At 42.1% G+C, this 60,948-nt stretch overlaps 1 protein-coding gene across 1 annotated transcript; it reads right to left on the reverse strand.

The window, feature by feature from the left end:
• Window positions 1–17,227: 17,227 nt before the first annotated feature.
• On the reverse strand, window positions 17,228–58,487 carry ENPEP (glutamyl aminopeptidase). Its single transcript, XM_005238039.4, has 20 exons — window positions 57,615–58,487; window positions 52,488–52,629; window positions 49,851–49,982; window positions 45,583–45,703; window positions 43,311–43,465; window positions 42,581–42,694; window positions 40,767–40,901; window positions 36,550–36,615; window positions 35,068–35,133; window positions 33,213–33,364; window positions 26,416–26,495; window positions 24,379–24,506; window positions 24,210–24,265; window positions 23,250–23,400; window positions 22,438–22,511; window positions 22,245–22,346; window positions 21,965–22,135; window positions 19,273–19,413; window positions 18,365–18,443; window positions 17,228–18,108 (listed from the first exon to the last, which is right to left on the reverse strand). The coding sequence occupies exons 1-20, from the start codon at window positions 58,226–58,228 to the stop codon at window positions 17,959–17,961; spliced, it is 2,829 nt and encodes a 942-aa protein (XP_005238096.1). The 5' UTR covers window positions 58,229–58,487; the 3' UTR covers window positions 17,228–17,958.
• Between the last annotated feature and the right edge of the window lie 2,461 nt (window positions 58,488–60,948).

Here is a 60,948-nt window from a genome sequence, read left to right on the forward strand (position 1 = left end):
TAATAGTAAACGCTGTTACTGAGATACATGGCACTACATGCATCCATAAGAATGTAAAGTTGCCTTTTGCAAAATAATGTTTTAGGTGCTTAAAATTTTTCCATACTAAAACTTCATCCTAAAAACATCCACGAAGGATGTCTATCTTTGTTTATTATCTTTTGGTTAAAGATTCAACACAAATGGCTCAGCCAGTATTTCCAGGGATAATGAAATTAATCTGTCATTTGGCTCATTTTCCAAAGGGAGAAAAACACCTCCATTGCGTTGCAAAGCACTGGCTTGTACGCGCTTAGGAGCAGGGATGTGAATTTGCTGACAGGGTTACTCTGACGTCAGGAACGTGCCCTTTGCTTTCCTAAATAATATCAGCCAAATTTGTGAAATTCTAGTTTGGACATACTCTGGAAAAACTTGTTAGAGTTGGGCAGCTAAATTCTCTGAAGCTTACATGTGCTGTAGCCCTTGCCAGCTCTCATCAGACTATGGCTGCTGTAGGAAACATGCATCAATGTGTTACAAAGCCAAAACACTGCAGTATGTCCCCACCGGTTCTCCATGATGATGGTGAGGTGGGGGCTGCCGCTTGCTTCACTTTCTGGAACCACCCAGTCATCTGTCAAACAAATCCACAGGCTGCACTTTTGAACCCCAGATATCCAGCCTAGGCTCCACCGGGCTGGGCAGGCTCATCCTTGGCCAGCTTTGAAGGTCTTAAGGAGAGTTTGTGGCCAAGTGGTGGCTGGAACCATCACTTTTTTGTAAAGCAGAACTTGTCAAAAGACTTAAGTCATCCCGGCCAGACTGAAATTTGGGGAGGGCTGAGCACTTTCTCCGTAGAGGTGATGGAGAGTTAAACATTGCTTGAGACAGCAGGGCATGCCCCGCTGGAGACCATGAGAGACAGCCCAGGCAAGGGCACTGTGGCATTAGGAAGAACTGCAATGGGCTCTATCCCCTCTGGAGTTTGTAAGCATGAGCAGTGGGCGATTGGCGTGGATAGGGAAGGCAACAACAGTGGTTGTGGTTAGAGGAGTCCTTCATGGCACGGTGAAGAGCACGCTGGGGAAAGCAGCTCAGCCCGAGTGGCTGGGCCCCGCTGCCTGCATCACCTCTGCAACAGCTGTGCAGAGGCAGGTGGCTGCTGCTCCCACCCAGTAAGGGCTCAGGGCTGAGGTGGCAGCAGCTGTGGCTGGCAAGGAAGCAGGGCTGTCACTGTCAGCCAGACTGGGAGTGACGTGCCTCCGACCCCAGGATTTTGCACACAGGAACCCAGTTCTGGCACATCTCATTTTCTCTTCCCTCCATCTGGCAAAGTGGGGTGCCTCTGCCTTTGTCTTCTTATCCCAGGAGAGGAAAACAGTGGTTTGCTACACAGCTGAGAAGCCTCAAGCTGAATCTTTACTCATGGATGGGGACAGGGGGCCAAAGAGCAGTGCTGGTGTGCAGCCTTCAGCTCCTGGGACGGTGCCTATGTACTTGAGACTGGCAGCACTTCAGACTTCCACAGTTCACGTACGTGTCTCAGTGATGTCCCCAGCCCACGCTGGGTCAGGCCTTTGCTGTGCAATATTCCCTGTGCCTGGCATGGAGCTGCAATAGGTGCCAGGATGGAGAACTGAGGGCGCACAGTGGGTCCGCTGGAAGTCAGCATTGGCAGTTAGTAGCTTGTATTTCTATACATGAGCAGTTTTATACCTAAGCATGGAGATTATTTTTTGTTGTTATGATAGCTAGAGAAGGGAGATGTGGGGAGCTGGAGTTTGAGGAGGTTTGTGATCAGTGCCCCCCACATCCTTGGGCAACAGAGCAGGAGGATAGCGGAACTGCTGGCTCTAAGGTAACACCAAACAATGCAATTTTCTGCAAAATCCTTCTTCAAACCCTATTTTGTCCAATGGAAATAATTGTTAAACATGTTACAATTAAATAATGCCATTGGGATTTGTACCGTGTAATGGTGCATCCTAGAACAGTGTGTCACCTCTGAGGTATCCCAGTTTTGTGGAAACTTCTTGACTTTAGCCTCTCTGCGCTCATTTCATCATGTTAAAAATGAAGACAATCTTTTTCCTTTTTGTCTTCCCCAGGAAAATTCTGTTTGCCCTCTACCCTCAGGGAAACAGAGACAGGGACAAAAGAAAAAAAGGAAAAACAAAATAAGCAAACAAAATTAGATTGTTTTTTTCCTTAAAAACTTCGAACATTTAAAAACCAAATGTTTTTCACAAAAAACCTCACATCTGTTATTTATAAAATTCCATTTTTATGTGATTTTTTTTTTTTTACTGGCTCCCATTCAGATACCAACAAAACAAATCAGACACAAGTATTACATGTTGTACCAGTAAGTGCTAGAGTCCCTGAAAGAATATAGCATGATTATTTTTTTTCTAAAGATTTGGCAAGGGAGGTGTGTTTGGAGGAGGGATAGAAGGAGCAGAGGTACCTTGAGAACAAAGAGAAGGGTGATTAATACAGTACAACCTTCTTTATCTTCTTTGTCTCCAGATACCAAAAATATTCAGTTGAGTAAGGAAAATGGCAAGTGTTACATCCCTGATGAGAACCTCAGGCAAATGAAACAGACTTCCAGGTAAATCCATTTTCTTCTTCAGATGAATATATTCAAAAAGGCACAAGCTTGTCAGCTTGAGCTAGTGCTTATTTTTAAACATTTATCTAGTCAGCATGCCAAGCTCCTAGATACGCTCACAAGCAAAATTCTTAAGCCCAGTGCTTTATAACTGCAGAATGGCACTGTTGTCTTTCTTGGGAAATGCACTATTTTGGCTGGGTCTGCACACAGAAGCTGTGTTGCTTCAACCACTCGGGCATAAGAGCACCAACACAACCTTTCCCTTCTCCCCCGCGTTGTTACTGCCATTATACCAATATAAAGACCCCATACTGATATTATTATTCCTCGCCAGGACAAGGAATGAATTGCAAGCACCTTCCTGCCACTGTAAGTGAATTGATACCAGGAGCTGTAGATGCAGTTAAAAGACCCCCCTTGTGCTTCCCCCCCTAGGTCTCCCACACAATTGACACAGTTACACTTGTACGAAAGCTAGCTATAGAGTAGGCTTTCATGGACCAGGAGTCTTTACCCTTTTTTAATCCACTTAGATTAACAGCAGTGCACTGCTAATTCACATGGCAAAGGGGTTTTTGCAAAGCACAAGTTTTTCTTGTAGCAAATATAGATGAACCCACTTTTGCCCAAAGAATTGATTACTGGATGTCTTTGTGGGTTTTGTACAGCACCCTGGTCATGTGAATTAGGTGTAGTTTGGTGAATGTGAAAGCCTGATCCTTCTTTCTCCAACCATATGTGCAGAAGGAAGGAATTTGTGTTCAAGTTTAGGATGATAAAAAATAAAACAGCTCTGTGTGGGTTTTTTTACACATAACAGTTTTGGTTTTATGTCTTAATACCAAGCTTTTTAAAATAACAGAAATACAGAACCCTCTGAAGTTTTCCTGAAATGTCTGTTATGCAAAGAATCACAATCTCCGTTAAACTGACAACACATTTTAATGGGAAACAAACAAACAAAAAATCGTAAATTTGTTATGTTAAGGGATAACTTTGGCCTGTTAACATCACTGCTAGTCCAAAGGAGACTTAGTCCATAAAGAAGTTTCTTTTGAGATGAACAATTAAATATGATGTGTTTATTAAATATTAAAGGATTTTGTATATTTTCCATACATAACTTGTCTAAATTGATTTTTAGGCCACTCAGGATTTTCACTAATAGAAATCAAGCAATTCAGAATCCAGGCTATTGCTGCTGCCTTAGTTGAGCTAAGGTGCTAAAGGAATTTTTAGATACAATGAGGTCTTCTATCTACTACATGGTCTTCTATCTACTACCTATCATTCAGTTACATCAGTACTATTTGTCCTAATGTGATAAAGATAGGTGCTACAATAATTCTAAGAGAACAGAAATATATACACACACAGAGTGGCAGGTGTCACCAGAAATAGATCATAAGCTGGAGGGGAGGCATATGAGGGCAATTTGTACCTATGTTTGTTTAAGTTTTTAAAATCTTTAGTATTCAGAATTTTCCTTCTGGAAGTTTTGTCAAAGCACTGGGAGATCCCTCAGCAATTTAATATAGATGCAAGTATTTAAAATTTTCTTACACTGGGTATACATATATGAACTTAGCCAGTGACTTTATTCACATAGTTAGTTAGGCTTGTGCTTCACTACTTTGCCGAAAGAACCAAACAGATTTTTCCCTGATTGTTCAGCAAAGGAGTTACACTGGTGTTAACAAAAAGACTCTCTGTATGAACTAGTTATTAGTCACATTCTGTCAATCTGTCAGATTTTGCTTCCTCCTTGCTTGATGCCTCATCTGCTAAATCTCCATTCACTTGTAGAGTAAGGCAAGTAGAATGAACTGAAACCTGATATTTTTGTATAATTACCAGAAAATCTCAGTCTGGAACCAAAAATAAAAAACCTGGTGGATTAGTAGAGATTAAAACTACCGAAAATTTTCTCCCACTATTCAATCACAAATCTGCACTTGCTTGCTGCATTCTTTTAAAATCTTCCAGTGAAAATTAAGATTTGATTTTCTTAACAGTAAAATGTCAGCAGCAGTAAAAGAGGCTGTTCTTCCAGGCTGCAATAGAGATGAAGATTGCATGGCCCTTCTTTTCCACTTCCCTTACTCCAGCTCTGTTTCAGTTTCTTACCCTGTGATAAACGGCACTTGGATCCAGGCGGATCCTGCTGTATCACAAGCATGGCTTCCTAAAGCATAACATCGTGCTCTGTACCAGCACGGCATGCAGCCAGAGCCTGCGGTAGTGCAGAGTGCGTACCTCCATCCAGTCTCCTGAAATGCAGCGAGGAAATGGGCATAAGCTATCCTCTGTGTACATCAGATCTGGAAAATAATAACCGATTTTTATTTGTATAAAGCATGAGGCCAACATTGTCACCAAAACTAACTGTGATGCTGATAATTTCTGCTAATAACGATAACTTCAGTCTAGTACATATTGTGTGGGGTAGTGATGTTATCTTGCTTACTAACATGTAAACCTTTTCAGCTTCCATCGTGCAAATCCTATCACATGGTGTTCCATAGAGAAAGCTCCACTTTAGCAGACCAGATGGCAGGTTTAGGGCTTTTAAAGGCTGTATCCAAAACCCATCGGAGCAGACTCGGTCATTTTACATCCAGTGACTTTGCTGAGCACATGAAACAAAGAGCTAGCTTCTGCACTCACATAGATGCACAAAACTGATCATTTTGGCATTATAAGGAGGGATTAATTCCTGGTGGCCGTGTCTTGCCTGTGGGACTGGGGTGCTCCATATTACCACATCTTGTGGAGATCGCTCTGGTTAACTCCTAGCCCACAGACTCCCTTTCCTCCCTCCTGACTGGGCAGGGGGCAAAGAAGAGGGGCTACGTTTCCACATTTCATCCCAACATAGAGTCAAGATGTAGCTGAGGCAGACAGCAGGACCCAGGAGCTAAGTGGTACTCAGGGTCAGACTGCATAAACACAGTCAGTATTAAATCTGTATTATTTGCTTTTGCTGCAGTGCCTTGGGTCTCTGAGAACCTTACTGTGCCAGGCACTGTACAAGTCCAGAACAAACTTACCCCGATATAGACTTTGAATAAGGACAGTATTGAACTATGACAGATTTAGAACACAGTCTTTAAAGATATAATTAAAAATACCTTAAAAACCTGGTTTTTTTGAGCAACACCACCCCCCACCCCCCTTTAGAGGGGAGACCTTTGTCAGGCACTAAATAAATGTTTACAGAAAGGTGTTTATGACTCAACATTAAATAAATGATTTAAGATGGAAATGTTGACAGAATCTGAGTGCTTAGCAATACTTCCAAGAATCCTGATGCATCTGGGAATTTATTTCCTTTTACAGCCCATGATAAAAAAGAGAATTGCTCTATCCGTATTTTGAAATAAAAACAAAATTTCACATAAAGGGCCAACCAAAATGATTTGAAAACAGGATTCTATGCTGGAAACAGGGACAAAACCTCTATTGTAGATGTTTCAGCAGGAAAAAACCCAAAAGATCATTTCCATGTGTCACATAGATTCCTTTTTCTGTTTACAACTCATTGTTTCAGAAGTTAGGATTTTTAACTACTGCTGTCTTAATTTCTCTATTCCCCTTGTTTGTCTTTTTATCTTAGAATGTGTCTGTGCTTCAGAAAAGTCGTCTTAATTTTGACCCACTGGTGGCCTGGGTAAGCGCTAAGCTAATATTGACTAATATTTCAAAATAAATTGCTCCCTCTAGTGAGATTGCAGCAGTACTGATGTCTAGCAGATGCAACCGAAAACTGCTTGAATATGTTTTTCTGTACCACTTGATAAAGTGGTTGGCTCATTACGGATTTGATTCTGCGCTCCTTACTCTGTCAAAACTCCAGATGATCTCAAGAGGAGACTTGCCTGAGCAAGGAGTGCGTGATAAGGCCTTCTGCATTTAAGATAATATTATTTACAAAGGCTTATGCCTCCTACACCATTAAAACCTTCCTTTATACAGCACGCCAATTAACCAGCAGACCTTTGGGGAAGCACGCTAGCTCGCAGAACGCTAAAGCCTTTGCTATGAATAGTTTTCATACAAACAATACTGTTATTACCATCTTCTTCGTTTCTTTCAGCTCCAAGTTGTTTGTGGAAGAAAAATTCCAGGTAAAGGTAGACCTCACTCCAAACATGAGCTGGGTGCTTCAGGATGTTCCCCTACATCCAGCAGCTTTTCAACTAAGAAGATATTAATATGGTGTATTTTGTGGAATCTTCAAAAGGCTCCTCAGTAAAAAGACATAAAAAAGGAACAGCATTAGCATTCTTTTCAGCACCTTCTACCATGTCAGCATGAGAAGTAAAGCATTTCCTAAGGAAATGAGTGCCTTTTCACTTCTTGATTAATAGACCTACTCTGGGAGCCCTTGGGAATAACTCCCAGACAAGGAAGGACCAGGGTGCTGGGATGCTTCTCTGCTAATTCATACATGCTGCTCATTAGCAGCATTACCCTGAAGCTGGCTGTGCAGTCACTGCAGACACCAGGGGCCAGGGAGGCCCTTGCCCGCGGAGGCCAGGCCAGGCCCGGGCGGCCTCCCCGCTCCCAGCACGCACGGGCGGCAGCTTGCCAAGCAAACCTGTGCTGGCAAAGTGAAAAATCAGTAACTGGTGTCTTGTTACCAGCCATCCTGCTCCCTGCTGGGCAGGGCAGGGGCTGTTGCTGGCAGAGGCCTGGAGCCTGTGCTGCCGGGGCAGCGGGCCTGCCCGTCCCCCCCAGCGGCCGTGGGTCTGGGGGCTCTCACCAGAGGTTACCTGCCAGCACGGCCGACCAGATGCCGAGAGCAGCAGCGCTGCAAAGCAATGCTGGCTGTTGCAGGGTGATTTCATTAACGGCACAGCTTGATTTCATTAGCGGGATGATTGGATTAGCGGCCGATGAGTGGCTGTAATGAGAGCAGCCCCAGCCACCTGCCCCTGCCCTCCCTTGCGTGCCAGCGGTGTGGGGGGCTTGACCTGCCGGGGGCTGGGGTGTTGCCCAGCCGCACGCAGAGGGGAGGGAGCACTGCGGACCACACAGTATGGCAGCAGGGCCTTTCTCTCTCCCCCCACACCGTGGCCCTGCCTGCTACACTGAGAAGATACAAACACTTGGCAGGCTCCCGGTGCCCCAAGAGAGGTCTCTCTCACGGTCGTGGCCTCGGGATGGCCAGGGATGTGGCCGCCATCCTGCACCACAGAGGGGATGCAGAGTGGGCTGTGGGAAAGCCCATGAGGAGAGCTGAGGCAGCGGTGTCTCTGGGGTTTGTGAAGGGACCTCAGTGCCCAACAGACAGCATGAGGTGAAGGCAGAGCCACTGTGGGCACTCGTGGGGCGCAGCTGCAGCAGGCCGCCATGCCGCAGAGGCCCAACTCAACTGTCGCCCAGAGTCGGGGTCCGGACCCACCCCTGCTATCAGGGAGAGGCTTTTTACTTTCAAAGAGAAAAACGTTGGCTCGACTGGCATGAAATGAGCATCTCGAAGAGGCCTCAGCCCCCTCAGACTGCATGAGAGCAAGGCCACCCCACCAGAGGAGGTAGGTGTGAGGGGAGGCAGGAGACTTGCCTGAATACGGGGACCTCCTGCTCCAAACCCTTGTTTCTGGCAGGGCAGACTCTGCCCCAGCACTGGGCACAAGGCTTTGTTCACCATAGCCCATGGATAGCTGGCTGTGCAAGGCAGGCCTGTCCCTCTAGCAGCTTCTCCTCCCCGCCTGGCTGCCAGAAGGAGAGGGGCTGCACCACCTGTGCCAGGTGCTGCTCCATGGCGCTGAGGGGACAGGTCCCTGAGGCTTGGCTGCTGGCCTGCCGGGGACACCATTTCCCAGCCTCACTCTTGCTTTCCAGCTTCATGTTTTAACACTGTGAAAGCATCACCAAATCGCTGAGGCTGGAGACGCAGTCATGATCATGAGCTGGGGTCTTGTTTCTGTAAGCAAAGCTCTTGGCCAGAGCAGTTCTCCGGAGGTCTGAGCAGACCCATGGCTGCAGGAGAGCAGCTGCCACAGGCAGCGGTGGATGATTTTGTTCTGTAAATGAAGTAATGACTTAAAGGCAGGTGCTAAGGTTTCTTAAACAAATATTTCCTAACTTCTTTTCAGCGAGGAATAAAAGAACATATGACTCCCAAAAGCAATGGATTAAGAAAAACAAACACAAGGCCTATTTGGAAACGTTGAGGGCTATGTTGCTGGCTACTGGCAGGCCTGAGGGGGAGACTGCCTCTGGGGGGAAGCGACTCTGCAGCCCTCCCGCCATTCCCTGCCATGCCTCCGGCAGTGGGAGCTTGTTCCCAACTGCAGCGTGGGTCCTGCCGTGGCCCCATAGCATTTTGCTGAGTGCAGCAAGTTACCCGGCATGATCATGAGAAGATGCTTGTTTCCACAACCCCTCCAAGCACAAGTGTGCGTGTTTGTAAAGAAAGTCAAGTTTGCAAGGAGGGGTAATACCTTTTTAATGCCTCAGCTGCTATAGGTGAAAAAACCTAACAAATACCTAGCTTGGTAAGGTGTAAGGGAGTTTATTGGGATTTATGATTGCTGCAAATTACACATCCTGTTGTTGCTAGGAAGCTTTTTTTTTAGTTGCAAACAACTACTTGAGGTAAAATAGCCATCATGCCAGAGTCCAGTGTGCTTGGTGCTTACAGACATGTATGCAAGTTCGTCATGACTGTCTTGACTTCTGAGTGGCTTTCTGGTTCTTTGTAGCCATGCCCACTGCTTTTTGAAACATAACATGCATTTTCAGCAATTTCTGATGACAAGTGGTGTTTCTCAAGGGTCAGTTTTGGGACTAGTGCTGTTTAGTATCTTTCTCAGCGACATGGACAGTGGGATTCAGTGCACCCTCAGCACGGTTGCTGACAACACCAAGCTGTGTGGTGCAGTTGACACACTGGAGGGAAGGGATGCCATCCTGAGGGACCTTGACAGGCTTGAGAGGTGGGCCCGTGTGAACCTCATGCAGTTCAACAACACCAGGTGCAAGGTCCTGCACGTGGGTCGGTGCAGTCCCAAGCACAGATACATATACCGGCTGGGGGATGAAGGGATTGAGAGCAGCCCTGTGGAGAAGGACTTGGGGGTGTTGGTTAATGAGAAGCTCAGCATGACCTGGCAATGTGCGTTTGCAGCCCAGAAAGCCACATGTACCCTGGGCTGCATCAAAAGAATTATGGTCAGCAGGTTGAAGGAGGTGATTCTCCCCTTCTCATGAGACCCCACCTGGAGTACTGTGTTCACCTCTGGGGTCTCCAATATAGGCAGGACAATGGACCTGTTGCAGTAAGTCCAGAGGAGGGCTATGAAGGTGAGAGGAGGACTGGAGCACCTCACCTATGAAGACGGGCTGAGAGAGCTGGAGCTGTTCAGCCTGGAGAAGAGAAGGCTCCGGGGGGACCTTATAGCAGCCTTTCAATAGTTAGAGGGTGTTTATAAGAAAGATGGGGACAGACTTTTTAGTAAGGCCTGTAGTGAAAGGGCAAAGGTAATAGTTTGAAACTAATTAGGTATTAGGAAGAAATTCTTTACTGTGAGGGTGGTGAGGCGCTGGCACAGGCTGCCCAGAGCAGCTGTGGATGCCCCATCCCTGGCAGTGTTCAGGGCCAGGCTGGATGGGGCTCTGAGCAACGTGCTCTAGTGGAAGGTGTCCCTGCCCATGGCAGGGGTCTTGGAACCCCATGATCTTTAAGGTCTCTTCCAACCCAAACCATTCTATGATTCTATGACTCAAATGGCTAAATGTAATCTTCAAAAATGACGAAGAAGCTTACTTTATGGGTTTGTGGGGTTTTTATTTTGTTTTATTTTATTTTATGCATATGCCTACAAATTTTAGCCTTAATGATTGCTGTTTATTTTAGGTTAAGTAGTCTTATGTGATGTTACTAAGATGCACCTGTGTGCTTAATGATTGGTGCTGTTCATGAGATCTGTGAGGCAACGGTGGGTTTTTTTAAGATCTATTACGAATATTTAAGGAAGTGTTTCCGTAAGCATGCACGTCGTGTTGAAGCCGGTATAATTAAATGTAATGGCTACTAACTGTCACTAGAGGCTGCTCTTAATACACTGTGGAGAAATAAAAATGGGGGAAACTACGGCACATTTTCTATCTCCCTTAAAGGAGATATTTTTCTTCTTTCTTTTACGAGAGGAAAAAAAGTTCCTCATCATGATGCATCTGTATGGTTATCCTATTTATTTCCATTGCTAAACCATTTTCTTAACCGTAAAATCATTCTAGCTATTACAGTCTTGTGAGATTAGGCAATACACAGAAAAACCACATTTCCCAGACTACCAATATTCACTTTTTCTTAGTGCACACAGAAAATAGATGAAAAATTTTGAGTTGCATTTTGAGAATTATTTGAGCAATAGCTCCTGATTATAGTTGGAAATTTATGTTTTACTTTTACATATGGTTTTGCAGTAACATACTTCCCATAGTAAAAACTTAATGATACTTCACTAATAGGTTTTCTGATGCTTGATGCTTTCTGTCCTTAATCTTCCCCGTGTGAGTTGTCTTTGATAGGTTTCATTCATCTACATAAGAAGTCCTAGCTAAAATAATACAAATCGCTTCAATATTTTGCAAAGAACTCTTCTGTATTTTGTGCGTAACTGTTAACATCTAAACCAGGTGAGTTTAAATAAACAAAACACAGGCTGCTTGTGTCACTAGGACATGCGTGTCAACTGGCTTTGGCAACTGAACTTCCTGTCTGTTCCCCTGTCCTGCACATTGTTTCCATGTCCATTTGGACAGCCCAGAAGGTACACCAAAAATGCCTTTTTCCTGAGTAAACCCACCCACCCATTAGATCAGAATGAGCAGTTTATTTTGGCCAAATGAGGTGTTCTCCAGTCTTCCAAATTGCAAAGATGGCCAAATATTTCTTGCCCTGCTCTGTTCTTTTCTAGCTAGCCGTGCCTCTGCGGACATGAGTAGGGGATGTGGGGAGTGGTCTGGCCGAGGTGCATAGCAGAGCAGAAGGCTCTGTATCAGCATGTTAGCATAGCATCATACTTGCATGAATAACATCCTTCGTCCTAGCCCTGACTTTTCGGACTGAGTCGCTCTAGAGCCAGCTAAGACATGCTGTTCGGTGACGTACCTGATTTTCCCCTCCCTCAATCCCCTCGGCTGTGTTGTTTCAATGCTAGTTACACGTATTTGGCTCTGCTGGCTGTTCTGTTTTTGTAATAGCGGTGATTGACTCAGTGTTCATTAAAACCAGTCCCTGCTTGCATCAGCTTTTCTTAAATTGCACAATTGTGTGCTTCTGTTTTGTGGCTAGGGTGATACCTGAGGGTGTAGTTTGCTCTGGTTCACCTCCCAGTTTGCACTGGTTCGCTTTTGTGTCTGGAGCTTGTCTTTCCTCTGCTGCAGTCTGGCTGGGGAGTGCAGCAGCCTGTGTGTGAAGCCAACAGTTCTGTTATTTTGGGGCATTCGCTGGGGTAGCACATTTTTGTTTGTTTGTTTTTCTCCTGCGCAAGGGAGGAGGGGAGTGAGTCTGTGCAGCTTGAATGAAGCTTTGTTTTCTGCTGAGGAATTGAAAAGCTGAAATCTTGTCTTGCCTGACACCAAAATGTTCCCTTTCACAGAATTAAGCCTTTTGGTTTGGGGTCCTTGAGGTGGTAAAAGAAGGGCTGCATTTACAAGAGCACTGGAGGAGAGGAATGTCCCTTACATGCAGTGGTTGGAGACCTCGTGCGGGAGGTGTAAGACTTAGGGCCTATTAATACAGATCTGAGTTTATTAGCAGCCTCTGTTGAAGACATCCATTTTTACTTAAAGTAATAATAAAATATAAGGGTCTGGCAGTCCTGTGTTCTCAGGTGCCCATGTGAAGCATCAAACTAGAAACTTACTAATTTGCTTTTGATCCTGGCTATTATTTGAGTACCACAGGAGAATTTGGAAGACCAGGCCCAGTGTAGTTGTGCAGAAGAGTTCATATGCATTTCTGTGGAGGAGGAGGCGGCAGAACTGAGCCTTGTTCTACTTCCTTTCTTTGCAAGTGCTCCAGCCCAAGAAACAGGGGGGACAATGACTTTTCATCAGTGATTTTGTAACTTGAGGTCCATAGTGCTTTCACCAGCTGAAGTTGCTTAACAAAGCTGGGTGGGCCATAATTTCAGTTTGCTGAAAGTGACTATTTGCTAAAATAAATGAATCAAATCAGTTTTTGGCTGCCCACCAGACACCTGGAAAATCTGCTTCTTAGACTACCACAGCAACTGCTTTGGCTTATAAGAACTTGACCTATGTCTTAACACCTTTTTTGCCAAAACCTTGTGCAACTTTTGCTCTGGCTAATAGCTATGTTAACTACCCTCCAGACAGCATCCTGCAGTTGTTTGGTTTCAGGCTCCCTTTTTGTGAAAGACATAAAAAATACCCCTGAGTTGCAGAGCTGCTACAAGTATGAGCTCTGTAGCTCTGTGGTGTGCAGTTCCTGGTCAGAAGGCTTCATTGCTGACCTGTGGTGGGTGAATGCATTTGGCAGCAGGCAATACAGAACAGGAACTCTGGAATGGCAGAACTTCATGATCTGTTCTTGGCTTTGCACTCCTTGGAAGAAACCATTTCAGTGACCAGTCTCTTGCTCACTGCAAACAATTTAAAAATTTCAAAAGTGCTGGAAAGGATATTTAGTGGTCACCTGGACATCACATCCATCTCCAAATGAAGACTAACATTGATGGTTTAGGCTAGGGTGAAGGTTATATGGTGGTTAACACATATAACTGCAACAATTATTTCAAGTTAACTTTTGATTCTTACTAAGAATAATGACCCTGGACACCCAGTCTTTCTTTTGAAGTTAGGCTCCAGTCCTCTCTCATGCCTGCATCTCTTCCTTTCCCTAACTGCCTGATACTTGAGAACATCTGTACATATTGTTTCAGCATCATTAAACCACCAGCAAGCAGGTGCCAGCTTGATAGCAGTCTCTGGACATCAATTTGTGAAGAGAGGGTTGATACAGAATCGTTTTCTGTGGCGGGGGGTTACTGTAACAACTAGTGAGTGCTACTTAAGAACGGTGTCTCTCAGATACTATGGCATGGTCATATTTTTCAGGATCTGCTCTTCTCTCAGAACTCTTTAGAATATATGCTGGGAAGCCAGAAACTCTCACATTTATCTGAATCAAACACATTTCAGATGCTTTTATAAATAGATTTGTGTTTTTTTCTGAAGTGCATCTTGGAAAAGTTCAGGTATCTGGACAGCCATATGAACCATTGTAGTACCTGTGAGCTGAAGAACATTTCCTTAGTCTCAGACAGCTGTATCTTTCTGTACCAGTTTTCCACATACCGGCATACATTCAGCTGCCATAGATTGTGGCATATTAAGTTGTAATGTATCCAGGTCAGCTGGTTTCTGCCTAAACACTTGGCAAAGCAAACACAACCTTGTTCAACTAACTTTCATAACTGGATACATATAACACAAAGTGAAGTTTTAATCTGGCAGTATGGTATTGCTGCTGCTAGCAACAGGATAAGGTCCTATCCTTCTGACCCTGTTTAACTAATCTCTCCTGTATCCATCACAAGCTAGCTTTTCCCCTCTCACCATGAGTCCCAAAAGCTGCTGGAAGACTTTGTCACCCAAAATGATGGTAGCCAAGAAATGGCACTGGTCATTGTGGGAAGACTGCAGGATACTTCCCACTCATGTCCTATTTCAACAGTGAGAGTTACCATATGTATATGATTTTTTTTTTTATGTCTGCATACTTTGTAGTGATTTTAACTGCTGTTTTAGAAACTGATTCAGTTGGAAAGTTGTAGACACCTTGGTATTTGCATTGGTGCTATTCATTTTTTGTTCTGTGCAGTAATACAATGTTTTCAGTTGTTTTTTTACCTGAATCATCAAGATAAAGCGTTTTTATGTGCCTATCAGGCTTACAGACTCCTGGGGCACACGGGCTCAGGCTCTATAGGACGCACAGCTGTGGCTGATATAAGGATTTGCAGAGCTAGTGTAAGGCAACACTGCAACAGTCACAAGTGGCCCCTCTTTACTGCGCTCAAAGTGTTCGTCTACCTCACTGTGTGCAATAGCTTTTGCTGTAGTATAATAGGAACAGCAGAGCCTCAAAAAGCTGTGTGGATCTAAGGGGCCAGCTGGTTCTGCACTCCCTCACTTGGCTTTATCAGTGGAAATTCCTTACTCGCTGATCGAATGACCGAGGGAAAATTATCTCTTTTTAAAACAGTTCACATTTCTTTGGATTCAGTTTCAAATTGGCATTCTTAAGCTTATCACAGACCATTTGTAAATGCACTAGTTCCTGACCAAAAGATTTAGCATGTACCAGATTTGTTATCCGTCTAGGACAAACAGTCTGAAAGAGGCACATGCCATACAGTACATTCTCCATGAGCCATTTAAAGGTAGCAAGAGCACTGCATAATCTAGAGAACATTATTTTAAATTGACAGAATCTTTACCCTACCATAAAAGCAGCCTTCTTCTAGGGCTTTTGGATTTACTTCCATGGTCACCTACCCACTTAAGATCAGCGTAGAAATCCATCTAAACTTTCTGTAACATCAAAAGTATCCAAGCACTAGTCAGATGTCTTTCCGATCCAGTGTGGCTCAGGCACAAAAGCTGCATGTGGTCCCATCTTCCTGAACAGAGCAAGAATCAAATGACAGGTGGCAATTGCTTGGTTCACTATTTAAGTCCCCTTCTCTCCTCCGTTCACTCAGGGTCATGAGGCCAGTCGTTGTTCAGGTTTGTTCTTGGCTTCTTGCTTGTTTTTTTTGCCTCAGTCGTGTTTTTCTGTTGTCTCTCTCTGATTGATCTAAAATTTTTTTCTACTACAGCAGTACACAATGCTACCAGTATGTGTCTTGTCTTGAACAGTGGTATGTCTGTGGTTTGGATGAAGGCTGCTTTTGCTATAGCTTCCCAGCACCACAGAAAGTTTTCATTGCTTGTTATGTTTTCCTTGATGAAAGTCTATTACTGTAGCCAACAACATTGGCCAGCCTGATCCCACTCAGTGGTAGTAGGGGCTACATGTAAGAAAGGATATAAAATTCTTAAAGGAGCTACTTAGTCTTGTACCGTTCCCGTAGTACTCATACTTTTCTTTCTATAGCAAATTGTGGTAGAAGCATATGAATAGAGAACCAGTGCTTTCTGTGAAATTTTATTGAATCTTCTCTGAAAGGGAAAACAACTGAGCTATGTGCTTGAACATCTTCATATTGGTTTTGCATTGTTGCACATCATGTCCAGCTCTAGTTAAAACCCTTCAATTAAAACATACAGCACTGGCAGTGCACAGAAGATTTTTTTGAGCTGATCATACTATTGTATAGTCACAGTGATACGGCATGCTGATAGTATTACAGTGAGATGTTACCAAACCAGTTTGTGACCCTTGAAACCAAGAGAGTTGTTTGGCTCCTGCTTCTTCAATTCACTCATCAAAACTGTAAAATCATGAAGGCAAGTTGGCATATGTCCTACTGAGCAGGCAGCTACCCAAGGACAGCCCGCTCCCTGTGTACTGAGTGTAGTTTGGGTGTGGGCAACTGCTTCACTTTCACTGTCCTCTGTGTGTGAATCTGAGGAAGAGGAAAAACTAGAAGAAATTGCCTGGCCCTTTGCCACCTCTTTACCTTAAAGAGCAGCTGGCATCTGTAGCAAGCTGTAACCACTGTTAGTCAAAATCCTGTCATGTTTTGTTTGCAGGAGGCAAATGACTGACATTTTCCTTTGACAAGACAACTAACTTGGTCACCAGATTTGTCTGGGCTTGTTACAGCTCTTTGCGTATCTAGGGAGAGACCCAAAACAGTATCAGCCTTGAATCTCCTGGGGGAGTGGGATAATGTGTTTCCATCTGGAGCTGTATAAGCTTCTCTGGAGCCCTCTGTGCTGTACTAAGGCCCAGAGCAGGCAGAGCCTGTACCCCAGGGTTTCTGTACATTACAGCCATCTCCTCAACATCTCTAGCTTTCCCTTTGAATAGCATTGCAGGATGAAAAGTAAAGAAATGCTTTTTCGTGCTTCTGTTCTCCCATCCCGCAGCAGAATTTCCTGACAGCTACGCCTAACTCTTGCAGGGCTACCTACTGTGAAGTGCTCTGTGGTCCTGCTCCCAGGGCATCCGGACAGGGACTGCCTCTAGCTGGTTCCCTTCTGCTCTGCCTTTCCACTCAGGAGACCAGCAAGAAGGCAAGGAAGATGGGGCTGCTGCTCGTGTCTGCTGCCCATACTGTGTCAGGACACAGCATATGGAAGCTTGGATGCTCCAAGGCACCCTAGCTCCCAGTTTGGGAGGGGCAGGCACTGCTTTCTCCAGCATCACAGAGGCAGGGGGACTGGGGACTGAGAGTTGTTTCTTTGCTGCCTGTACTTCTTCAGTAGACTGAATTGCAGCAGTGGGACTCATCTGTCCCCTCTGCCTGAATTTGCGTTTTTTTTTTTTTTTAAATAATTTTCTCAGAGAAAATAATAGATTTTTCCCCCTCAAAAGTCACTGAGGCTATATGCATAGCATAGCTGGGCTAAGTAACAGCTGCTTTTCTGTATGCCAGGCAGTTTTACCACCTTATTAAAAAGACACTGAGATTTCCAGGTAAATTTTAAATTTTATTTTTTCCCTAAGATAGGAAACAGTACCATACATCTTATTTGCAGTAATGGCTGCCACAAGTTCTTCTTTTGAGAAGATTTAGTAATAAGACAAAAATAACCAAGACAACCCCTACCTCAAGGTACAGAATCCCAGCTAATTACATTGAAAAAGATGATAATATTGATCCCTTGTGTACTGGTAGTTGAACTTCAGAAATCAATGCAGAGAGAAGCTTTACTGGCCTTTCTGTAGTATTAGAATGCAAAGCTGAACCCCGAATGTAGAATTTTTACAGCTATAAATATAGGGGATGATTTTCAGACAATGTTGAAACTACTGCTTAATTCCCTTTCCTTCAGGAGAAAGCTCCTATGAGGTGCACTTGGAAAGGAATCCCTGAGTGTACTAGGTATACTTCTGTGTGAACCAAGAAGTAGCTTTTCAGCAGTGAGACCAGCTTGATTAGTGAGGATCCCAGTTCTGTCATCACTTCTGCCTTGAGTAGCTTTAAACATTTGTCCTGTTTGTTCAGGCAAATTCATCTCTCAAAATATAAAGCTATTCCTGCTCAGCAGCTACACAAACATTGCCTGGCAGTGGTCTCCTGAGTTTTGTAGAAAAAATATTAGGCCTTGGTCCTTTAAGGTACCTAGGTGAGAAATCCACATTGCTAAATATCTCTGAGGATCTGAGTGCCCAGCATGAGTGCCTGGTATTTTTAACAAAGACTTTAAGGGCCTGACTGTGCTTCTAGCCACATCTGTATTTCCTTCTTGTTTACTTTTAGCCATTCAATGTTGTTCTTCACCTGCTCAGCTGACTGACTCCTGGGCAATTCTCCTGCCCCAGCATTAGGATATTTCTCAAAGAAATTTTGCATCTGGAAAAGAGAGAGAAAAGGAATTGACTTGACGCAAATAACACTGCTATTGGGCAAGTGGCTTTTTATAGGGACCTGGTCAAGGGCAGTTTTGGCTGGGAAAGATATTTAAGCTCAGGCTAGTATCCCAGAGACTGGGATAGTTTTACAATAACTCATGCTGCTTTACACATTTAGAGGATAAAAAGCCAAGTTTCCTAGCCAGTATATTGTTAAATAGATTGACTTAAAACCAAGAGAAAAGCTGTCACCGTACCTGCCATAGCTGGAGCTCAGTGTTGAAAGTTTGGGTAATAGTTACTATTCGGCCAAGGTTTCTGTCATTGATAGTGAATCTAGAGAAACAATTTAATAAGTTATGTTTGATGCAAAACTGTTAAAAAAAGAAAAGGCACAAACAGTTATTGGAAGCTTAAACTTCTAACTCCACTACAATAAAACAGAGGCACTCAGATTTCAGTGGTTTTGGAAATACTTGAAAAATAGTACTCCTATACAATATCTGTGGTGTTTTCAAGTATGTTTACTAATGGAGCGACCTATTCTGGGGGATTTTTTTTTTTTAATTAATGACTTATTGTCTCGTGATGGTAATTAGGTATATTGCTGCTCAGCAAAACAAATGCTGTCCAGTTCACAGTTCTAGGCTTGCAGGTGTACTTTGTTTCTGTGCCCTCACTGCACTTTGTTTCTGTGCTTAGAAAGAAGGAAGGAGAGAGAAGTCACTCAAGTAGGGAGGAGCAAAGCTAAAACGTTTGCTCTTACTTCCACTGCTTGTCTGTACATCTGCTGCTTGCTTTTACCAGTAGAAGGAATTTTAAAATATTCTATACACTGTCTTGTTATGAAATGGATAGAAAGAATGGAGACATGACTGACTAATTTCCATGCAGTAATCAGATGTCTGTGGCCTTGATACAACTTTCTGTACTTTTTAATCACCATTTATTGCTAGTGATCATTTAGGGAAAGAATGGTTTTCAAGTTAACAGCAAAGTACTTTTTCACAGCAGATGGATATAATTGTGTTGAATATGCTTTCAGTTTTCATTATGCAAAGGCCAGTGATTATAGCTGTATAGTGAAAATATAGAAAAGCATGGCATATAATGAGATATACAGATGGATGTAGACCTAACGTTTCCACTGAGTTCAGTAGCATACCTGTCAACCAAGTACTGCCAGTTAAGTCGTATCCAGTCCCAGGCCATCGTTTTTCCATAGGTGTTATGTGAGATGTATCTCAGGACTGTAAACACATCTTGGCTTTTGATGAGGCTGGTGTTGTAAATGTATTTCAGATACCTAAGGGAAAAGCCATAAAAATCAATGAGAGCCTTTCATAAAGTTCGTGGAAAGCAACATGAAAGTTAACACTTTCTGTGTAGACTTAACTTACGATAATGAGAAATAATGCAATGCTAATGTCTGTATTTCTCAAGTATTTGCCACCAGTCAACAGCTCATTGCCAAACAGGATTATTATTTTTGTCTACATCATTTTAAAGGTGAAGCACACTGATCTAAAACGTAAGCATCCATTGATAACTGTGTTAAGAGATAATTGTATTGAAAGAAACCTGAAGTTAGGGATCTCTTTAGAAAGTAAGTAGGGTTTATAGCTCAAAGTTTCTTGAAAATAGCCAACCCCCATGATTTTTCCTATATTTTAATCAAGTAGTGAAAAGAAGATTGGATCAGTCAGTAGTCCAGCCTGTTTGTGTAGCCAATTGCCAAAAAAGTAGTAGTCCAGGCTACAAGATCTTATGGTGACCATAAGTACACACATAGGTGGCTTGCTCACACTGACATCTGTGATGTTTGTTTGAAACTCTTATCCACACAAAATTAAAATACATTTGGGCATAGCATGCCTGCAAGTGCTGCAGTTATGGTTCCAGTTGCAGCACAGGTGGTTTTGACTGACAGAGTGGAGGGATCCCTCAGCATGCACATTTGCAGAGGGAGATGAGTAGCATGGTCATGGCTTCACAGCGTCAGCTGCCGAACACCCTTAAGCTCTTGTGTGCTGGGATTAAGGACTGTCTCTTTTTTTTCCTACATGTAAGGGACAATTTCCTCAACCTGTTTGCTCTTTTATCCTTCCTTGTTATTTTAATAGTAAATTAGAGACAAGTTCTCCCTGCTTTAGGGGCTATTTTTATTTTCTTCAAGTACAGGTTCATCTAGCTAATTAATTAATGTCTTGATCATGTCAGCGATTACTGAATGGCTTTAGACTATGGCTGTTGCGGTCAGAAGAATTTAGGAATACAGCTGCCTCCTGCCACTATTCTAATTACTTTGACTCCTATGTTTACTTTTCCTGAGCCTACTATACACCCTTGCTTCATCTTGTTTACACTTGGAACTCTTCCAGGCAGAGACTGCTCCATCTTATCTTGTTCCATTGAATCCTGGGCTTCACCAAAAGAAGCAAGGCCAGCAGGTTGAGAGAGGTGATTCTCCCCTTCTACTTGGCTCTCATGAGACCCCACCTGGAGTACTGTGTTCACCTCTGGGGTCCCCAAAATAGGCAGGACAATGGACCTGTTGCAGTAAGTCCAGAGGAGGGCCATGAAGGTGAGAAGAGGGCTGCAGCACCTCACCTATGAAGACAGGCTGAGAGAGCTGGAGCTGTTCAGCCTGGAGAAGAGAAGGCTCTGGGGGGACCTTGTAGCAGCCTTTCAATAGTTAGAGGGTGTTTATAAGAAAGATGGGGACAGACTTTTTAGTAGGGCCTGTAGTGAAAGGACAAAGCATAATGGTTTTAAACTAAAAGAGGGTAGATTCAGATTAGGTATTAGGAAGAAATCCTTCACTGTGAGGGTGGTGAGGCGCTGGCACAGGCTGCCCAGAGCAGCTGTGGATGCCCCATCCCTGGCAGTGTTCAGGGCCAGGCTGGATGGGGCTCTGAGCACTAGTGGAAGGTGTCCCTGCCAATTGCAGGGGGGTTGGATCTAGATGATCTTTAAGGTCCCTTCCTACCCAAACTGTTCTATGATTTTATGATTCTATGATCTTATGATATTTAGATAAGGCTCCAACAAAGTGGTGAAAGGCCCTAGGTTTTTTTTAGATGTTTGCCTGCATCTTTGCTACATGATACAACTACATGCAAAATTATCAGATAAGTTTAAAGAAGCTGGTGTGTCTATGCAGAGCAGTATTTTGGGGAGAAGCTTGCCCAGTCCGACAGCTGGACCAGCCTGGGGCAATATCCAGACTCCTCGTCACCATGGCAGCATGGATACATAATTTCTGGTTCTAGCTCAAGTACCGCTGCACAGCACTTCAGGGAGCATTGTGACTTCACATGGATGTCTTCATAGGACTGATAGTGACAGTTGCTTAAAGTTGTTTGCCTAATCTTGGCTACTTAGAAGGTAGACATCTAATTTAAGCAAGCTCCCTCTGTAGCCAATGGGAAGTGACTGTCAACACCCAAAAGCAACCCTTAAGTCGCTTTCCTGGTCTGGGGTAAACAGTGCTCTGGCGGTCCTACCTCCCTTCACTGATTATAGTGGAAACATAGACTGCTAATTTTCTCCTAATGCTTAACTATTAGGCAGCTAAAAGTACAGAGGGTGAAGGCAGTGTTGGAAGAGCTGAAGGCTGTTGATTGTGTGCAGAAACTACCATGTGTCCAATATCTTTCCACTAAAGGAGCAAGTCTTTTTTCTACTATAGTACACTGTCAGAGGAGGGGTGTTAGATAACTGATCTTGCAAATGTGTTGCATTCCTCATGGTGTAATCTGACAAAAATGACAGCTCAGCAGAGAGGAGAGGCGAATGACCAAACGGTGACCAGTTGCTTCTGTAGGGAAAGAAAAACATTTGTGTATTTAAATCACCTGTCCAAAAGGGTGATGTTCTTCACTGATGCCAGGCCATACAGCAGCTTTTCTTTTTCTTGTGCTAGTGAAGTTTCTTGGTATTTCTGGAACATGTAATTCCATGATGACTCATTGCCTGAGTTCTGCATCCCATAGCGATATACTAGCAGTCGGAGATTTGCAGGAATTCTAAAGTAAAGAAACGGTACTTGAATATTCTTTCCCCTTTCCTGCTTGAAATCTGTGACCAAGTCACATGCTGTGTTCTTCACCAGCCCCAAAAGCTGTGAGCACTCACGTTTGTCCTTGTAGCCATTGCTTGAATAGTTGAGAAGCATTATTCAAAGATTCTGTGTCATCCATACTGCAGGCAAAGTCTAGAACAGATGCACGAAGAAGCCTTTAAAAGAGAGAGATATATTTTCCTACTGCTTACCATTCTTTGAATCCATCAATAATCTGAGAAGGAAAAAAAGAAAAGATCGTTCAACCTCTCCAAATGGCCTCCTTTATCATTCCACTGCAGTTGATTCACAGTGGGTTTTACCAGTTGGCGAAAATATTCCTGAGAGAGAAAAGGAGGGTTGGTTACTTGTGTAGATTTCTTTAAAGAATAATATATTTGTATTCATATTTTGTTTTCCTTCATTTTTCCCAGAACTAGCACCTCTTCAACAAAAAGTAACACAAACACACACAAGCACAATCTTTCCAGATCACCACAGCAGGCCAAGGCTGAATGCCTGCAATACCGATATGCAGCTATGACAAAGGTAACCTGCTTCTCTCCAGCCTTATCTGTGTACTCAAATGAAGGTTGGGATGCAGCAAGGACACACTGCCACAACTGTTTTCCTGAGATAATACTGAGTTCATGACGCACTTATTTTGGTGACCATTAAATCATGTTCAGCACGTTAAGTCAACTAACAAACCTGCTTACTGTCACATTGAGCTACAGCCATCCGTTATGCTGAGGACAGGTGTCAGAGATTGTGCTGCCCTATACGTACTTTACTGGATGCAGGACAGCCTTGACTAAAAAAGTCTGTACTATGACTTATGGTGATGGATTATAAGAATAATTAGGCATAATTTCTTTCCTCCAAGTGAATAGTCCTGAATTGAGAATCCAGGTGATCCTCAGAACAGTACTAAGAAGTTTTCAGCACTTTTTAAAACAGTACAGTAACAAAAAGTAAATACTGATAGCTCAGCAACATTGAAAAATCACTTGTAACATGATATTATTACTGTTACAGATCCAGTGGTACCATGCAGGAATATTTTTTTTCTTCATCACCTGAAACCGGGGATAGAGATTTGTATCATCTTCAAGCATGTTTGCGACGTAAGTTACAGACGATATAACTCTATGCCAAGGTAAATAGTCTGTTTCATTTGTTAGGTATCTTGTGAGCTCCAGGGGAACAGAATAATTCACAAGTCTAGGTCTGTGAAAGGAGAAACATAACTTTTGTTATTTTAATGAATTTGAAGAACTGAAGATATTAGAACACTATTTACTTTAGAGGGTCTGAAATAATAAATCCTGGGAGGGGGAAAATAGTCTGGAATGTAATTTGGGAGATGTTTTCCAAAGAGACCACTGAGGACCACTGTTGATCAACGCCTAACCACAGGAGCTCTCACTGCTGTGAGGAGGCTGCTCACATTGTGCAGCAGCCCAGTGTGCCCAGAAGCGGCACTGACAGTCCTCAACTGACTACATTAACCCCTGTCACACAAGAACGAATTGCTAGCTCTGGAGACATCCTGAAAGGCTAAGGAGATTCAGACTTACAGGCTGTCACAGAAGGTCGCCTAAAGTTTTATCTGTGACAGCATGGCTGGGTACAAGAACTAGAAGTTTCCAGGCAAGTTTCTAAACGAGATAGCTGAGATGGTAACTTCCTAATGCCATGCTATGCATTGTAGGCATGCCTCTGATTTTCTGGACACCCGATTTCTTCTGGAGTGCTTCTATTATTGTTACTTACATGTCAAAATTTCCCCTTTCTAAGACATGTGCAATTAAAGCCCTCTTTTTTTCTGCCACTGAAGGGGGGCATTTCTCTTGACTGCATTGGCACTGCAAGTTGCCAATGCCTACTTGAATTTGCCCCTTTTGAAGGACAACATAAGCAAATAAAATCCTGTAACAAATTCAGAAATTTTCTTTCAACCACCTAACTTAATTCTAATTAATAGGCAATGGGAAGTGAAGAGCTTGTGTTGAAATCTCTGCAGGGAATGAGTTTACCTAGCTAAAGAAAAGGCATCATCCAAAATCCCTGCACGGTCAGCAGCTGAAAAATCCTGTGTGAAAAGAGGAAAAGAGTGATCAAGAATATATAGAGTATTTGCAGAAAAAATAGCCTCTACAGACCTCTGTAAGAGACCTACCAGACAGTTAATGTTATAACACTCACTGTGTGGTTGCTGACCAGAAGAGTGCTTAACCTGGCCCAGTTTTGACTATCATAATTCACCCGGTAAAATCCAATGTGGCCTGGATTAATGTTCACAAAAGTATTAGGAGGTGATGCTATTCCAATTCCTGAAAAACAAACAGTGATCAGTTTGTGCGTCTTCTATGACACAGAACTCAATGGAGATTGCTTGACTCTAAAAGTAGTATTTGGTTTTAATGAACACAAAAATAAGATCCAAACCTTAATTTTATTTTTTAAATAGTTGTGAGTAAAGATGAGTTATTGTAGACTTTAATGAGTGTCAGCAGTTGTCTTAGACTAATGAATTGTGGTAATTACTTGGGCTAGATAGTTTGTTAGCTTTAAAGTGGAGATCATTGTGAAAATTAGTGTCATTGTAAAAAGCAAAAAATCATAAAGAATGAGTTCTTGCAAATATCTTTTAAAAAGGTTTTCACCCTCATGTTTACTATTAGTTTTAAACTTCTTGTATTTTATTCTCCATTAGTTTCATTCTTCAGTTTTTTTCAACCAATTTTTTAAGGATTTCCTTCCCTGTATTCTTCCCTGATTCAACTTTTTTAGCTATACATAAAGGAATTACAAAATAGCCTGAGACTTTACTCTAGCACACATAATTAAGGATTTTCCCATTTAAAATGAATCTTTGAAAAATGTTCCTATCTCAGAAGTTTGTCCTGGTCCAGTTGGTGCTGCTAGTTATGAAAGTTTTTCTATTGCCTATTGAAAGCAGTTTTCTTAAGTTTGTGGATTGAGAGTGGCTGGAGATAAAAGCACTTTTCTTTTTGGATGACTCATACAGACAAGGTATTTCAAAAGGCATTTCCGCCCCCTACAGTTGCTGTTTGCCCTACTAGCTAAGATTTTTACTGGTGTAAAAGTAAGCACCTGATCATGCCTCTGCAAGTCAAGTTAACAGCCCATTGCAGCCCACTGTAATGTCATGTGGAAGTTAGAGAAGGAAAATTTCTTTATGTTAATCTCTGACTTTCATCATGACTTCGTTGTAACCTACAACTTCCTCAAGGGGGGCAGCAGAGGGGGAGGTGCTGATATCCTCTCTTTGGCGACCAGCCACATGACATGACATGAAGAAACAGAATGAAGCTGCATCAGGGGAAGTTCAGATTGGACATTAAGAAAAGGTTCTGCACTGAAAGGGTGGCAAATCACTGGAACAGGCTCCCCACAGCACCAAGCCATGGACTTGATGATCCTTATGGATCCCTTCCAACTCAAGATATTCTAATACTCTATGATTCTATGACACAGGCTTTTTTGTTTGCTTTTGCATAGATACTAAAGGCAACCAGGTAAAAAAAAAGCAGAATAACAAGACAAATCACATTTTAAATAGGTAACATTCAAACAAGTACAAGAACAGAAGAGCTGATTGTGATATTTCTGAAATTCCAGCATGTGACAGAATGTAAAAACTCAAAAAATCAGTAATTTTTCTTTCTCCCCCCCACCCCATTTTTAGCCACTAGAGTTGTAGAATAAGAAATTCAGATTTGACTGCATAATAGAACAATCATCAAAAATACCCTTGTAGGTATTTCCTCATTCCTGAAATCAGCATTAGAAAATGTCTGTAATCATTTATAGATCTTTTTCTTTAACTGAATTCAGATTGCCAGTTTAGCATGCCACAGATGTATTCATCAGCCTCTCGCTTCACCTCTTAGACTAGACAAAGGGTGTATCTAAGTCCCATTGATTTTAGTACACCATAATTAAAAGTATGCTTAGATCCTTCCTTGAATAGGACTGGATTTAAATACATGCTTAAGCACTTTACTGAATTGAGCCTAAACTGACATAATGTGTGTACAGGGGAAATAATCAGCTTACTGCAGAAATGACTACTAACTTCAGCCCAACCAAGCTGTGTGCTGGTTCCCGGATTTGAAAACAGAAGAGTATGAAAGTTAATTCTGTATTTTATTTCTCGTTAAGGACATTGAAAAGATTTATCCATTCATTATTCTAAGAAGAGAAGGGGAAATTTACCTGCAGAATCTGATGTGTTGTAGAAAGTATAATTTATTGAACTCCCAAGTCTCCATTTCACTGGTATATTCCATTTGTAGCTGAAATTATTTAAAGGGAAAGAGAAACAAATGACATTTGAAACCAAATGCTAAAGGTAAAATTCCAGTGTATCTTTTTATTTGTTTTAATGCTTACATCTTGTTTTATGAAGCCAACTGTGTACTTAGGTACATACACATTTACTAAATATCCCTTGTAACAAAGCACTGCATTTTACCAGTAGCTGTTGTTTATGCTGTAAAGATGTTTCTGTGTTAGGATACTCTATTCAGGCAACAAAATGTCAGATATTGGTGTGGTATGATTGGGACAGTTATATTCCCTGAAAAGCAAAATAAAAAACATGAAGTGCCTGAGTGTGTTCATGCTCTACAGATAAAGAATAGCAGTAGCTTGTCTTAATACTTTGTATTTATCAATAGTTCTCAAAAGGCATCTTGTGGACTGAGCAAGGGAGTGGAGTAGGATTTTTTCCAGTGTTTGATGTTGATGTATTAGTCGAGTTAATAAGGCACTGTGTTAATTATGTGCCTAAAGTTAAGTCTGAAAGTTGCACAATTTATCTAGGTTTTTTTGGTTTTTTTTTCTCCTGAAAATCAATGGAACTTAGGGCCATGTCCTTCTGAATGCTCTCAGTCACCTCTTGGTGACTCCATACGCTGGAAAGGGTAACATTTAGCCATAATCAGAGAGAGATCACGTGAATGAACTTTCATTGTGCTATACTGTGTAGCTTATTACTACTGCTCTGGAAAATGCAGCCCTGCTAAGCAGTATCTTCATGTCATGTCAGATAATAATCTAACAGTGTACAAAACAATTAATTTAGTAAAAGTTGATCATGTGTGGATGGTTGGTGTCAGTGTTAATGTTGATGTGTCTAGGGCTTTGTGCAGACACCAGTTAATCTTTGTAACGCTGACTTGAATTAAGTGGTGAAGTATTATGAAACCTGTTTTACAGATGGGAAAACTGAAAGAGCTTAAGCAACCACTGCCATACAGTCAGTAGGACCTCTTGCCTTTTCCAGCCTGTTTTCATTCTCCAAGACAACCCTAATTCCTCTATGATAAAGCACTGGGAGCCAAATGTGTCCTTACCTCTTGCTCTTCAATTTCATAAACACCTTCAGGGGTTAGGTGCAGGCTCCTTGCTCTGGGGCGTGCCCAGGACAAAGCTGAGATGTTTGGCCTGGAAGGGAGCCACAGCACAGCCTGACCAAGATCGTAACCAGGCAGTCAGGGAAGTAGGATGGAAGAGCACGCCATGAATGTACCTGCATAGGCCTGCTAAAATTATTAAGCCTGTTTGAGCAGTCAGCTGCTGTTCATGTTAGTATATTACAGTCCATCCCAGGGAGATTTTTCTTCCATCTTAAACCCCCTGGTGACAAACGCTACAGGAAAACCTGAGTTGTCTTTACAACCCTGAATTAAGTGAATTGTCATTAACTTCCAAAACATATCAAAATGAAGGCTATGATCTCTCTGATGCCTCTGGGAAGAAAGATCAGCTATTGTTTTGCATCTTCTGAACAAAAATATCTTAAAAGATTTATACGCTTCTAGATTTTACTAGTTCTCTTATGGAACTTACTGCCACGGAGTTTAGAGAGGTTATTGTTTAGCCAGAAGCTCCAGTATTGTGTTACCCCAAGAGAAAGCACATAAAAGTTTTTTTTTTAAACCCTGGTTTTGTAAATGCATTTAATGAAGGGGATTCTATTTAGTTTTCATTATATGTTCCTGGGATTACATACATAAGTACTTTTCCTGAGCATAAGATACAATAACTGTCCTGTTGACTGTGCGTATTGAGGATGTGTTCCTGACATGCTGTGCTGTAGCTATATATTTGTACAGCAGCTCTATTAAGAGCACAAGTTTTTGAATTTCTATTTCTTTTGAGTGCCATCATGCAGGAGAGGACGTCTCAAGACAGACAAGCTTGAAACAAGCAGGCAGCTCAGGAGACTATCTCTGCAGGATTCAGAGAGTAAAGCATACAGAAGGCCTGGAGTTTTCAATGCTTAAATCAAAACTCCACACCTGGACATGAAATAGGCCTTTTCCATCTAGGGTAGGATCTCTTCAGGAGCTTCCTTATCCCCATTTGTAAAGGTGGAAGGAGGAGGTATTGATTTTCAGTGGATTGACTTTTAGTCAAGGGAGTAAGTCTGTTTCCAGATAGATAATATCAGCATTATTGTATATATTAATGCATTTTATTTTGAAGTCATTTATAAAACCTACATATTCAGAAAAAAAATTCCCCTTTTACTTTGGGAATAGCAGGGGCAGCACACAGCTCAGCTTCTTGACAGGTTAAGGTAGGAACAGTGCTGGGATTTCTACTCAAGAAATGGCAACGTACTTTAAGTCTTGAAGTCAAACAAAAGTAGGATTCCTGAGGCTGCTACCCTAGAGCATAGTGCAGTGAGTCAAAATTTTTAACACAAAGAAGTACTTTTGCCTGAATACTTTGTAACACCAGCCTTCATATGGCACGATGTTGTAGTTTGCAGCTAAAGCTGCTTCAAAAGCCTGCACACTCCTCTGCTTATGTTGGGAGAAATACAGTGTTGCAAATAAACAGGTAACTACCTCATCCCAAGTCTTTTGATACCTCTCCAAAACTGCCAATACTGTGGGCCTTCTCATTGCTCAAGTTTTTTCCTTTTAATCAAAAAGAAATAAACTGGCCACAGCTGTTTCTTCATTTTCTCCTTTTTATTTTTTTTTTTTCTTCTCTTTGTATTAAAATACCTAGTAGAAGTAATGGAAAAGTGCATTTGGGTAGATTTAGTTCTGGTTCACACAGGAAATTTTACTGGTTTAGTTGATTGGGCTAGTTCAAGGAATGAAACCTTCCTAATATGGGTTAATTTGAATCTCTTTCACTGAAATGTTAGCAAAGTTGCATTGCTTAAAAATTGGAACTGGCTAAATATAACACAATGCAAGCTCTGAACAGTTAGTCAGCTGGTCAATGCCATAGTGCAGCCGAGCCGTTTTACTGTGCAGGTCTAACAACCCACTGGGTAGTGTTCATGTCCCATCAGGTTAGGCATCTGTTAATTAACAAATATGTTCCTATACAGTATCCCATCTGTCCTGAATAGAATCATAGAATGATTTGTGTTGGAAAGGACCTTAAAGATCATTTAGATCCAACCCCCCTGCCATGGGCAGGGTCACCTTCCACTAGAGCACGTTGCTTAGAGCCCCATCCAGCCTGGCCCTGAACACTGCCAGGGATGGGGCATCCACAGCTGCTCTGGGCAACTTGTTCCAGCACCACACCACTCTCACAGTAAAGAATTTCTTTCTAATACCTAATCTGAATCTACCTTCTTCTAGTTTCAAACCATTATGCTTTGTCCTTTCACTGCAGGCCCTCCTAATAAGTCCCTCTTCAGCTTTCTTGTAGGCCCCCTTTTAGGTACTGAAAGGCTGCTATAAGGTCCCCCCGGAGCCTTCTCTTCTCCAGGCTGAACAGCTCCAGCTCTCTCAGCCCGTCTTCATAGGTGAGGTGCTCCAGTCCTCCTCTCACCTTCATAGCCCTCCTCTGGACTTACTGCAACAGGTCCATTGTCCTGCCTATTTTGGGGACCCCAGAGGTGAACACAGTACTCCAGGTGGGGTCTCATGAGAAGGGGAGAATCACCTCCTTCAACCTGCTGACCATAATTCTTTTGATGCAGCCCAGGGTACATGTGGCTTTCTGGGCTGCAAACGCACATTGCCAGGTCATGCTGAGCTTCTCATTAACCAACACCCCCAAGTCCTTCTCCACAGGGCTGCTCTCAATCCCTTCATCCCCCAGCCGGTATATGTATCTGTGCTTGGGACTGCACCAACCCACGTGCAGGACCTTGCACTTGGTGTTGTTGAACTGCATGAGGTTCACACGGGCCCACCTCTCAAGCCTGTCAAGGTCCCTCAGGATGGCATCCCTTCCCTCCAGTGTGTCAACTGCACCACACAGCTTGGTGTTGTCAGCAACCGTGCTGAGGGTGCACTGAATCCCACTGTCCATGTCGCTGAGAAAGATATTAAACAGCACTGGTCCCAATACTGACCCCTGAGGAACACCACTTGTCACTGGTTGCCACTCGTACATTGAGGTGTTGACCACAACTCTTAAGTGCAACCACCCAGCCAATTCCTTATCCACCAAGTGGTCTATCCATCAAATCCATATCTCTCCAGTTTAGACAGAAGCATGTCATGCAGGACAGTGTCAAATACTTTGCACAAGTCCAGGTAGATATTAATTTATCTTCCCTTATTCATCAGTGCTGTAACCGTGTCATAGAAGGCCACCAGATTTGTCAGACATGATTTTCCCTTAGTAAAGCCATGTTGGCTGTCACCAATGACCTCCTTGTTTCCCATGTGCATTAGCATAGTTTCCAGGGGGACCTGCTCCATGGCCTTGCCAGGCACAGAGGCGAGTCTGAGTGGCCTGTAGTTCCCCAGGTCTTCTTTTTTCCCTTTTTAAAAATGGGGGTTATGTTTCCCTTTTTCCAGCCAGTGGGAACTTCACTGGCCTGCCATGACGGCAAATATGATGGATAGTGGCTTAGCCACTTCATCTGCCAGTTTCGTCAGGATCTGTGGGTGCATCTTGTCAGGTCCCATAGACTTGTGCACCTTCAGGTTCCTTAGAAGATCTTGATCCTGATCTTCTCCTGCAGTGGGCAGTTCTTCATTCTCCCAGTCCCTGCCTTTACCTTTTTCGACTTGGGTGATGGGGGTGGAGCACTTTCTGGTGGAGACTGAGGCAAAAAATTGTTGAGTTACCTCAGTCTTCTCCATGTCCCAGGTAACCCATGCCAGTTTCCTTTCGGAGTAGGCTCACATTTTCCCTAGTCTCCCTTTTGTCACCAATGTACCTATAGAAGCTTTTCTTGTTGTCCTTGGTGTCCCTGGCCAGATTTCATTCTATCAGGGCTTTAGGTTTCCTAACCTGATCCCTGGCTGCTTGGACAATTTCTCTGTATTCCTCCTGGGCTACCTGTCCTTCCTTCCACCCTCTGTAGGCTTCCTTTTTGTGTCTGAGTTTGTCCAGGAGCTCCTTGTTCATCCATGCAGGCCTCCTGGCATTTTTGCCTGACTTCCTCTGTGTTGGGACGCATCGCTCCTGAGCTTGGAGGAGGTGGCCCTCGAATATTAACCAGCTTTCTTGGGTCCTTCTTCTCTCCAGGGTTTTATCCCATGGTACTCTACCAAGCAGATCCCTGAAGAGGCCAAAGTCAGCTCTACTGAAGCCCGAGGTAGCGATCTTGCTGTGCACCCTCCTTTTGCCCTAAGGATCTTGAACCCCACCATTTCATGGTCACTGCAGCCAAGGCTGCCTTGAGCTTCACTTTCCCCATGAGCCCCTCCTTGTTGGTGAGAACAAGGTCCAGCACAGCGCCTCTCCTCCTTGGCTCCTCTATCACTTGGAGAAGGAAGCTACCATTGATGCATTCCAGGAACCTCCTGGATTGCTTATACCCTGCTGTGTGGTCCCTCCAACAGGTATCGGGATAGTTGAAGTCCCCCCCTGAGGACCAGGGCTTGAGAATATGAGGTGGCTCCCTCAAACAGAGGGCCACATCTACTTGTTCCTCCTGGTCAGGTGGCCTGCAGCAGACCCCAACTATACTGTCACCTGTCCTTGCCCTCCCTTTGATCCTGACCCATAAGTTCTCAGTTGGCTCCTCATCCATCCCCAGGTGGAGCTCCATGCACTCCAGCTGGTCATTGACATAGAGGGTGACACCCCCTTCTTGTCTCCCCTGCCTGTCCTTCCCCAAGAGCCTGCATCCTTCCATTCCAACACTCCAGTCACAGGAGCCATCTCATCATGTCTCTGTGATGCCAACAAGATCATAGCTCTGCAAGTGTATGCACATCTCTAACTCCTCTTGTTTATTCCCCATGCTACAGGCATTTGAATAGAGGTATTGAAGTTGGGCCCCTCGATTAAGCTTACTTACTGGCTGGAATTCCTCTGTTCTGCTCTTCAGGCGCTCTCCTGCTGAGCTTTCCAGGCTCTGAGCATCTACTGCTGGCACTGGCATCAAAGATGTAGAAGTGGGATGGACTGAAGAATAGGGTACATGAACGCCTGCAGCTGGCTCTCTGGCCACATAAACCCCAAGATCGCTAATTTTAACTAGATAACTGTCTTTTAGATGGGTAGAATTAAGCAATACTGTCCTGAGTTAAATAGGCAAAACCCCCCATTTGTACATTTCTAGCAATTTCACAGTAATTCATGTTTTTAAGACATGTAGAGAAGACCCTGTATTGTATGTGAAGACCCTGTGATGTATTATGGATTCTATACAATATAGGAAAAGGAATAAACTATTGTGATATAAAGTATCTGGATGATAGTCTCTGATTTCTGGAGAGACGATTTTGTGTCAGTTTTCCTTAGCCTGGCAGACTATAATTTGCAGTTGTTCAACAGATGACTTGCAGTCATCTGAGGTGTCTGTGTGTGGAAGTAAGATTTTCTGAGAGACCCGGTCCAATTTTCCTTTGCTGTGTCTGAGAAAGAAACCCTGAGACAAAAGGCTGATCCTGCCCTAAATTTGAAATATTTGTATCTAACTTTCTGCTGTTTTCTTTTTAAAAACAAACGCTAAGAGTAAGCTTAGCAAGAATGGGTATTACACTGCCTATGTGTGTACTGGTTGAAGAGAGTATCTGTACAGTTTTTTTACCTGTTTTGGATAGACATTTATAGTAAGAACTTACCCAAGACCAGAAGGAGGATGAGAAACATTTGCATTGGGATCCAAGAGAAAACGTTTCTGTGTGAATACTGAATTACTTCCCATCTCCAAAACAGGATAGCCCATTTGCCTGGTCCATGTGTCCATGACTTCCTTCACAGGTTTATTACTTGCCTATGAATGATGGGAGAAGGTTACATTGAAAAAGTAAATTCAGTCCAAAGAGGGAAGAAAAATAAATCTCTGATATTCATAGAACTGTAGAATCATTTAGGTTGGAAAAGACCTTTGAGATCATCAAGTCCAACTGTTAATCCAGGACTGCCAAGGGAGGTGGGGGTAGGTCTCTTCTCCCAGATAACAAGCAACAGGACAGCCTCAAATTGTGCCAGGGGAGGTTTAGATTGGATATTAAGAAAAATGTCTTCACTGAAAGGTTGGCCAAGCGTTGTAACAGGCTATTCAGGGAGGTGGTGGACTCACCATCCCTGGAGGTATTTATATGGAGAAGTGCCGGGTCCTGCACTTGGGTCACACCAACCCCACACAACGCTACAGGCTTGGGGCAGAGCGGCTGGAAAGCTGCCTGGGGGAAAAGGACCTGGGGGTGCTGGTCAACAGCCGGCTGAACATGAGCCAGCAGTGTGCCCAGGTGGCCAAGGAGGCCAATAGCATCCTGGCTTGTATCCAAAACAGGGTGGCCAGCATATATAGAGAAAGAAGAGCAGAAAGGAGCAGAGGAAAAAGCAGGATCAGTACAAAAAATACACAATTAAATCTTTATGGTGCCTGTCATTGAAAGAACCAATGAGCTGGAAACTTGAACATGGACAGAGGAAATATGTGTGCAGAGACTGGGCAGTAACATGGACAACTAAGGAATCTTTGAGGTCCCTTGCATGCTCTAAGACCTTTCTTTTTTTTTCTGAGGAAATAACCAAACAGCACAGAAAGGACATAAAGAGGCTTTTCAAAGCCAGAAGTATCTTTGCAGTATGCCCTGTTTAGGTGTGAAGAAGGAGCCAGTATTAACCACCAGAAACTACACTGATGTAAAATTTGAACCATTCTGTGGACCGTGAACTTCTGTCCTAGAGACGGAGAGAACTGCTGCTGCCTCCCCAGGATGCCACCTGTGAAGGAAGGGGGCTAGGGTCACTGTTTCCTTCTTCAGGTGAGGCAGATGAGGTGAAGATGCAGAGCACCAGAGAGAGAGAAAGAAGCAGTCCTGCAGAGCAGGAAGAAGATGGGAACTTGAAAGGAGACACAAAAGTGCAACTAGGGTTGTGTGAGTGTCCACAGTGGTGGAAGGGAAGGAAGTATCTTCAGGAGAAGGACCTGGTAGTATGCAGGTGGCCTTTGTGGGGGTAATGAGACGGATGGAAAGAAACAGCCGAGCCTCAAGCAAAAGGCAAGGTCAGAAAATGGTTGACAGAGAATGGCCCAGCTGGGCCTCAGAAGCTAGAGACAGAGATAAGCACCAAAATTACTTGGGAGTGGATGCTGTTGGGAGCTTTCAAAAAGCTGAATCTGGTTAGAGGTAAGGGAGAGTATGGGATGCATGTGTGGTGGATGAGGTGTGTACTCACCCATTAAATGAGCTTGAGTTGTGAGGGGAATGTTTCAGTAACAAGCTATTTGTTAGCAGGGCCTCCTTTCTTATCTTTTATGCCACTCCCATAGTCTCATGCCAAAAAATGAGGAAATAATATATATTTGCTAGAAATAAGGTGTGTTGGAATATACTGGGAGGCTGCCTAGCTTGTGATCTCTCATTGACAGAAAACCTACAGATTATAAAAAGTTTGGGAAACTGAAATCAGTGGGTGAGATATGAAACATCTGTTAGCAAGGGTTTATGTTGCTGCAAAACATACCGCTTCCAGAGCTTCCCAAAATTGTTGTGTCTTGGCATTCTGGAAATGGTGTTTCTTCAAATATGCCTAGAGAAAGGTAGAAGACTGTGAAAATACTACCAGGTCTTTCCTTCTTTGCCTATGAAAACAATCCACATATTCAGTTGTACAGAGATACAGGGAGTACAGATGTCGTACAGAGTATCTATCCATGGGCAGTAGTGTTGTGAGTAGGAGGTTAAATGGATCAATATTAAGCTGATAAAGTTTTTTTTGGGTTTCCAGTGCAACCCATAACACTAAAAGTCAGCATTTCCCAGTGTGATTTGTTAGTACAAAATAGATCTGTACTTGAAGAGTTCTTTGTATTTTGCTTGAATGGACATCAGCATACCCTGTTGCAAATTTCTATCTAATGTAAAAGGTTGTTTAGAAGGAGGAAGCAATTTCAGGAGATTTCACTAGCTGTGTGGACTCACAGTGGAAGCAGGAAAGTCTGGTCACCTCTAAGTTGTGATCAAAATTAGTATTACAAGGAATAATGGTATTCAGCTAGGTGTTTCCACCTCCTAAACACTATTCCTGTCCTGTGCCTTCCCTGGTTGCTTGGCGAGTGCTTTCCTAACCTGTTACCTGGATCCTGGTGATGTTTAGTCAGTAGATGGTGCTGTTTGTTTCGCTGTTAGCCACAGCTACCTGTAATGTTCTTGAAGACTGAGTAGGGGGGAAGTATTAGTCCCTTGTGGACAAGTTGGCTGTATTTTCCCGTCTTGTAGAACTGTCCTGATTGAATATATGAAAGGAGAAATAAAGGAAAATACGACTGACTTGTAGCAGCCCATAAACGTGCTCTCCAGGATGAAGGGAGGTAAGAATGAATGCGGTAAACCTGCTCTGTAACACTTCAGAGACAGCAAATGTTGGTTCAGAGGAAAGAGCAGATAACCTTCCTCTTTCTGGGAGGGCTCCTTTCTCCCATTTTTTCTTTCCATAATTTTGTAGCATCAGGTTTTTTCCTCCATGAGAAAGGACTATGAACTGTGCAATATCTCCCCTTTCTGCTCCCTGTTACCTTGTCTCTCTAGGACTGAGTGCGCCTGCATCAGGGCATGGATGAGCTTATAGCTGTAACTGTCCCTTCATAGCAGGCTTGAGTGGGTTGGAGGATCATGGCTATATGAAGCTGCAGACATACTTTACAGCTGAATGAGGAGATCCTATATTACAACAGGATACACTGAAGTGGAAGAGGTTTCTCCACTAAAACGTATCATGAATTTAGGTCCTCACTGGCAGGCGATCAAATCTTAATGCAGTTCACATTCCTGCTTCTGTGAGAACGTGAAACTTCTTCCCCTTGATGTTGTCCAGTCAGTACTGAAATGCATTAAGTACTTTTGCTACTAATACCAGGATCTCTGACATTCAGTTTTTGAATAAAGGCTTTGCCACTGTCACAGGAGGATAGGCTGCATTTCTGGCGTGTTTTGGTGGAACCCTTACCTGACAGCCTTTCTGGAAGAGGTCTGGTGTAATCCAGTCTCGAAGCATTCTGAGGATTGATGCACCCTGAGGACAAAGGAAGAGGGGAGAAGGTCATTCCATGGTGCCCTAACACTGAATTTCCATTCATTTAGAAAAGCAATATGTGAGTATTTTATAAGGCAAAAATAGAAACCATCCCTCTGATTAAGGAAGTGGTTTTTTTAATTCCTTCACAGCATGTCATGCCTGCCTGCAGGAGTTTAATTCTGGATGCGAGAGCTGGTCTTTACCTGTGATCAGATGCCCATTTCTAAGTTCAGCTGTGCCAGTGGAAGGGATCCCAAGCCCTGCTCCTGGGAGTTACTGTCCTGCTGCTCTGTCAGTTTGTGTGAGCGGGGCTCCCAATTTCATTGGGGAACTATCCCTGTCCAGCAGCACAGCCTGATAGAGGAATGGACTTCAGCTGAATGCTCAGCAGGTAGGAAACTCAAAAAATGCTCCAAGTCTGGGGCTTTATATGTTGGGGATGCCATCTTGGGATTCAGAATGAGATTTGTTGAGGACTGGTGTAAGAGCTTTGGCCTCTGAAGCAGGGTAGAATTGGGATCAGAGAAGTTATTGGGTGTCACAGAAAAAACAATTAGGACTTTGAAAGAAGAAAGAAACAAAGGGAAGAGAGAGAAGTAGAAGAGTCATGTGGAACAAAGACCAGAGTGGGCACAAAATGATGAAAAACAAAAGCAATGCAAACCCAATCTAAAACACAGAATACAACTTTAGGATTAGCATGTTTTCATTTTCCAAACCAAATCAAAGGGCAGCTGAGAGCCTAACGCTATGAATGGTTTAAAAATCCAGTTGTCCCATAAAAAAAAGAATGTTATCTGGGTTCACAGTAAATCCTGTCTTCCCTATTTATGTGTCTGAGAATAACAACTTGACTGCACGAGTCATGGCAGAGGGACTATTTGAACAGATATGCCTCCAAATGCTTTCCCGACTTGTTAAGGAGTCAAGGTGGCCAGCAGGTGACTTTTTTCTGATACAGTAATTTAATACGGTTTCCATTGAATATGTTCAAAAACTGTTCAGTAAAATGTAGAACAGCTATGTATTAGTGGTAACATAAGGCAGCTTATGATAAATAGTGATCATAAGGCCACATGTATGCACTAGGGTACCTCAGTTCCTCAGCTTTGTCTATCAGCCACTTCTTACCTGATTAGACTATCCCCTCCCATTTATATTAAAAGTCAGAGTAGAAATACGCACTAGTGCATGCATTTGGGAACAGAAGAGCTTTCTTTTGCTTTAAATTGCCATGTATAGTTAGCTATTTGCATCTTCAATTACTCTTTTTTAGTCTCTTCCCCCTACTCTTGTCATTCCTCTGTAGTCCATGATAAAGTGCATTTGAGTAAAACTCATCCTAACAAAGTCCAATGTTTTAATAAATTTCCCTTCTTTCAGCTATTTGGGGAGGTTCAGAAAAGTGACCTTGATTTGAGTAGTTGACCTTGTCTGATGGGGATGTTGGGGGGAGTCTTTTATCAACACCCACGTAACTTCTAGAGAGTTGTAATAATTGCCAAGTATATGACAAGATTGTTTGTGGCAGAAATGTGGAACATTTAATCCTAAACTTCTTTAGCTGGGAGGTTCCAAAAATGTAGGTGTCCAAGAGCAAATTTCTAGCAGAACTTAAACTAAGTGTCTGTTTTCTGAAAAGGCAATCAGTCTAAGACAAAAAACGTCATTGTTACTTTAATACAATTTTTCAAACAAAGAGCGAGAATTACACTGGAAAAGAGGTGAAATGCATTTACTTTTTAAGAGAAGATTAAAAGAATTATATACATTAATTGTGTAGTCACCAGCTCTACTCTAATACAGCTTTCCTAGGTGCATAATGTCCTACTGATCACACAGCAGTTTGAAGTTCCCTTACAGAATACACTGCAATGACTCCACAGACCCTTAGGCAATTCATTAGTTTTAGGATTTTATAAGACTTGTAATTGCTCTGGTAAAACTAATGGAGAGCATTCCAAACTATGCTTTATTTGTTTAGTGATGAATATTATCATGAGGAGATTGTTTTTATAAGAAAAATGCAAAAGAGAAGCCAAAATAAAGCCAAAAAGAAACAAGTTAATTTTGTCATGCATTTATATATAAATACCAATGGTAATTTGAGCTAAATCTACGTGAAGACTTTCTCATTCAAGCCAAATTATATCCCAAGCCAAATTATATCCCAAGCAGACTGTTCCCAACAATGCGTGAATCCTCAAATGGTTTTGCTTAAAAAAATACGAGTTCATGTAGCAATTATCTAGGCACAAAGAGATGAGTAAAAGCTAGGAATTTTTTGTTCCGTTGTTTTTTCAGACCATGCAAAAGTATGTCTCTTCCTTAGCTCACCACTAAAACATATTTTTGCCCAGAGTATTTGATTTAGCTCTGTACGTTTCTTGACTTTTGTTAGTTTGATTTAAGAACAGTGTTACACGATGCAGGTTTTCATATGGTTTATGATTTGACTGTGAGGCATTTATGATGCAATAAATACTGTTGGACAGAGGATCTAACAATTGAAAACAGAAAACTGATGGAAATGGATGGATCAAGTCTAGCTGATAAAATTAATATCTTTGGCTAGAGACTAGCCCAGCTAAAGCTAAAGTCAATGCAATACATTCTTTATGTTTAGGTGACAATGGGAGCTTGAAGGGAAAGCAACAAGCAGGATTTAATAAAGGTAGATTTTGTGTGTTCAGTGGAAACTTGTTATTGCACGATGCAATAACATTCAGATAGGAAACACTGAGAGTCACACGAGAAGCTGTCAACACAAACGTGGTGTATCAGGGTCAGAAGCAATGTGGGACATGGCTGGTTGTTGAGGAGAGAGTGAGCCGAGTCCCAGCTCCTTCCTCACCTTGGTGCCATATGTGGTGGTGAGAGGGAGGAGGGACAGGGATGTTTCCTCCTGTGCTTCTTCTGACTTGTCTCTTAATGCACCGAAAAAAATAACTAGAAGCAACAGTGTTTTCAGGGCACTTGAGTCAAGGGACTCCATGGTTAGACACAGGGAGTCTGGGGGCACCTTTTTTGTTTCATGTCTAAAGGTTGTCTAAGAACAAAATGGCTTTGGCTATACCTGATATGAAGAGAAACAAGTTGGCTTCATACTCCTGGCCTGGATCCTGGTGACCACATCAAGGCGGTGACCCTCAGCAAGTCTGCTGGCTTCTCTAATGCTCTGCACCTCAAAGCACTTTTCCATAAGTGATGAGCTCCTGGCTGCCACCCCACACAGCTAGTACTGCCAGAGGCCATGGGCTCAGGGAGGCCTCTGTGTGCCCTGGTCAGAACAGTGGTTGGATAGTACCAGCATCCCAGTGTCTTGCTGCTCAGACAGACCCAGGGTATTCCTCCACTCCGTTCCAGCTGGCTCCTGAAGGAGCCTTTATAGGCACAGGTCTCCACCTCCACTGACAGGGACAGCCCCAGAATGGGCAAAAAGCTTGTCAAATACCTAATGGGGTGTCCTCTACCACCTCCTGGTCTACAGACTATTGTACTCCTAGTCAGTCCTGAGCTTCACAACTCGGTGAAATGTGGAGCTAACTTATCTCCCAGTTTAGGCCAATGCCATTAGAGGCTAGTGTAGCCCATCTTTGCTAAGGCTTCTTGGGTGGCTGGGATAGTGTGAACAACATGAGACAAAAAGTTACTTTCCTGTTTTGACTGCTTGGTTCCCTGCCTTGCTTCCTCAAAACAAGTTATACTGCCCTGAAGGTGTGATAGGAAAGTGAGGGAGCGGACACCTGGACATCTGCCCTTGCATTTGATTATGAGGCTTGACATAACTGGGCCACATCAGTACATGAGGTGACAGGAGAGGGATATGCTTGGTGTCTGGTTTAGGATAATTTTAAAAACAACTCTAGTGGCAGAAGCTGTTGACGCCGATTTCCCTGCACCTCTGCGTGCTGTGAGCAGGTTTGTACGGCACGCAGTGGCTGACTGAGGCTCTGGCTGCACTGCTTCTCTCACGGTTGCTTTTGGTTTCATCACTGACAACAGCTGGGAATGTCCCAGAAGAAAGATCCGCTTAGACACAGCCCAGGTGGGTTAGGAGTTATGATTGCAAGCTCCCCTGACTTTCACCTCCTCTCCCAAGCCTCTACTTTCTTTGCATCCAAAATCATGACAGGAGGGTATGCTACCTTACTGTAGGATATCCCATCAAACACAGAGGTGATTTCAGCTGGAGATGAAACGTCGACCACAATTGGGTGGGAAGACAACAAAGAGTCATCCTTCATTACAGGAAGCACATCATCAATTAAAACCTGTTCAAGCTGAGAAAGAGATGTTAGAACAGAAACAAATGCAGGACTATACGCCTAACTTCATAAAATAAGTAGCTTGAACTACAGCTTCTCTAGGGGGAGGCAGTTGGAAATGGAATGAAATTTCACCTCCTGTAAAGAAGGACTTGCTAACTCTTACTTTACATCTGGGGGGGAAGGGACATATTTTTTCCTTAACTAAGATAAATTGCCTTTTGAAAATACTGTTTTCCCATGTGTACCAAAACACAAAAATTCTCACAGTATGCATAAAAAGGAGTCTATATTACCAGTTTCAGCAGTGTCACAATATCTGCAAATCATTATGGGCTCCTCTTGCAAAAATGGAACTGGAGAGGAAGGGAAGGAGGGACGAAGAAGGCAGCGTGCTCCATCCCAAGGCTTGTACTTTTTAAAAAGTGATTATAACTTTTTTAAAAAGATTGTGGCCTGCAGTCAAAATCCCCTTACTTCCTAATAAATATTGATCAAAACTGACTAAATTTCTATTTAGTTTTCCTCTTCTAATACTCTTTAGAATGACAACACTGAAATGTCTCTAGATCTTAAATGAACATTGTGTCTATACACAAAAAAGTCTTTTAAATTTTAGGCTCAGTAATTAAAATTTTTTTTAAGTAGTTAGCACAACAGTCCTCTACTTCAAAGTCTATAAAGGATGATTTTGTTCTCAGCCTTACGTAACACAGATGATAAGAGATATTTATGGGGAGCAGGGAGGGAGGCAGGGGAACCACCAAGTAGGCACTGCCTGCTTCTAAAGTAACTGGGCTCAGGGGCTAGCAGATTTTGACAATGGGTTCATCTATGAAAAACCTACCCTGCTTCCTTCCACTGGAGTCTGTTACATATTTTCTAGTAGCCAGAATTTCACTACACCTGGACAGCTAGGGGAAACATGCATGCTAAGCACCATCACATCTATGTGATGTGCTTATATGCTATGATATGGGAGGGGAGAGAGAGCAAGAAACCTCCCTTTATTCACATATTGTTATTGTTCCTCAGAGTATAACGTGTATTTAAGGCTACCCTCTGTCTTCAGCCCCCTTAAAGTGACTGTAATTTGTTTTGCTGCGCAGTTAGTGCTGTGGGCCATCCACTATCACTACCTATTTTTGCGCTGTGTGGAGTAGAGGTTGTCTGAGTTGGAGCATTTGAAATGACACTTAAAATGCTCGCAGCAGCTGAATGGGGCATCGGATATTTTCCCTGATGAGTAGCCCAAGCTGTAGAGACAGGCACATGTTCCCAACCCTTACCAGGTCGGATAACAATCCTAAGACAAATCCCACAAAGAGACACTGCAGCCCACGTAACTAAATAAAGGGAAATTGCCATGTGCCAGGGTTAGACCTTTAAACAACCCTGCAAAATTCCTAAGGCTCTGTCCAGAATCCACCTAGGTATTATTTGCTATAACAAAAACAACTGAACACTTGATTCACTTGTTAAAAGAGAATGACTAAAACTACAAAGTTTACTTTGACTAGTTTCAGACTGTAACTTAGGTAGGTGGAAAAAGCTTAAACCAACTTTATGTTTCACTGCACTATGTTAATTTTCTATGTATATACTTCAAGTCTTCATCATCTTTGTCTAATTTTTACTCCCTTCCAAAATGCTACCTCAGCCCCTCCAGCCCTTCATAAGACAGAAATAATTACCATTTTCCAGTCTGGTTCTGCAGCATTTACTCCCAGGAACTCAAAATAAGTGGCAAATCCTTCATTTAACCACAAGTCATCCCACCAGTCCATGGTCACAATATTTCCAAACCACTACAGTTATAAACATTGAAAGATGTAGTGTTAGCTAAATGGTAAATGTACATTTCAGTATCTCACATCTCCACATAGAACATTCATTTTTTCACTTTTTTTCCTGTTGCCAGATGAAAATTATCATCATTCTGGGGTTTAAGTAGGAATTCAGTCCTTGCGTTGCATTAAAACATCACTTTTATTATAAAATTACATATTACTGGAGAGATTGCTAATGATTCCTGTGCCACTGAAAATATTTTTAGTTTCTTCCTCTTGATTTGATGATTTGTGCTTGTAAGGAGATGTTTTCAGACAGCTTCCACAGTGTATAGTTGTCCCTATTTTCTTGCCCAAAAGAGACATCTGCACATGCAAATTAGTTCCTTTAAGATATTTCAGACAGATTTTCATAAGCTGGCTCACAGTCTGGACCCAAGCATCTAACTTCCTGAGAAAAATTCAAAGGCAGTAGTTATGGTACTTTGAAGCTCTAACGGGGAACAGTTTTAACACAATATTTTGCGATTAAAATGTGAGCACATGTAAAAGGTCCTGAGACAGAGTTAATCACAGTATTTTTGAAAATAAAGTGTTGAAGCACTGTATGAATGAATCGTGTCCAAAAATTTACCTGATGAACGAGCTCATGGGCTACCACGGCAGCTACTCTCTGTTTGTTGGAAGTGGCCGACTCATTGGGATCATACAGCAGGTTTGTTTCTCTGTATGTGATCAGCCCCCAGTTCTCCATAGCGCCTGTCCCAAAATCTGGAATAGCTATTTTATCTACATTGAAAGAAAGAGAACATGATTACCGCTGTATCCTTTAAGCCACTTAGCTTGTCCTTTTTCTGTGTATTCACAGCCTGTTTTCCTTACCATTTCTGGTTCTGGCTTACTACTCTGCACTGTAGTCTACAACCTTCTAACCTTCTTTAAGAAGCAAGAAACTGGTCTACAGCAGCTGATAGCAAGTGCCTTGGCTCTGCTGAGATTAATAGAGCTAGGATCAGTTGCACTAGCTGAGAATCTGTCTTGCAAGGTGATGCTACACCACCTCCTGGGAGCATGCATATCATACATTACTTAGTTTTGCCTCCAGAAATTAATAGTATTGTCTGGGGATATGCTGTAGGCGGTAAACCTCCTGAAACTAACTGTAGCATAACGAGGCATGTCATTGTTTGTCACACTGTTGTATTAAAAATATTTATTGACATGGTAACTGAAGTAAATCCCCCATGCAGTGAAAAACATCTGCTTCTACTCCTGGCAATTTGTGGGGGTCACTCATTTATGGTCAGTAATCAATACAGGTTTAAATGAGAATTGAGGACCCAATTGGACTGGCATTTTCTTCTGCAAATAATGACCACAGCCTTTCTATGTGGGTTAGTGAAAAAGTACAGATGTATTTAAAACTGAATTGAACAAACAACCCTCACTCCTAACAGAACATAGGAATTACTTATTTTAATTTAAACAACTTGATTACAGAATCAAAGCTGATAGTCTGGCAAGGGCTTCACTGGCAGATGAGGATCACAAGGAGAATGGTGATGCCAGAAGCCACAAATCAGTGCAAAATACAATATTTAAATAAAACATTGTGCAGAAACATATTTGATTTGTCAGGTGTGATCTAGATGACTTCTAATACTGAAGGAACAACACAGTATGTGAAGAGTTGTGATCCAACATTTTAAGAAAAACAGTGTAAAATCTACAAGAGCATCTATGTTCTGATACTGTGACCTGGGTTACCAGTTCACCCTATAGAGTAGACAGGCCCCTATCTATATGCTGATGTGGTAAAATCATCAAATTTTATGGAAATGAAAGTTTGAATATGAAGTATAGGTGAGATAAAGGGGGAACAGTGTGCTAAAGAACAACACATTGTACTGGTTTCCCTAATTCATTGTCATTGCAATGCAAATATATTTACAGTAAGCTCAGATGATGTTTTGAAAGGAGGTGAAATTCTGTTGTTAAAGTAATACAGGTTAGCCTGATAGGTACATGTGAAAATAGCCAGCAGAAGGTTTGCATAACATTGTTGATCATCTTCAAAGGTTTTTGTTGGGTTTTTTTTCCTTCCATATTACATTGCCTTAACTTGTTTGTAGTTAATATTTTTCCATCCTTTTAAGTTCATAAACCTAACTGAATTACCTCTTTGGAGGTCTTAGAAGGGTGCATTTCCAAAACTGATTACATTACGTTACTAACTGCACAAATCAGATCCAGAGTCCAGATAGTCCAAGCTAAAAGATGCCCAGCTGCACTACTTTCTTTGCTTGCTTTGTAACCACGGGCAAAATTTGATAGTGTGCTTACTCTTGTTTAGCTCTGGGTCTTTATTCATCCCAGCAGCAGAAACTACAAATTATATGCTGGACCACATTCATCTTTCTAAGAAGAGGACACACACCCACTTTGCACTAAGGTTAATAAATAGTATGACATACTCTCTCGCAGTTTACGTCTTCACTTATCTCACTACTGACTTTTGTCCAGAAGTTCCCATGTAAGTGGTACATACTGTTCTCAAACTTCTTCTGGCTCTATTTTAGCTCATGATGTTCCTTTGCTGATGACACCAATGATTCCTGTGATTTTCCACAGGATGCTTTAAGAGAACCATGTCAGGATCAGTGCTTCAGTTCAGCAAACTGAACTGTGAGAACTGGTAACTAAACTGTTACTGAGAACAACTCTCCCATCATGACATGTAAGAACATCTTGAACTACATGGGTACAGTTTTAAAACATCCTGGCACAGTATCAGGAATTAGCAACCAAATGCTTTCATGCTATTTTCCACCAAAGCAGAGAGACCTGTAGAAGCATAACCATGACAGTGAATTAACAAAATGAAAAATATAAGTATTAATAATCACCTAGTTTTGGAAGGGAATAGCTCAAATTAAAGTACTCTTCAAAGAAGTCGAATACAATTTTTGTTACATTTGCTGCGTATTCTGCCGTGTGTATTTGCAGTGGCTGTGCATAAACTCTCAGCTGTAAAATACAGAGACAATTAGAGCAGTATTCAGTTAAAAGAAGTTAGGTGGCAAGCATTGAAAAGTCATTTAACATACATACCTATAGCACTGCGTGCTTTCTTTAAAAGAACGGCCTGAACACTAAATTCTATTTCCCAACACATTTATTCAACAAAGTTTTTCAAATGCTATACATAAAAGAAACCAAGTCCAGATAACCTCTGCACGTTTTCCACAGCATGCCTGAATTGTAAAAGTGGCAAGATCCACATCCAGAAGCAAACAGTGGCCAAGCTTGGAGCAGGGCCTGAGTGCATACAAGCCCCTCCTTCCCCAAGGCCTTTTTTTTTTTCCCCAAGAAGGAAGCCTGGGCAAGCACAATCGAAGGGAATCCACTTGTTCTGAACAGTTAATTGATCTGGACTGATCCTATCAGACCAATCTTTAGGAGCGCATCTGTTCTGAAATGTGTCTGAAGCGCATAACAACTTACTTTCTTCAATTTCTTCCTACCTATCCTACCTTCTATCATCATAATATCCTCTTATCCTTGTATGTTTGAAGATCTGACAGTGCATTTCCCAGATCTATAACTCTTCCCAGACATGCTGACCCATCCAGTGGCTTCTTGCCCAGGACCTCAGGCCATGCAGCCACCCAGTCACAGCTATGATGCCTGCTGGGCTGCTGCGCCTCTGGAAATGCCAGACAAAAGTCAGTTCTCTCTCTTCCCACTAGGCAGGTCCAGGAAAACTGGCAGGTTTGGTAGCCCTGTGTGCACTAGGTGACTGTTTCAGTGCTCCTGTTGCATATCTGAGTGGCTTTTTCCCTTAATGCAAAAGATGGTGTGTTGGGTGCTGTCCTCCAATCCCTGGGGCTTGGTGCCTGAGACTGCTTTGGCTGTTACTGTCAAGCACTAGGAAACCTCAAGCCCCAGAGGGCTAGAGTCCTTATGGTACCCATAACCATGATGAGGAGGTCTACAGCTTGAAAAAACCTTTTGGTATGTTATCTCCACATCATGAAGACAAAGTTTGACTTCAGAATTTATGGAGTCTTTTGGGGGTCTTTCCCTCAATCTCTTTGTCCCAAAGCTCACACAGATCTCTGCCCCAGAGCAGAGCCTTAGCACTCACTGGCAGGAGCTGTAGGCTGTTCTCTTCACTGTCTCCCAGAATCTCCAGTGTGGGAAGTAAGAGATCTTTAGATGGAGTGAAGTTTCTGACTTTAGAAAAACTGATCCTCTCATTTTGCAGGCCCTGCGTCTCTAATGAATGGGCCACATTCTTCTGTGTGTTTTGGTGTGGCTTGTTTGGTCCTCAGTGCTGTCTTACAGCTAGGGGTTTAGGGTCCAAACTGAGTAAAGGAGCTGGCCTACTCTAGAAGCCTCTTGGAGCCTGACAACACATCGATTTCATTACTGTGAAATTACCAGCGACAGGGGAGGATGGGAAAATGGTCAGAGGTAAAGCTGAAATGGAAAAACAAAACCAAAAAAAGCTTATGAAATTCAATCGGGAATCCATTCCAGCCAGGGGATTTCCCTCAGGGTCAGTTTGCAATTACAATCTGCAATTTCCACTTCAGTAAGCTCTTTACCCCATTTAGCAGTCTTTGGTCCCCTAGCTGATCCATATTAATGGTTTCCAAAACCTTCAGCATGCACTAGAACTGACTTTGGGTTTCATTTGTATAATCTCCTCTGTGATTTTCCAAACCAGGCATTTGATACCTGACAGGTAGTCAGCTCAGAAGCATCATTTCCAGCTGTAGGGACATTTCCCACCATTGATTCCACTAATGTCTTTGTTGGGGCAATGGCTTTCTAAGCAAATGGCAGAGTTTTTTAAATAATTTACCATGTCACGTGAGCTGTATGATGTTGCTGTTGTTCATGAAAGCAATGTATGGATCACATGAACACTTACTGTTGGATGAGGGATTTATTCCTAGCAATTTATACAGCAAACTATGGAATGTTCCTTTCAGCAGTTGGTGAATCTAAATAACTAATTGCTTGGCTGGGCTTCAGAGTTTTGGGAAAAGAACTGTTTGGTTAGGAGAAGGACTTTCAAATTACCTGATTAAAACCTCTAAAGATAGCCTGGTTTTCCTGGGGAAAAGGTAATTTTTAGTGGTGAGTTTATGTGGCTCCCTTAATTAAAAACAATCTTGCACATATACTTTATATTGGTAAGACTATTGTCAGTGCTAAGAGAAAGGAAACAGTTATGACTTTAACCTCACTTAAACCCCAAGTTTTCTAGCGCAGGCAAGTCCTCAGACATTGTTTAGTGAATAGCCTTAATCAAATATGTAGTAACCAAAACTTGAATTAGAATATGTTTATTCAGGCAACCTCTGTACTAGCACAAATACCCCTGCTTCTACACACACATTTAATTACCATGTTTCAGTGAACACTCCCTTCTATTTAGAAAAGCTACAGCCAGTCAGGAACATTGTGGGTTTTGCTGTTTTGCTTGGGGGGAAAAAAACAAATATTGACCTCAGAGCCATATTTTGGAGCGTGGCATGAACAAGCAGAGAATGTTAACTTTTGCATGTGCAAAGAAAGAGTTTTATGTCTTCAGCACTTTTTTTTTTTTGGTACCACACTGCGTTCTACAAAAGCTGCACAAATTCTGATTCTTAAAATAATTAAACTCTAGAAAATATCTGTTGAGGCCAAACAGCCAAAGTCCTGTCCGTGATAGTGAATGGAGCAGCCATGCTGAAGAGCATCTGGTTAACAAAACTTTATGGCTGTGTGGCCTAAAACATTCTCCTGTTTTGCAAATTACTCAGACAGCAGGGATCTAAGAATACCGCATTGCTATCTCAAACCAGCTCCATTTGCTTGGGTAAGTGTATTTCAGCTTTAGTTATCCGTCAAGAAATAATTGTACAGCAGGATGCTAGCAAGAGGCATAGAGGAGGGAGGCCTCAGCACAGCGCTGTGCCAGGAAGTCTGCTAAGAACTGGATCAGCACTTTGGAGATTTAAACAAGGCAGATTTTCACATCAGTGGACAGCCTCAAGTAGGGAAGGATTTGCTGAGCTTTTTCAGATAGAGAAACTGAGGAAGAGCTTACTTGCTGGGGGAATAGTGGTCCGGCTGGGGCTTTGCTCTAGCTGCCCTGTCCGCTGCCTCCAGAAGAGGAGGAAAGTGCTGCCAGCTCAGCTGAACTGCAAGACCATGTGTTACACCCCTAAGGGGAAAGGAGGGGGAAGCAGCAAGGGCATACAGCTCTGGGATCATCCTTTGTCTCAGATTGGAGAAAAAAAAAAAAAAAAAAAAAGATATGTAAATCAACAAGTAATTAACAGTGGTTGGGTGTCCCCGACTAGGTTTAGGCTAAATGAGGAGTATGTGTTGAGGGGCAAATTGTGTTTAGTCTTTCAGGTTGTGATTCAACTTAATGTCTTGTGATCTCTTTATGCCTGATCGGCTGCACCTTCAGGAGATTTGAATCTCAGTGAGAACTGGATTGGACTGCCTGTTGCATCTAAATAAAGGAGCTATTTTAATTTTATGGAGTCAGATTCAAACATACTCGCTTCATTAGGGCACCTACCAAATATCCCCCGGTTTAGGCAGGCACTTTCACTTCTATACTTATTTGTAAAGAACTTAGACTGTGCAGTTGCCTTTAGCCACTGTTGTAAAATAGAGAATATTAGAGCCAATACACAGTGGCACATAGCATCGCAGTTCTATGTCTCCATGACTGTAAACAGGAAGACATCAGGTGAACAGATTCACACCTTTTAACTCACAAAAACTGTTAAGTATTTGTATCCATGGCCTATGAATCTCTTGTCCCCCTGGACTTGTGCATTCCCTCAGACTCCGGGCTTCAAGTCAGGGATGAGGTTGGAGAAATAGTACACCTTCCTCACCCGTGTGCCTGTATGGGATTTACTGACTGGGATCTCACCAAGATGGGGGCCAGGGAAGGACTGCAAAACACTGTATGTAGTCAAGGTCATAGAGACCATTGTGAACACCTAATCTGATAAAACAGGTTGAATAAAATAGAGTATAGGAAAGGGAAAAATATGTTCCTGTTTGTATTATAAAAATATATTTAATTTTTTTTAAAAAGTAATTCACAGTACATCTCTCATCTGAACCATGTTCAGGCTGCAACAGCACTTACAGGTTTTCCGCTAGCAGATATTTTCTCTATCCACTGAAACTGGTGCACCGCAAAGCATACCAAGTAAGTGCTCATGGGAACTGACTTCTGAAAAGTTGTCCGATTCCAGCCACTCCCCAGCTGTACAGTTTGCTGCAGAAATGGAAAAACAATTAATTCGATTTTTGGAAATGCAAACACATGCAGAAAAGGGTACAATATTTCTATGAAGGCTGCAACTACACAGGAATGATAAATCACTTCTCCAGGTTCACCTCTTCTGGCATCCCATTACTGATGGCACGAGAACAGACAAAATGTTTTTCCTGTAATACATGAAACAGGACTTTGTTTTTCTGCACTAAATAAGTTTACCTGGTTCTAAGTTTCATTAAGGATCTGAAATCATTCACATGCACAAGCATTTTGCCAGTAGGAGTTTTCCAGTGTAAGCTAGCGTGTTTTGTTCTTGAAATGGTGGCATAAAATAACATTAGTTTGGACAGATCTGAGAAGAGACTGGATTCTCTCCTCTGAAATACATGCATCGTGTAGGAGTCAGGGATTGCAGAGATGCTACTTAGGATAAAGACCAATCTAATGAATCTATCCTGAACTCATTCAGATACAAATTAGCAGTGCTAATTGATGGGTTGTTTAAATGTACATAAGGTTTAGTGCTGATCATAGTTTGTCTTTTGTAAATCAATTAAAACCCATTCTTGGTTGTCCCAAATGTCCTTAACTCTCAAATGAACTCTATGACCAAAGCTGCAACCCTGTATGTGATTCAGCCTCTAAATATTTATTTCTGCTATTTATTATTTTCTATTGCCCGTCTGATAATTATTTTTGCTTCTGACTGGATGGCTAACTTATATAGGACAAAAGCAAGCAGCATATAAAAGACACTAACCTTCTACTACTGCGACAATACTTCATGAGATTTGTTTGTTATAAATACAACACAAATAAAGCAGACAGTGAATGTTATAGGTAATATAATTCCACCAGCAAACCAAAACCCTTTCACAGATATATTCACAAAACCCTTTTCACAGAGATATTAGCAGTCTGCTTTTCCATTACTTGACTCGCTTTGACTCTATTTTGATATCTTTTCTTCTTTCAATGAAGTCAGAACTTTATGGGAAAAAAAAGTTTTAAAAAAATTCACTCCAGTGAAAAATGAAATGTACCAGTTTCTGATTTTGCCATGTTGGTTATAAAGCTCTACACCACCAAAACTACTACAGAACATGTAACACAATGTGCTTTGCATTTACAAACTATTACATTTCCTTCCATTGAAAAGATTTCCTAAAGAGCTTTCACTACTGACCTTGTGAGCACACCAGATGAAAAAGTGCCCTGCTATCATCCATTTGTCCTGAGTATGAACCCAGCATAATCTGCATTTCCCTGCCTGTACTTGGATTTTAGCAAATTAATTAACAAGTGGTAGCTAGCTCTTTGAAAGCTTATTTTGTGTGTCCATAAGAGAAGCAAGATCCACATGTAAAGATGTAAAGTAAATGCACCAAACCCACTAAATCTTGGTAACATCTAGTATCATCCCCTCACCTTCCATGCTGGTACACTCTCTTATCTAAGGTCTGTGAGGAAAGGTGTAGCAAACACTTTCTTTCATGTGGTGTTCTTCAAAGTGCCTGGTGCTTTTCAGGCAGCAACAATAGGTTAGAGCTTTAATTTTGCAAAGGGAGGCAGCTGTATCAGATTTGTAATAGTTCTCAGCTGAATTTCTAGGGGATAGTTAAGGTTTGGGGGTGCCTTTAAATAAAACAGTAAAGGAGATCTTTGTTTTCTGAGTGGGGGAGTGATTGGGAAGATGCAAATGTCAACAGCCTGGAGGCTGGAAGTTCTCTTTAATTTTTTTTTCTTGTTTTAAAATTTGGCATTTTATCTTCCATTTCAGAAAATATTCATTAGAAATTATACATTGGGCTACACATTCAGTTAAACCATTCATTAGAAACTCAGCTGAAAGCCATTCAATCTTCTTCCAGAGGGCCCAGAGATAGATGATTGATGCAATTGAATTTTGTACAAAACTTGGAATTTGACCCACCAAGTCCAGAAATAGATTATTTAGGAAATCACAGTCACGGTGAACTGGCAAGTGTCCACACCCATGATCTGACAGATTGGGTTTCCGATTCTGTATTATTAAAATAATAATAACCCTAGACTTTCTTGCTAGCAGGTTCCTTTGCCATCAGACTGATCAGCAGACCCTTGCTTTGTACTGTTATGTAATTTCAGTGATTATTTTAGACTTCCCATCTGGGAAGCAGCTGTCTTTCAGAGTATTTATTCCTTCTCAGAGTCCACCATTACCTTTATAATTAGTAGAGGATGCTTATTTAGAATATCTGAAAAGAGGGCCGGCTAGCTAAAGATGGAAGAGACACTTTGGATTTGTCTCTGTATTGCCGTGTTGTGTGCTCGTGGACTACTAGGAGTGCTAACGAACCAATCAGTCCTGTTTTATGGAATATTTATTAGACATTAGTTTTACAGTGTCTGGGTGGTAGAGTCTGTGAACGCTGAATGCGCAAGGACTTTGTGATCCGTGCTACCTTTCCAGTGGCTTTACAGAACCATTCCACTTAGACAGCAGGGTTGGGAAATACATACCTGCACTGGCATGTTTGAAAGTGCTTGGTATGCATCTTGGTGGATGATAGATATGTTGTAAGTTGCCTTCTTGTTGGGCTCATCAAAGCAAGGAAATGATTTCCGTGCATCTGTTGGCTCATGATCAGTAGCTGCAATGCTCCTTAAACAAACAACACATTGGCAAGCCTTCATTATATACCTTTTAAATCTTATCTGCAATTTCTAAGCATAATTTTTTAGCAATTTCACAAACCAAAGCCAGCTGCAAATATTTGTGTTTGTCCATTCATAGAAGCAGGTGACATCAGAAATGTACAAGCTAATATCGTATAGCCATGTGTAACATGTATACCTCAAAGTCTGCCATCAGCATCCTTTAGGTTTCACAGCAAAAGCTAAAGCAAATCGTTTATCATCAACTATTTTTAGGAGCCAGGCAGTAAGATAGGAATGACCCTTCATGGATGGTAAAAATTTTGCTCACCTTCCTGATGAGCTTTCCCACTGATTTATGTGCCTAAAATAAACTGCTGAAAGGAAATTAAGGTTCTGGTGTAGGGATGTTTACTTAAGTCACTCCATGTGTTGTTTACCCACTAGACCATATCTTGGCTTGGAGTTTTGAACATCTCCTGAGAAGACACCTTGGAATTGCTTCAGTGCCCCTAAAATCTCATCCTGCTTGTGTTTCTTTTTCTGCAGTCACCATGTACAGTTTTCTGCTGTTATGCTTCCCTGATTCCATTAATGAAACTGCTGGAGAAAGCATGGAAAGTTCAGGTGAACATCCTACTATATAACTGGTGCTACGCTAGCCCTGTTGGGGAGTTTAGAAAGTCATCTGTTATGCAAAAAACAACTGGAGGAGTTAGACAATAGGGATCATGTAAAAAAATAAGGTGAAGTCTGTGAACGTTCATATCACGTGCTTGCTTCTCATAATGACATCAGGCTCCCCCATTAATGAGCCGTACAGTGGCAGAGCATATTCTCCAGTGATTGATGGTGAAAGGGATCACAGATGCTCCTTCAATTAATCTGGAATGTTGAGCATTTTCTGACAGCACTTCTACAGCTGCCCCAACTATATTAAGGTAGTTTTTCTTTCCAAAAAGTAATTAAAAGTGTACATCATAAATTACAGATCTGCGGCAATCCTACAAGCTCACTTGACAACCAATTTTTCAATGTTTCTGTTGCCCTTGGCAATTCTCTGTGACGGTTAAATACTAAACTGGTCATTAGGAACTTGTAGCAGCAAGGGTCATTTACAAGCCTGATGGAGGTTAATATGTCTGGGTTCTTACCATTCATGTTCATTGGAATAGTAACTCAAAAGCTCATGGGCAGAAAGAATAATGAACATTCACCTTAACATAACTTCAGGCTCAACAGAGTTTCTTTTGCTTGGTAAATTGTTTGATGTCACTCTCTACTTTTTCTAGGACTTGAAAGCTATTTCACAATTAAGTTCATGTCAAGTCCCAGGAGCAATGCTTCACAGCTATTGCTTAAAAAATTGGCTACATATTTTGACACATTTATATTTTGTTCCTACAGAATGATAACACTATGATATTTCTGCTGATTTATAAGGTGACAATCCATCTATCCTCATATATTTGTAGAGGCAGACAGACAATAGCAGTGCAAAACCTTAGCACTATAATTCCTATGGGGTAGATGATGAGAACTCCAGGCTATGACATGCACAGAAATGGCACTGGAAACATGAAATTTTGTAATTTCATTTAAAACTGTATAATGTAGTTTTTAGATAAGATTTTCTTCACTGCTTAGTGGCTTCTGCCTTTCTGCTTGTTGTTGATGTCCAGACCTTTAAATGTGAACTAGAGTTGACAGTTGTAAATAACATAGCAATAAGTGAAGATCTGGCTGAGACTGCATCCAGATGTCACTCCTGAAATAAAACAGTGCTGCATGTAGAACCAAGATGAATTCCCCCCACCTTTTATTTTTTTCCCAAAGCACAGGGTGTTAGTGCAAAAAACTCCCCTTGAGCTAATTAAAGCATTTTTCTCCCAATCTTTCCCTAAATTCAGATTCATTGCTGCTTCTAAGAAAATTTTGTCCTTGAGGAAGAAATCTAGGAGTTCTACTTCTGTACACTAAAGAATATTTTGCCTTTCCTTTATGAATTAAATCCTAAATGTAAGTCTCCCTGCTAGACATGTGCCCAGCTATCTTTTATAAGCCTCTTGTCCTCCTCTTACAGAGGACCGAGAGAATGCCTATAAAAGGGAAGCCATACCTTCTCACTAATAGTAGTGAAAAATCAAAACCAGCTGCTGTGAATTGTTTGTATTATCTGTAATATTAAGGAGGAAATACAAGAGGGTTTTAGCATGTTCTTTGAGAGGAACTAATGAGTTTTAAAGAAGCCATTACACTAGTCAAGGACTCTTGTGCTTCTTTCCCTAATATCTGAAAATAACACAATTGTAATATGTTTATGATCACTGCATCATGCAAAATAGAGAAGGACTGTTATTACCCTTTCACCAATGGGAAATTAAATGTGCAGACAGGCAAATAGCTTTACCACAGGATTTCAATGCTTATGGTTGGATTCAGGCATCCACAGGAGGATCTAGGTAGGTCTATGTCTAAAGCCTGCATTCTCCAAGCTTCTGCTTTCCTGCTCCCTACCTGCACATACGTGTCAATTTGAATAGTTGTGTTCCCAAGGTATCTCAAGATCCACTTCTGGGCATGTCCAAAAGCACCTTTGCCCTCATGGGGATTGTGTGATCTGTCTGAACAGGATTCCCAAAAGAGGCATTCTTCTCCCTAAGCCTCCCAAGGATACCAGACTTGCAGTCATGTTCAGCACAAGTCTACCTGTTTTCCACCAAATGTGGGAGAATAAAACCTAAGCAACAGCAGAGCCTGGACATGTGCCTAGTCTGTAAACAAAAGGCATTATAGCAATGCTTTGGCAAACATTTGCCTTCACAGACACAACTGGGGAGCAGCTCAGCCCTGGGAGCTGACTTTCCAGTGTTACTAATTCTCTCTAAAGGTCCTGCTGCTTCTAACACTGCCCAGAAGGGATGGGGCAGCAGGTTAATTACATGTTGGCTCTCATTTTCACCTCAGCCCCCCTCTCTCTAACATCCTCTGTTAATAGACTTGCTTGACTTTCGCTGTTACCTGATCTGATTTGTATTTACTTACAATGTGACAAAAAAGGGAACTATTTGGGTTGAAATTTTCCAAGGGCAATGTCTGCTTCAGGCAAAGGCAAATTAAAAAAGTTAATTCCAGTCAGCATTGTTTTTGAGCAGAAAGCCAGGGGAAAATGCAGTTTTAATAAGTCATAAAATCCTTCTGCCATCATCCTTCCTCACCCCATACTGTCACCTACCCTCATGCTGCACAGCAGCAACTTGGCTGTAGCACTTGGCTGGTGGTTGCTTTCATTTCAAAGCTGTACTGGTAACTACCACGTACATTGCCTCTGCCACCCGCACAAACAATCTACCCAAATTTAACCACATGAAAAGCATTTCAGAAGTCACCATTCACTCCTTCTTATTAAAGCCCTTCTCAAGCCTAACAAAAAATCTCACATGCTCAAGTTCCTTTCTGTATTGAGAGTTTTCAGACTGCTGGCTAGGATCATCCTTGCAATTGTAGCTTCCAACATTCAAATCAAGGAGTAGGAACGCTCTCAAAGTGAGCTCACGTTTTCTGCTTTCTTTAGCTTATGAATTTCTCCTTTCTTCCTGATGTCAGATGCTTGGCCCTTGTCTTCCTACACTGTCTGGATCTGAAGGATGGACTCTCACCTATCCTGCTCTGTGACTCAAGAGACCTGTGTTCTGGTGCTGCTGTTCTGTTGTTGTGACAGATCTGGGGCAATTCATTTAATATCTAGGTATCCTTCATCAATAAAAGTGAAGGAACACACCTCAACTTAGAAAGATGCTAAGAGGTTACACTTTAAAAGTGCTGTGGGGATGTCAGATGCTCAAAGTATAAAACTAAAGCACCTTCCAAGTCAGAGGAATACTTGACATGGTAGATGGAGGAGAACAAGAGGGAAAGAGCTGGCTGGCATTCGAGTTGTTCTCTACATGGCTTCTTCCCAGATCAGATAACTATATTTAAGTATGAAAAATGAATGCTTGCTTTTTCTTCTGCTTCTTGGATTTGCTGCTGCTTGTGTCTGTCACTGCTGCTACTCCTCTGGTATTGCCTGTCAGCTGCTGAATGGAGCTGATGCGACTTTCACTCATGTCCCAGGAGGGCAAACAAGTGCCGTGAAAACACAGCAGTGTTTGTCTCCATGTTGCTGCTACAGGGCCTTGGAAAAGTCTAGCCAAGATTATCTTCTAGCTGTACAGGCCGGAATGAGTCACTGAAGGAATGTAAATATTGGAAAATAGATAAGTGTCCTCTCCATACTTTAACTGCAAAGAAATGCCTCTGAGCAGTGGGCAATGGCTTTTTCAAGATTCCACCCAGAAATAGTGCAAACCTGTGAAGTGGAATGGGTTAACTGAACTGGCAGAGGCTTTGTAATCTTTCAATAACTGTTGATATATTAAAAAGGAAGAGCTGGAGCACAAAAAATCCAAGTCAAAGATAACCGTCATCATTGAACTTTCCTACCTATAATTTAAACCAGCTGCAGGAGGGACAGAGAAGTTCTGGTTTGGATATTCCTCAGGCTTACAACATCAAGGAGGCAGAATGTCAAGAAAACTATCACAGGACGATTTTACACCAAAACTTACTTTGGGGAGTGACAGGGGAGAGTGATGAGAGCTGTATCCTATTCAGTGTACTACAGAGATAAAAACAGGCCTCAATCCCTCCAGCTCTCTGAGGGAGCCATTTGTAAAGCTCAAAGGTAACCTAGGACCAGTATAGTTTGAAATTTTTTTTCAGAATAGTAATAACAAACCCCTCATCTCTCCAGCCCACGATCACTTGTCAACAGCCAAAGGTTTTTGAATACAGCATCTTCTTTAGGGGAATGAGAAAATTAAAGAACAGCCCAGAAATGTCAGCAAGTTGGTGAGAGACAAGACTTAAAAGCTGAAACTGGAATAGAGGAGGCCTAAGCAAGTAGAAATAGAGAGGAAAGTTTAATAAATAAAAGAAAAACTGCTTTACTTGATCTGTCCGTTCTCAGTGTAGGTGGTCCTATAAAACCCAACCAGGGAACCATTCAGCCAGCCTTGAAACTTCAGGGTGAGTATATAGGGATCACTTTCATTAGCGACGGAGAGCTCTGCTTCTGCCTTCATCACTATGTACTCTTGCGGCTTGTACCCAAAACAGTCGTTCAGAGCAATCACTTGTCCTGAGGATTTTCGGAGTGTGGGCATTTCTGTAATCTTGGTCTCTCGCAGGTGGAGCCATAGGTAGCTGGTAGATTTTTCCAAAGCAATAGAGATACTGACTGTCCCTGTGTAAATGTCTGTCTCCATTTCAGGCTTTATTTCCAGATCATAGTGGACAGGCTTGACATAAGTGGGTAGTCTAAAATGTCTCCAGTCTCCAGTCTCATCATTTTTAGGAGGACAGGGACCCAAATCCGCTGGGGGAGGAGGGTTTGTTGGTTGATCTGTTCCCCCTGAAGGTTGCTGAGATTCAGGTCTGCTCAGTCCCACGCCGAGCCCCACAGCAAGCGCTGCAGCCACCACGATGCCACAGATGACAGCCACATGCTTTGTCTTCATGCAGTACCTCTTGGACTTCTTATCTTCAAAATCCATGCCTTCCATCTCTGCTCCCGGGTCTGTTCTCAGAGCAAAACATTAACTATAAAAAAGCTTATTAGTCACTTCAGCACTTGCACTCAGTAAACTCAGCGGACTTAGTTTGTATTTTAATTGTGTAGATATAGCTGTTCTCTGCCCGTCTCCCCCACCTCGCTTTCCATGAGACACTCAATTAATTAAAGACAACATGCATTTGGAGGAAATGTGAATGATCAAAAGGAGTGCAGCTGGGCTGGGAGACCGAGGGAACTGACACAGAAGAACATTGTTTCTGCCGTGCTCCCCTTATAAGCTGCGCAACCCCACCCCCAGCCCCTCCTGCTCCGGCCTGAGTTAAATATAAAGCAGTACTATGTTAATCAGCAGTTAGGAAATGATCAGATGCCAAAGCTCTGTCAGCAGCTTTCAGAAAGAGTTTGCAGATAGACGTGTAACTGCTCCAAACCCTCAACCTTTGCCACTACCCCTGCTGTGTCTTGTTTGGTTTTTTTTTTTTTTACTTTTTCCTCTTACTAGCAAAGATATCCTTGAACTTCCACCCTATAGTTTGTGAAATGACATCTCCAAAGTCTCAAAAATCCGGCAAAAATCACATACATCTTTCAAGGGCTTTTCAACTGTTTCCCCTCTTTTCTAAGCTCATTTACCTTTGCTGAGTAATTTGAGGCAGTCATGGGCAGAAGAATGCACAGTGGAACAATAAATTTTGATCACTGACTTCAAACTTTAAAACACGTCTAATTCCTCTCCCCCTCTCACAGGACCAGCTTTCCAGGAGGCTGCTCGTAACCATGCATGCAAGCTGGTGGCCTGTGATAGCCTCCTTGGTCAGTGCAACTACAGTGCTGCCTGTGAACCCTTGCTGTGGGGGACACTTCTAAATATGCAGTTATATGATTTATGTACTAAAGATCTAATGTAGCGTTGACTGCATGTCATCATGATGTGGCACTTCAACAAAATAAATTAATTGAATGGAACCTGGTTCTGCCTGGGGGAACTTATTCTAAGTAAGGACTGGCTAAGCTTGCAAGCAAGACATTGCTAATGCAGTATGAAACCAAGTACAGCAGTAGTTTCAACCTTGTTTTATGTTGCACTAAAGGAAACCACTGTAGAATAGAAACCTCAGTCCCTGGATCTCTTAACCCTTTTTCTCCACTTATGGAGCCCATTTGAATAGATTTTTAATCAGGAACATCAGCTTGGCTTCATGCCTCCTGATTTAGTTTATTAGGAGACAGACAGATTAACATCACTCTTTACATCAGTTACAACTCTCTGACTACTTCACTTTTTTTTTTTTTTTGAGATGGATGAAGTTTCACCTGGATGCATTGACTTAGGCCCTAGAATCAGTCAACACATGCTCTGAGTGAGATGCACTGCATCAGGGAAGGAGGTTTTCCAGGACAGCCTTCGTCCAGACTGTTTGGAAATCGATCTGCTCACAAGCTTTATAAAGGGTGTTTTTGAAATATTGCCAGCCATCATGGGGAACTTTAGCCACCCAGTTTGTATCAGCACTCTTACAGCACACCACTTTTTATATAACATCTTGTTTTAAAGGCAAGATTTTCCAACAGGAACTGGTAAAAGAATAAGTCTTTTTTGCATCCAGTTAACTCTTACTCATATTTTCAAAAGTGAAAAACCATTGCAAAAAATAAAAAAAATAAGCAGAAAGCGAAAAATCTGTTTCACATTATGTCTGTTTTTATTGTTTCCCATTTCTCTGCTGTGATCAAAAATAGATATGACATGGGAAACCAGTGCCCTTTAATGGATTGGGCAAGAATTTAACTTCCAGCAACAGAGCCAGCATTGAAGATCATGGTTTTAACATTTAAAACCATTTCAGCTTTTCTTTTGTTCTGGTTGGACAGGACAAGGAAAAAGAGTGAGAATAGGTTTTAAATAAGACATCTTAAGCCAGAGCAGACCATAAGTGATGAGATAGTATATGTGTCTTGATTTCAGGCAAGATTTTTACATGACTCCCATTTTTCATTCTCCTTAGCCGTGAGGTTTTCTGTTACATTCTTAATCTGAAGATGAAAAATGCTGTTTGAGCTTATAGATTGCAAAGCAGGTTATTTACTGCAATTATGAAGAGACTTGCAGATTTCTTCACTGGTAACTGTTACCTCCTTCAGGAAGAGCTAGAAAACATATCTGGATGAGCTGGTCCTAAACAGCAAAAATACATGTATTTCTTATCCTAAGCCTTAAAAACAACACTAGCAACAAAAGCCATTACAAGCTAATGAGGAGTGACAAATGAATTAGCTCAATAAGTAGCAGAGCTTATTGGTGGCTTCTGCCAACAGTAGTGCAGTTACACACAAGCTCTAGCATTGATCTTCTCTATAAAAACTAAGGTTCAAGACTAGCTGCAGCCGAAAGCAGGTGTAATATATTTCTGATAGTGGTAGTTATGAGCAGACTTATGCCTCCCCTATCAGAAATAATGCTTTGTTCCTAGCTGACACCACTGGGGACAGCTAGCAGCTCTAAGAAGCTGCCTAGCTGCCAATGACCCAATATACATATCCAAGGATAAGATAGACCTTGAACTATTAATTCCTCTACACAGCAGCAATAAGGGAGGGCAGAGCTCCCAAAGGCAATGCCAATGCTCTCCCTTCTTGGCTGTGTCCAGGTAGAAGGGGGCAGGGAACATGATCTGCCTTCTCAGAGAAGTGAGTGCCATGGCCTTCATC

The sequence above is a fragment of the Falco peregrinus genome, chromosome 2 (assembly GCF_023634155.1).
Source record: "Falco peregrinus isolate bFalPer1 chromosome 2, bFalPer1.pri, whole genome shotgun sequence".
NCBI classification, from domain to species: Eukaryota; Metazoa; Chordata; class Aves; order Falconiformes; family Falconidae; genus Falco; species Falco peregrinus.

Excerpts from the sequence above, each read along its gene's own strand:
- ENPEP (XM_005238039.4), bottom strand. The coding sequence starts at position 58,228 with ATGGAAGGCATGGATTTTGAAGATAAGAAGTCCAAGAGGTACTGCATG. Across the intron at positions 45,704-49,850 it reads TATCTGCTAGCGGAAAACCT|CTGAGAGTTTATGCACAGCC; the intron begins GTAAGTGCTGTT and ends TGTATTTTACAG. Across the intron at positions 19,414-21,964 it reads AACATCACCCTTTTGGACAG|GTATCTGAAATACATTTACA; the intron begins GTGATTTAAATA and ends CTTTTCCCTTAG.